This window comes from Triticum urartu, chromosome 5A (assembly GCF_056163025.1).
Source record: "Triticum urartu cultivar PI428250 chromosome 5A, HENAU_Tu73, whole genome shotgun sequence".
Taxonomy (NCBI): Eukaryota; Viridiplantae; Streptophyta; class Magnoliopsida; order Poales; family Poaceae; genus Triticum; species Triticum urartu.
In genome coordinates, this window is record NC_141877.1 from 557,677,926 (window position 1) to 557,750,014 (window position 72,089).

The window sequence follows — 72,089 nt, forward strand, 5'->3', positions numbered from 1 at the left end:
AAGTTGAGCGAGCAAATGGTCTTATCATGAGCGGCATCAAACCCAGATTAGTGCGGTCCTTACAGGAATCAAACATGCACTGGGTAGAGGATCTCGACTCCGTACTATGGGGGCTGCGGACCACGCCGAATCACACTACCGGATACACACCGTTCTTTATGGTGTACGGCGCAAAGGCGGTTCTGCCCTGCGACATAATTCATGGCTCACCTCGAGTGCGCATGTATGAAGAAAAAGAGGCCGAGCTCGATCGGCAGGATAGTTTGGACGCCCTGGAGGAGGAGCGCGATGTGGCAAAAGCCCGTTCCACATTCTATCAGCAACAGGCTTGAAGGTATCAAAGCAGAGAAGTACGGGCCAAAACCTATAACGTTGGTGAACTAGTTGTACGCCTGCTGGAGAAGAAAAAGAACAAGCTCAAGCCCAAGTGGGAAGGTCCCTTCATTATTGACCAGGTTCTGACCGGTGGAGCGTACTGTCCGCGGGATGCATCGGACAATCGACTCGAGCCAAACCCATGGAACACAGCCAAACTCCGAAGATTCTACGCCTAGTGCCAGACTCTATGTTCGTCTCCTTACCCTCGTCAACTTTTTGCGTATCAATTATTCGTCTTTTCTCTCTTTCTCTCTCTCTTTTTTTCTTCTCCTCAAGGCCTTAAAAGGCTAACTTGTGTCTTGGTTACACAATCTTGACGCACTAACCGTGCTCATTATACCTGGGGGCTTCTTATACATAAGCTTAATATAACTATTTTTCTAGGCTTTATGCCCCACACATGTGTTATTCTTCCACATGTACCTTTTTTCGCCATTATATGCATCGATATGACTTAAGTTTTGGCCAAGCTGGGTTGCCTGGCTCTTGTATTTATGCCCTACGTTCCCGTTAATTCGGCTAGGGCATAAGGGGAGCACCTCTGCGATTGTTGCTGCCGGGTCAGCTGGATGTGTACCTCAGACTGGGTGAAGCCGAAAACTAGCGTTCTTAAGGGAATATTCTGTCGGTGAACAAAAGATGACTTTTATTTATTTTGATACATGCCCCCAGATGTTATAGCCTGCGTCTCTTTTCGCAGTTCGGACATGCACGTTAGGGCATGCGTACCCAGGGAAAGGAACCCTTAACAGAACTATTCTCCCTGGAAGATGTTTCTTACTATCCATGTAATATAACATAGCTAGTTGGGTACTTGTCTGTTCAAGCACTTATGACCCCTACGCCTGGTTTCGACGCATACCCCGGTTTTTACATAACTGAGCGGGTATTCGGATACACTCCGGACTATCGGGTCCAAAGGTCGAAGCGAAAAGGTCCGACATGACAAATGATTTACAATCCGGCTAGGGACATTATATATTTCACTTAAAGTACACAATCACTTAGACTGACTAAATTCTTCTTCTATACCATCCAACAGGCTGTCTAGCCTACAATCCTGTTGGGAATACTTTGCGGCTAATTCTACTTGGTCATACACCAAACTGACGGGGATCTCTTTCCCATCGAGCCCCACAGGTCCGACCTCGGCCATGTGGTTTGGGTCAGCTTTGGTATATCATGTCTTCACCATGGCCCAGGCTTCCCTTGCACCTTGTTGGTAGGCTGATATCTTCCATAATCGGAAGCGCCGCCGTGCTCCCTTGAGCTTCTCTATAAGCTCCACCATGCCTCCTGGCGGGGAGGCGGATGGCCACAAGGCTTGGGCAATACCCTGCATCACCTGCCGAACTTGTTCGTGCAGTTGTGAGAGCTCTGGTAGAAGATCACCCGCAGACCTGGGCATCACCTCCGTGGGACAACCCGTCAGAATACCTACAGACATAACTCTGTTAGTCGGCTTCTTCGCCGAACTCCTTCAAAAGTTCGTTCAAGCACTTACTAAAAATGCCACGTCGAAGCCGCTTATTCTCCTTCACGGAGTCCGCAAGCTGGGCTCGGACATCTTTCAGTTCCACGCCCAGCCAGATATTGGCGTCCTGGAGATTATTTTTCTCCTGCCTGACCCGCGTAAGCACGCGCTCGCCAGCATTTAGCTGACGATTAGCACGTGTCGCATCCTCCGGCACGGCCTCCGAATTCACTCCGGAGTCATATGCAACATCTATTGTTAGATTTGCATGTATGCCGCATACTATCTAGTACCTGTTATTCTTTGCTATGGAAACAAGTGTTACCAGAGGGGGCCTTCTCGGACTCCTTCAACGCGGCCACCGCGGCCCGTAGCTGGGCTTTGCACTCTTCCAGCTCTTGAGACAATTGGGTATTCTTCTCTGTAAGAACCTGCACAAATAATGATCCTTAAATCAGTTGTGTCAACTGTTTCAAGTCTCAGGGGCTACTGATATATATAATCATCAGATTTTCTTACCCGTATATCCTTTACATACTGGTCTGTGGCTCTGGCAAGACCATTTTGAGCAGCATGGATGTACGTGTCTCCTGAGTTGAAGGCATCAAACGCCTCTTGGGAGAAACAAGCGTCATGGAGTACGGCCCGGCGACGCCTGTGATTCATGGCGCTCTCCACTTTGGAATTTGTAGCGGATAATCTATCCGCATCCACTGTAGGAGGAGCATCCAGCATTCGCCCCATGTTAGCTTCCGCCTCTATGTTCGGCCCTGCAGCCCGACTGGTGGAGGCGTGATCGGCAACCTCTCCGGATATAGTCCGGCGAGCGTTTTTCCTACCAGGAAACATGGACATCGTTATATTTTAAGAAAGACGACAACCACGGAGCGAGGTTCTGTATCATACCTCTACGCCGGCGTCTCGGTCCTGACCGCCTTCCTTTTTGGCCTACCCGGCTTCAGTGTCCCTCATTGGCGAGTTACTGCGGGTTCGGCATGGCATCCCGAGGGCCTTCCCTGTAACACACCATATGTGTACGGTAGGTGAAGTGCATAAAAGGGGATCTGAGGGAGTCCTGGATTAGGGGGTGTCCGGATGGCCGGACTATACCTTCAACCGGACTCCTGGACTATGAAGATACAAGATTGAAGACTTCGTCCCGTTTCCGGAAGGGACTTTCCTTGGCGTGGAAGGCAAGCTTGGCGATACGGATATGTAGATCTCCTACCATTGTAACCGACTTTGTGTAACCCTAACCCTCTCCGATGTCTATATAAACCGGAGGGTTTTGGTCTGTAGGACCACATACACAACAACAATCATACCATAGGCTAGCTTCTAGGGTTTAGCCTCTCTGATCTCGTGGTAGATCTACTCTTGTACTACCCATATCATCAATATTAATCAAGCAGGACGTAGGGTTTTACCTCCATCGAGAGGGCCCGAACCTGGGTAAAACTTCGTGTCCCTTGCCTCCTGTTACCATCCGGCCTAGACGCATAGTTCGGGACCCCCTAACCGAGATCCGCCGATTTTGACACCGACATTGGTGCTTTCATTGAGAGTTCCTCTGTGTCGTCGCCGTCAGGCTTGATGGCTCCTACGATCATCGATAGTGATGCGGTCCAGGGTGAAACTTGTCTCCCCGGACAGATCTCTGTGTTCGGCGGCTTTGCACTGCCGGCCAATTCACTTGGCCATCTGGAGCAGATCGAAAGCTATGCCCCTGGCCGTCAGGTCAGATTTGGAAGTTTAAACTACACGGCTGACATCCGCGGGGACTTGATCTTCGACGGATTCGAGCCACTTCCGAGCGTGCTGCGCTGCCACGACGGGCATGATCTAGCTCTGCCGCCTAACAATGCCCTGAAGGCCGCACCCGCATCGCCTTTGACCCTTATTCGGAGCCAACTGCGCTGATCGAGGATGGGTGGTTGGACGCCGCCTCTGGGGCTGCGATCCTAACGGCGATCGAGCCAAATACCAGCCCCGCACTCCGCGAGACTCGTGATTCCAAGGAGCCGGACTCCTCTCCGGACTCCGAACCATTCGCGCCTCCGCCGATCGAATCCGATTTGGCGCCGATCATGGAGTTTACTGCCACAGACATCTTTCAGCACTCGCCCTTTGGCGATATTATGAAATCACTAAAGTCTCTCTCTTTATCAGGAGAGCCCTGGCCGGATTACGGTCAGCAATGTTGGGATACGGACGATGAAGAAATTCAAAGCCCACCCACCACCCACTTTGTAGCCACTGTCGACGATTTAACCGACATGCTCGACTTCGACTCCGAAGACATTGACGATATGGACGCCGATGAAGGAGACGATAAAGAACCAGCGCCTATCGGGCCCTGGAACGCCACCTCATCATATGACGTATACATAGTAGACGCACCAAAAGATGACGATGAGGAGCGGAAGGACGCACCGAAGGCTTGTTCCCTCGAAAAGCAGTCAAAGCGGCGACGCAAGCGCCGCCCCAAATCCCGCCTCGATAGAAATAGCGATCACACAGACCCAGCGCTGGAGCAGGCCGAACCGCTGTCGGACAACGGCAATCCGGATAATCAAACCGAACAAACAAATCCTATCAAGGATAATGGTCCGGATGACGTAATGCCGGACAGGCACCCGGAGCAGCAGACTGCCCGTAAAAGGCCTGTTTCCACCGCGAGGAGTCTAAAAAAGCAGAAGCAAAGGCTCAAGGCTGCGCAAGACACACTCCACATCAGATGGAGCAAAATACTCAACACAGCAGCGAGGTACGGCGACAATCGCCCCTCCAAGAGCTACCCAAAGCGGAAGCTGCTACCCGAATTCGATGAGGAGGCCTCAGACCCCCCGCAACCAAATATCAAAGCAGCCACCTGGTCGGATAGACGACCCCTCTACCAACACAGAGCGGCATACAACGCCGCTCACAATACAATACGCGACCCATGCGAGGGCTCGCACCCAAAGGACGGCGCAACAAGATCCATCTATGGACCACGCAAGCGCGCCCCAGCATACAGTGCAACACAACAAACATCCGAACAACGCGGTACATCCAGCTACAGGGGTGCCGCACACCCCCTATGTTTCACCGATGAGGTGCTGGACCATGAATTTCCAGAGGGATTCAAGCCCGTAAACATAGAGGCATACGACGGAACAATAGACCCTGGGGTCTGGATTGAGGACTACATCCTTCACATCCATATGGCTCGAGGAGATGATCTCCACGCCATCAAGTACTTACCCCTCAAGCTCAAAGGGCCAGCTCGTCACTGGCTCAAAGGCCTCCCCGAAAGCTCCATTGGAAGTTGGGAAGAGCTCGAAGACGCCTTTCGGGAAAATTTTCAAGGGACTTATGTCCGACCTCCGGATGCGGTCGATTTGAGTCATATAACTCAACAGCCCGGAGAGTCAGCCCGAAAGCTTTGGAACAGGTTTCTTACTAAAAAGAACCAGATTGTCGACTGTCCGGACGCCAAAGCCTTGGCAGCTTTCAAGCATAGCGTCCGTGACGAATGGCTCGCCAGACACCTCAGCCAAAATAAGCCGAGAACGATGGCCGCATTAACAAACCTCATGACCCGCTTTTGCGCGGGTGAGGACAGCTGGCTAGCAAGATGCAGCACCAGTGACCCCAGTACATGTGAAGTTAGAGATGGAAACGGGAAATCACGGCGCAACAGCAATAACAAACGCCGGATTAAAGAAGACAGCACGAAGGGCACGGTAGTAAATGCCGGATTCAAAAGCTCTCGGCTAGGTCAAAAGCCGCCCCTAAAGGCACCAGGGATGAACTATCCAGCCTCAACAAAATTCTGAACCAAGTATGCTAGATCCATAGTACCCCTGGTAAACCCGCTAATCATACCCACGGAGAATGTAGGGTCTTCAAGCAGTCCGGCAAGCTCAACGCCGTACACAAGGGGGAGGATACACCAAGTGAAGACGAGGACGAGCCCCCCAAGCAAGACACGGGGGAACAAAAGAAATTTCCACCAGAAGTCAAAACAGTAAACGTGTTACACGTGAACAAGGGAAAAAACAACGCGGCACTCCCAGGAAAGTATACCCAAGTGCCTGTCACCGCGAAGTCCTGCCACTGGTTGTCTCAACCGATCACTTTCGACCATCGCGATTACTCAGCAAGTATCCGACACGCAGGATGGGCTGCCCTGGTATTAGACCCAGTAATTGGCGGATATCACTTCACACGAGTCTTGATGGACGGTGGCAGTAGCCTAAACCTAATATATCAGGATACAATCTGCGAGATGGGGTTAGACCCAACACAAATTCGCCATAGCAATACTACCTTTAAAGGAGTAACGCCAGGCCCAGGGGCTCGTTGTACGGGCTCCCTCTTACTACAAGTTATATTCGGCTCCCCCGATAACTTCCGTCGCGAGCATTTAACTTTCCACATCGCTCCGTTTCAAAGTGGCTATCAAGCACTGCTCGGACGCGAAGCTTTCTCTCGCTTTAATGCAATACCACACTACGCCGCCCTCACACTCAAGATGCCCGGTCCACGTGGCATCATTATAGTGCACGGAAATATCAAGCGATCTCTGCGCGCCGAAGAGAGTGAGGCTGCCTTGGCAGCCACACATTAAAGGCGCCTGGACCAGCGAAAGCATCCAATAGGTCGTCAAGACCTCAGACACAACTAATCGAGTCCGGCGCCGCTACTTATACTGAATAAATGGTCACACCCCTATTTGTCAATACAAGGGGCTCAACACGCACAGACAAGTGGCAATTTCTTCTCATCTTGAATTATACATGGTTTCTTTAACAAACTATCTTTTTGCACGACAACTTTTTCACCTAAATTCCTCTCTTTTACAGATGATCATCGTGCTACACCCGTCCAAGATACGGCACAATGGAGACACAGGCGTAGACGTGCAGCAGGGACCCGCTCCAAGGATTCTTTTTAGATTAAGATCCTGCGTAAACCTTTTTTACTGTCTCTTGTTGATACATATCCACTGTTGAGAAGGATGCTGACGTCTTGGCATGTGGCCACGCCAGAACAATGCACGTACCTGGACACAAGGGGCTTCTTACCAAGGCCATTATTTAGGCCCAGTTTATACCACAAAGACCAAATACATTAGGGAGTGTTCAGCGTCGCGAGTTTGGCCCTATATGCATCAGCTCCGAATCATTGTCTTTGGTCAAATGTTGGGTTTGCCCGGCTCCTATGTTTTGGTGCCTTACGTTCCGCTTTACCAGCTAAGGTAGCACCAGGAGAACTACTGCGATTGTGCCCTGGTTCATCCGGACGAGCACCTCAGTAGAGAAAGCCGAAAACTAACTGTCATGATATAGCGTGAGACTGGTCAACCACTCGATGACCTATTGGAATGTTAGAATTCCTCCGCCTTAATGAAGGGCCATTTTCCGGCCAGGCATGTACACACCCCGGGATCGGGAGAGTGTGGAGCCACCAGGGGCTATCTAGTAGGCCCACAGTCAAACTCCTATGGCTAAGTGAAAGTGCTAAAGCATTATAGTCCGGTAGCCTCGCTCGCTCCACTATCACCTCCTTAATAGGACCAATACGTTGGGTTAAGTGTGAACACGTGTTTTTTGTGAGCACCTCCGCATTATGTGCGTGGGGGTTGAAGCCGACGACTGCAATCTTTCAGGTTATACACATGCATACATAAACGGCCGCCCAGGAGGCATCATATTACTTTCAGGCAAAAGTATAAAAATAGCCTGATAAAAATTCTTAAAAGCATTTCGCTTACAATGAGATTACATATCACTCAAACATAATATTTTTTGAGCACTGGGTCTCTATCAAACGAGCACCCTCAAGAACTTCTTCAAAGTAGTGCTCAGCAACCATTCGGCCTATGGTCGAATCCCGCACTGCAACAGTGGTGGCATCCATCTCCGCCCAGCATGCTTTAACACGGACAAAGGCCATCCGTGAGCCCTCTATGCACGCCGACCTCTTCATCGCATTAATGCGCGGCACCACGTCAAGGAGCTGCTGCACCAAGCTGAAATAGTTGTTCGGTTTTGAACTTTCCGGCCATAGCTGATCCACAACAGACCACATGGAGAGTCCGGACAACCTATTTAGTTCGGCCCATTCGGCTAATTGGTCAGTCAATGAAAGCGGACGCTCGGGAGAATGGAATTATGTCCAAAACAGCTGGTCCACTTCACGGTCCGTCTGACCCTGGAAATACTTGGCCGCATCGGCAGCGCTCGCCGCCAAATCCATATATACATCCTCCGAACTCCACAGCCGATCCAGAGGGGCATACCATGGATCTCCGAACTTCCTCCGCAACATAAAGGATTTCCCAGCTACAATATCCCCGACTTCCCGCAGCTCCTCCTTCTTTGCCCTCATAGCAAAGCGGAGGTCCTTTCTCGTCGCAGCAGGCTTCTCAAGGTCCGATGCCTTTGCTTGGTTTTCCTTTTCAAGAACCCGACAACGGTCGGCGGTGGCTTTTAATTCTATGGCCATCTTGGCCATCTTGTCTCAGCTCTCGCCATGCGCGGCCTTCTCGGCTTGCAACTCTTCGGCCGCCTTCAAAGCAGCCACATTACCCAACCTCGCTTGTTCCTTGGCTCGGGCAAGTTCTGCCCGCAAGGCTTCAACAGTGGCAGCCCCATCTGCAGTCACAACATATTAAAGATACTGGCATCATGCTGCTCTTCCTATGTGGCCTTTACCAGATAATGACACTTACCCTGTGCCTCGTCAAGCCTTTTGTTAACAAGCTCGATGTCGGCGTCTGCCGCATCCAACTGTCATTCTAAATGGGCAAATTCGCTAGTCCGGCTAGCCACCGGAGCTTCCATCACCTGCACATAGAGGCAGTATGGTTATTACCTGGGAATATGATCCTCTGTTCATCGTCGTTTCCGACGACAACTAGAGTCTCAGGGGCTACTGTCTACACAGGGCACACCTAGCATGTGCAGGACTATCATACATTCTTTTACATACCTCAAAGCCTGTCAGTAGACTCATAAAAGCTTCATGCAATCCGCTTTCGGCGGACGATATTCTCTCCATCACCGTATTCATCAGCACACGGTGTTCATCTGAGATGGCCGCTCGCCCTACCAACTCCCTCAGAACATCCGATCACACACTAGATGGTGCCGGACTCTTTTGTCTGCTCTCTTCGAGAGCCGGACACTGGGAGCTTCGGGGGTCAATGGGATTATCTTCTGGCCTCACCGGACTCGGAGAGGCCCTCCGCGACGACACTTCAGGGTCGCCCGCTTCCGGAGCGGAGGAGTCCGGAGGAGGCGTTTCGCTCTCCATCATCTCTGGAAGAAGATCCCCCGAAGACGAGCTCATTTGAGAGGGGCTAAGGCCCGAACTGCAAAAATATATGCGGTGGTTATCTTCTCAGAAGAAAAAGATGGCATATCTGTACTATTAAAGTATTTCGGGTCACTTACGACTCGCGGGAGAATTGATCCCCCCGCGGACTTTGTGCGGCAACGGCGCCCCCCAAGGTAGGACCCTCTGTGGGAGACTTCTTCTCCCGTTTGTAAGCTTCGGCTTCCGAATCCCCAGGCGCAGTCCTTTTCCTCTTCTGGTCGTCTTCCTTCATGGAGACGCTCGCTCCCTCGGCTAGAATGGGCAGCGTTGGGGGCCCGCGTCCGCCCGCATTATCCTCCACAGTATCTTCCTTCAAGGGCTCCGGGTAAGGTGCGGTCTGGAGCATCTTTTCCAATACCGGATTTTCCAAACCCTCAGGGAGGGGGGCCGAACACCGAATAAACTTCGCCTTTGTTAGCCAGTCCTGGTCAAAAAGCGAACTCTCAGAAATAACTTCGTAACAAAGGAGAGATAGTATGTTCGGCCAGAAGATGCCTTACCTGTTCGGCGGCGCGGTTGCTACTCAGGCCCACGTCCTCGGTGATTTCCGGACACTCCACCCGAGGTCCGAAGAATGACTTGTACATCTCCTCGTGCGTCAGGCCGAGAAAATTTTGAATGACACGCGGTCCCTCGGGATTGAACTCCCATAGGCGAAGAGGCCGGCGTTTGCAAGGCTGGACTTGACGAACCAGCATAACTTGTATTACCGCAACCAAACTGAAATCTCCATTGAAGAGATCTCGAATGCAGCTTTGCAGTATAGGCATGTCCTTGGCTGGACCCCAGCTCAGACCTCTGCTGATCCATGACATCAGTTGCGGTGGAGGGCCCGAGCGGAAAACAGGGGCAGCCGCCCACTTGGCACTTCTAGGAGCCGTGATGTAGAACCACTCCTGTTGCCACAATTCAGACACCTCTGGGATGGAACCTTTGGGCCATGGAGCTCCCGTCATCTTGCGTATTGAGGCACCTCCACACGCTGCATGTTGCCCCTCGATCATCTTCGGCTTCACTTCAAAGGTCTTGAGCCATAGGCTAAAGTGAGGGGTAACCCGGAGGAAGGCCTCGCACACAACAATAAATGTCGTGATATGAAGAAAGGAGTCCGGAGCTAGATCATGGAAGTCTAGCCTGTAATAAAACATCAAACCCCTAACGAAAGGATCCAGAGCAAGGCCTAGACCTCGGAAGAAGTGGGAGACAAACACGACGTTCTCATTGGGTTCGGGGGTGGGGACGGCCTGCCCTCGGGGAGGCAGCCGATGCAAAATCTCGGCGGTCAGATATCTGGCTTTCCTCAATTTTTTGATGTCTTCTTCCGTGACGGAGGAAGGCACCCATCGGCCTTGAAGGCTAGATCCAGACATGACTGAAGGTTCGGAGCACCTGACCTGAACTTTGAGCGCTTGAGCTTGAGGTGGGGGAAGGATTCGATTGAGCACGGGAGGGAAAAATAAAAGCCTTGTCCCTTTATAAAGAGGGTGAATATCAAGCGTCCTCTCCGTGTCCGTTTGGACTTGCCTATAATCTAGGAGTCCTAGAAGTGGTTGGGTTACCCACGCCCGTATTGATGAGAATCCCAGAATAAGGGGACACGATCTCTGCTTTAACAAGACGTGCCAAGGAAACCGCCTCGCATGACGAGCTGAGGTGGGATAATGAAATGACTCGGATAAAGGCTTGGCCGTGGTGTGTCACACTACGGAATACGTCAGGAGATTAGATTTGTGTAAATATTATTCTCTCTATGGCAATATGTGGAAACTTATTTTGCAGAGCCGGACACTATCTTTGTGTTCAAAATCTTCTATGAAGTACTTGGAGGAGGAACCCGCCTTGCAATGCCGAAGACAATCTGCGCGCTGGACTCGTCGTCATTGAAGCCTGGTTCAGGGGATACTGAGGGAGTCCTGGATTAGGGGGTGTCCGGATGGCCGGACTATACCTTCAGCCGGACTCCTGGACTATGAAGATACAAGATTGAAGACTTCGTCCCGTGTCCGGAAGGGACTTTCCTTGGCGTGGAAGGCAAGCTTGGTGATACGGATATGTAGATCTCCTACCATTGTAACCGACTTTGTGTAACCCTAACCCTCTCCGGTGTCTATATAAACCGGAGGGTTTTGGTTCGTAGGACCACATACACAACAACAATTATACCATAGGCTAGCTTCTAGGGTTTAGCCTCTCTGATCTCGTGGTAGATCTACTCTTGTACTACCCATATCATCAATATTAATCAAGCAGGACGTAGGGTTTTACCTCCATCGAGAGGGCCTGAACCTGGGTAAAACTTCGTGTCCCTTGCCTCCTGTTACCATCCGGCCTAGACGCACAGTTCGGGACCACCTACCCGAGATCCGCCGGTTTTGACACCGACAGGATCCTTCTCGGAAGTTGGGACTCCAGTTTTTCTTACATGCGATGCAAGGAGTAGCCCAGGATAGTCGGCTATGATGGCCACCATGGCATCATCGCAGCTCAATTTATAGAATGTCCTGTCGATCAGCTCCACAAATATGTCCGGATCCTCTTCGAGTCCGGGATCGAGGGCCCGGTCAGGGTCCTCCGGTTGTGGAGGTGGGTTGTTGACCTCCCTTACAGCTTTTCGCAGTTCCTGCCATGAAGCGGCAAGGTGAGTATTTATGACGAAGAATGCAGGAAGGTTGGGAGTAAAAAGTGAAAGCTCACCCAGCTTGGAGGATTGTACATGGAGAATCCATCCCGTGGCTTAATACGGATGAACTCCTCTTCCTCTCCCTTGAAAAACTCAGACATAACTTTTGCTAAAGCAGTAGCGGAGTCCGGTCCCTTACGCCCACAGCAGGTGGCATCATCTTCCCCGTTAAAGCGCCACATGGGGTGCCCTTGATATTGAAGTGGTTGCACCCCCGCATTATACATATTGACATAACCTCGATTATTGTCAATCCTGATTGAGCCAGCACTTTTATCCGGCCCATCAGGTAAAGGACTTCTCCGTTATCTTCCTCCTGAGGGCTCCGTGGGCGCTAGCTTCGGCGTTTCTTCAAAGGGGCATTGTCGAACTCGGGAAGACCCCTCCGAATAGGATCTGGAAGGGGGACGTCCTCCATGTAAAACGACTCCAAAGGCCAGTCTTCGGACGTCTTCTTCGGGGTACCAGAAAGGTATCCGGTCTCGGCAATGCGCCATATTTCGGCTCCGCCCACTTGATATATTGACCCCTCCTGTGTACGGGGCACAATGCAGAATAGCCTCTTCCACAGCTCGAAATGAGCTTCGCAGCCCAGAAACAGCTCACAAAGGACAACATAACCAGTGATGTGTAATATGGAAGCGGGGGTGAAATTATGCAACTGGAGGCCGTAAAACTCCAGGAGCCCGCGGAGGAACGGATGGATTGGAAATCCAAGTCCCTTAGTAAATAAGGGACAAGGCATACCCGCTCCCCTTGGAGGGATTGGGGAAGTTCTCCGCTTGCTCCCCGCCATTATAGGTGGCGAGCCCAGCTTGCACGGGGACCATATATGCTGGAGGGAGAAATCCCTGGGTGTGTAACTCTACTAATTGGTTGTGTGGGACGGAACACTTCTCCCAATCATTGGGCTTAGGGCTACGGGAGCGGGAAGAGGAGCTGCGATGGACGGCCATGTTGGAATGGATTTTTCCGAGCGCGCTCCGATGGATACTCGCCATGGGAGGATGATGTGGTTTGGATCTAAGAATCCCCATCCCTTTAATAGACAGTTTACTTACATGGCTAGGGTGGCGAATGAAAAAATTCCCTGGCTCCTCGCATTCGCTCTACACGTGGAAGATCGCCCTTATTGGGCGCAGAAGCCAAGAAGTGCAACATTTATGGGGAGCCGGGCACTACTCAGCAGATATTCAGAATTTGGAGAAGAACCCGCCTTGCAATGCCGAAGACAATCTGCGCGCCGAACTCATCATCATTGAAGCTTGGTTTGGGGTCTACTGAGGGAGTCCTGGATTAGGGGGTCTCCGGGCAGCCGGACTATATCCTTTGGACGGACTGTTGGATTATGAAGATACAAGATTGAAGACTTCGTCCCGTGTCCGGATGGGACTCTCCTTGGTGTGGAAGGCAAGCTTGGCAATACGGATATTAGATCTCCTCCCTTGTAACTGACTTTGTGTAACCCTATCCCCCTCCGGTGTCTATATAGACCGGAGGGTTTAGTCCGTAGGACAACATACAATCATACCATAGGCTAGCTTCTAGGGTTTAGCCTCTACGATCTCGTGGTAGATCAACTCTTGTAATACTCATATCATCAAGATCAATCAAGCAGGACGTAGGGTATTACCTCCATCAAGAGGGCCCGAACCTGGGTAAACATCGTGTCCCCTGCCTCCTGTTACCATCCGTCTTAGATGCACAGTTCGGGACCCCCTACCTGAGATCTGCCGGTTTTGACACCGACAATATTTAAACCACTTATCCTTAGGGAGATCAACATGAGTAGAAAAAGACTCACAGAAAGAAGCTACTATCTCAGATTCAAGTCCATATTTAGTGCTAAAATCACGAAAAGCATCGGTATCCATAAAAGACGTAATTTCTGGTCTCACATGGGTAAACATAAAAGACGAAAAGCATCGGTATCCATAAAGAACCTGGGTAAACATGGTATTTTTAGGTTCCGTAACATACATAAAATGCGATATTTCTGGTCTTATAACCTATTTTTTTTGTTTTCTTATACCATATTTTACGTAGTGAATCAATATGAATGTAACTATTTGTATTTCAAACGTAATTTATTTATGAAGTGATCGTAAAATTACTTCAGGTGAAGAATAACTTATTCTGCATCCTGGGTGATGAATAGTAACACTATATATATATATGTATGTATGTATGTATGTATGTATGTATGTATGTATGTATGTATGTATTTCCGATCACGATGAACCAGGTGCATAGGCTAAAACTTCTGATGAAATTCCAATTTCAATCAGTTGTAGTTCCATGATCCAATATCATCCAATAGCCTATACCATGTCAATGCATTTCCCTTCAAAGATAAAGGGAAGACCTTGTTATTGACAACATCCTCGGGCATGCCTGCAAGTTTAAATAATCCACAAACTTCATCCACATAGATTAGGTGCATATCCAGGTGTAATGTTCCATCTCCTGCATAACGATTAGCTAGCAGTTTCTCTATCATACCCAAAGGAATTTCATAATAAATATATTTTAGTAGGTGTAGTGGGTTGAGGAGCAACTAATTGTGGTTCCGGTCGAGGTGAAGATACCCCGAACAAGCCCCTCAAAGGATTATTTTCCATAGTAACAAGTGACAGTAGATTTCAGCACACTATATAAATGTTTCCTTACCAAATTCTACTTACCAAAGGCACTTCACTCCCCAGCAACGGCGCCAGAAAAGAGTCTTGATGACCCACAAATATAGGGGATCTATCATAGTCTTTTTGATAAGTAAGAGTGTCGAACCCAACGAGGAGCAAAAGGAAATGACAAGTGGTTTTCAGCAAGGTATTCTCTACAAGCACTGAAATTATCGACAACAAATAGTTTTGTGATAAGATAAATCATAACGGGCAACAAGTAATAAAATTAAACAATGTGCATCAAGGTGCCCCAATCCTTTTTGTAGGAAAGGACAAGCCAGAACGATCTCTTATATAAAGCAAAGCGCTCCCGAGGACACATGGGAATTGTTGCCAAGTGAGTTTTCATCATGCTCATATGATTCGCATCGTTACTTTGATAATTTGATATGTGGGTGGACCAGTGCTTGGGTGCTGCCCTTCCTTGGACAAGCCTCCCACTTATGATTAAACCCTCTCGCAAGCATCCGCAACTACGAAAGAAGAATTAAGGTAAACCTAACCATAGCATGAAACATATGGATCCAAATCAGCCCCTTACGGAGCAATGCATAAACTAGGTTTTAAGCTTCTGTCACTCTAGCAACCCATCATATACTTATTACTTCCCAATGCCTTACCCTAGGCCCAAATAATGGTGAAGTGTCATGTAGTCGACGTTCACATAACACCACTAGAGGAGAGACAACATACATCTCATCAAAATATCGAACGAATACCAAATTCACATGATTACTTATAACAAGACTACTCCCATGTCCTCGGGAACAAATGTAACTACTCACAAAGTATATTCATAATCAAGACCAGAGGAGTATTAATTATCATTAAGGATATGAAATTATAATCTTCCACTGGATAAACCAACTAGCATCAACTACAAGGAGTAATCAACACTACTAGCAACCCACAGGTACCAATATGAGGTTTTGGGACCAAGGTCGAATACAAGAGATGAACTAGGGTTTGAGAGGAGATGGTGCTGGTGAAGATGTTGATGGATATTGACCCCCTCTCGATGAGAGGATCGATGGTGATGATGATGGCTTCGATTTCCCCCTCCTGGAGGGATGTTTCCTCAGCAAAACAGCTCTGCCGGAGCCCTAGATTGGTTCTGCCCAGGTTCCACCTCAAGACGGCGACGCTTCTTCCCGAAAGCATTCTTCTCATTTTTTTCCAGGAACACACCATATAGCCAAAGATGGGCATTGGAGGCCTGCCAGGGGGCCACAAGGACGGGGGGCGCGCCTAGGGGGTAGGGCGCGCCATCCACCCTTGTGGCTAGCTGGTGGCCCCCCTTTGGTATTTTCTTCGCCCAATATTTTTTATATATTCCAAAAACATGATCCGTGAAGTATCATGACTTTTGGAGTTAAGCAGAATAGGTCTCTAATATTTGCTCCTTTTCGAGTCCAGAATTCTAGCTACCGGCATTCTCCCTCTTCATGTAAACCTTATAAAATAGGAGAGAAAAGGCATAAGTATATTGTGATATAACATGTAATAACATCCCATAAAGCAATAAATATCAATATAAAAGCATGATGCAAAATGGACATATCACACAACCACCATATTCTATTCCACCTATAGTGCTATATCCATGGCTCACGCTCATGTATTGTGTGAAAGTTGAAAAAGTTTGAGGACATCAAATGTAAGAAACAATTGATTGGCTTGTCATCGGGGTTGTGCATGATTTAATACTTTGTGTGATGAAGATGGAGCATAGCGAGACTATACGATTTTGTAGGGATAACTTTCTTTGGCCATGTTATTTTGAGAAGACATGATTTCTTTGTTAGTATGCTTGAAGTATTATTGTTTCTATGTCAATATTAAACTTTTGTTTTGAATCTTATGGATCTGAATATTCATGCCACAATAAAGAAAATTACATGGATAAATATGTTAGGTAGCATTCCACATCAAAAAAAATGTTTTTATCATTTACCTACTCGAGGACGAGCAGGAATTAAGCTTGGGGGTGCTTGATATGTCTCCAACGTATCTATAATTTTTGATTGTTCCATGCTATTATATTATCTGTTTTGGATGTTTTATATGCATGATTATGCTATTTGATATTATTTTTGGGACTAACTTATTAACCTAGAGCCCAGTGCCAGTGCCAGTTTCTATTTTTCCTTGTTTTTGAGTTTCGCAGAAAAGGAATATCAAACGGAGTCCAAATAGAATAAAACTTTGCGATGATTTTTCTTGGAACAAAAGACACCTAGGGGACTTGGAGTCTAAGTCAAAAGAGCCGCAAGGGTGGAGGGTGCGCCCTAGGGGGGCTACATTGTGGGCCCCTCGAGACACTCCTGACCTAGCTCTTCGTCCTATATATTCACATATATTCCAAGACCCTCCAGGGGACCCACGGAACCACTTTTCCACTGCCGCAACCTTCTGTACCCCTGAGATACCATCTTGGGGCCTTTCCGGCAATCTGCCGGAGGGGGATTCGATCACAGAGGGCTTCTACATCAACCTTATTGCCCTTCCGATGAAGCGTGAGTAGTTTACCTTAGACCTACGCGTCCATTGCTAGTAGCTGGATGGCTTCTTCTCTCTCTTTGATTCTCAATACCATGTTCTCCTCGATGCTCTTGGAGACCTATCCGATGTAATCTTCTTTTGCGGTGTGTTTGTCGAGATCCGATGAATTGTGGATTTATGATCAGATTATCTATGAATATTATTTGAATCTTCTCTGGATTCTTATATGCATGATTTGATATCTTTGTATTTCTCTTCGAATTATCGATTTGGTTTGGCCAACTAAATTGGTTTTTCTTGCAATGGGAGAGGTGCTCGGTCTTGGGCTCAATCTTGCGGTGTCCTCACCCAGTGACAAAGTAGGGGTAGCGAGGCACGTATTGTATTGTTGCCATCAAGGATAAAAGGATGGGGTTTCATCATATTTCTTGAGTTTGTCCCTCTACATCATGTCATCTTAATGCGTTACTCTGTTCTCTTGACCTTAATACTCTAGATGCAGGCAGGAGTCGGTCGATGTGTGGAGTAATAGTAGTAGATGCAGAATCGTTTCGGTCTACTTGACACGAACGTGATACCTATATGCATAATCATTGCCTTGGATATCGTCATAACTTCGCGCTTTTTTATCAATTGCTCGGCAGTAATTTGTTCACCCATTGTATTGTTTTCCTTCATGAGAGAAACATCTAGTGAAACCTATGGCCCACAGGTCTATTTTCCATCATATTTGTTTCTGATCTACTATTTTCCAATCTTCTATTTTCAGATCTATAAACCAAAAAAACCCAAAATATATATTTCATCTTTTGTTTAGTTTTATCTATCTCTATCAGATCTCACCTTTGCAATTGACCATGAAGGAATTGACAACCCCTTTATCCGTTGGGTGCAAATGTTTGATTGTTTGTGCAGGTGCATAGATTGGGGACTTGCTTGTACCTCCTACTGGATTGATACCTTGGTTCCCTAACTGAGGGAAATACTTATTTCTACTTTGCTGCATCACCCTTTCCCCATCAAGGGAAAAACCAACGCAAGCTCAAGAAGTAGGATACACCATATCGTAACTAACTCTTTAGTCACGTTGCTTGCGAGCTTCTTATGACGTTGTATTATCGACAGGGCCTAGAGATACCTCTCCGTTACACGGAGTGAAAAATCCCAATCTCTATATTCACGCCAACTCAACAGACACCTTCAGAGATAGATGTAGAGCTTATTTATGATCACCCAATTACTTTGTGAAGTTTGATAGCACACAAGGTATTCCTCCGGTATCCAGGAGTTGCATGATCTCATGGTCGAAGGAACATGTATTTGACATTAAGAAAGCGGTAGCAATAAACTGAACGGTCATATGCTAAGCTAACGGATGGGTCTTGTCCATCACATCATTCTCCTAATGATGTGATCCCGTTATCAAATTACAAGTCATGTCTATGATTAGGAAACCTTAACCATCTTTTGATCAACGAGCTAGTTTAGTAGAGGCTCACTAGGGACATGGTATTTTTTATGTATACACACATGTATTTAAATTTCCGGTCAATACAATTCTAGCATGAATAATAAACCTTTATCATGAATAAGGAAATATAATAATAACAACTTTATTATTTCCTCTAGGGCATATTTCCATCATTAGGTCCATGGTAAACTACTCACGCATCATCGAAAGGGCAGCAAGGTTGGTGTATAGGCCCTTCGTGATCGAATCCCCCTCCGGTGGAGTGCCGGAAAAGGCCCTAAGACGAGATCACATGAGAATAGAAGCTTGCGGTGGTGGAAAAGTATTTTTTGTGTGCCCTTTGGCATAGGGGGATATTTGAGGATTATAGTGCAAAGATTAGGGTTGGAAGGTCTTTGAGGGGCCCACAAGCCCTGGGGCGCGCCCCTATGGCTTGTGGCCACCTCGTAGGTCTTCTGGCCTATTCTCCAAGTGTCGTGGGTTTCTTCTGGTCAAAGAAAAATCAACGTAAAGTTTTATTCCGTTTGGACTCCGTTTGATATTCCTTTTCTGTAAAAGTCAAAAAGAAAAAAACAGAAACTGGCACTTGGCACTAGGTTAATAGGTTAGTCCCAAAAATAATATAAAGTAGTATATTAATGCATATAAAACATCCAAAACAGATAATATAATAGCATGGAACAATAAAAAATTATAGATACGTTGGAGACGTATCGGCACCCTTCTTGGAATTTGATGTCAAAGGGGGGAGAGAGAGCACATCAAAGCTTATCAAATCAGCACATCTAAGCTCTTCTAAAGATGCTTGTTAACAAATAGGAGAGAATTCACATGTCTTTAAGAGGGGAAGACGTGTTAGTATGATTGATTCTAGTTTTGCTTTGTCTTAATTGACCTATATTTGCTCCGATTGTCTTTGCTCTGATTTTATCTCACCCTACTTTCTCCCATTACCCAATATCAGATTCAGGTGGAGAAAGAGTCCATGCCTAAGGGGAGAAAAATCTTTGGAACTTATTGCACATCTTTAAATCTTTGGGGACATGTCTATATCTAAATGAAGTACTCATCTTGTAGTACTCACCCATTACATGTCATCCCAGTCTTGGTATTCTTGTGGTTCTTTGAAACTGCTCTATTTTGAGTGTTTTTGTGTTATCTAACCCTGTTTTCTCAAGTCTACTCCCTCAAAAGTCAGATCAAGACCACAAGGTAAGTATATGCATCACACTCATGTGCATGATGATCTCTTGCTTTTGCACATATTGTTTGCAAGAGGGAATGATAAACATGAACGTACATTTCTTAACCACATTGTTTGCTCCGATGCATATAGCCAAGATACATGTAACTCTGCTTACTTTGTCATGTTATGCATTCACATGTTCTTATATTCTGTCTTAACATGATTGCATACATGTAGGGGGAGCTTATGCATGTTACATGTTTCTCCAAATCTTTACTTACTACTCTTCATATCATTTGCTTAAAGTTTTGATGTATGTTTTCATCAATTACCAAAAAGGGGGAGATTGAAAGCACAAGTGCTCCCTGGGTGATTTTGGTAATAAATGTTAACATATCCCTTGTTGGACTAATAATTTTATCTTGTATGTTTCGGATAAGTTCAACAACGGTGTGGCAAGGACAAGAGGATGTGGAACCCCTTCAAAATGCTAAGTACAAATATTGGCAAAAGCTCAAGACTCTTCATATTTATTTTAGTGATCCAAGATCACATTGAGTCCATAGGAAAGTCGATACTATTAAAAGGGGATGAGGTGTTGCTTAATGGCTTGCTTACTCAAATGCTTAGTGCTATTGCTCCAAAACCCTCAGTCACTTTCTCCATCCAAATATGTCAAAACCCTAAACTCCAACTCGGACCCACCGATTCTTTCTATCCGGCGCCACCAAGTTCATATGACATAGCCATAGCTAGAAACCCTAACAGTTCGGTCTCATCGAGATGGACTTGCCAACCCTCTGTGACTTGTTGCATTTATTTCGGTCTCACTGAGTTATACGATCGGTCTCACCGAGTTGGCTTGATAGATTCTCTGTTGCCTTATTGCTTCACTCCGGTCTCACCGAGTTGATGCAATCGGTGCCACCAAGATGATGTTTGCCCTAAGCCCTAGCACATCGGTCTCACCGAGTTGTTCCAGTTGGTTCCACCGAGATTCCTAACATTCACATTCTTGAACTAATCGGTGCCACCGAGTTCAATCATTCGGTCTCACCGAGATGGGTTAAATGTGTGTAACGGTTGGATTTTGTGTGGAGGCTATATATACCCCTCCACCCCTTCTCCATTTGAGAGAGATCCATCAGAACATGCCTACACTTCCACCATGCATTTCCGAGAGAGAACTACCTACTCATGTGTTGAGATCAAGACATTCCAATCCTACCACAAGAATCTTGATTTCTAGCCTTCTCCAAGTTGCTTTCCACTCAAATCATCTTTCCACCATATCCAAATCTGTGCGACAGAGTTGAGTGTTTAGGAGACTATCATTTGAAGCACAAGAACAAGGAGTTCATCATCAACACACCATCTATTACCTTTTGGAGAGTGGTGTCTCCTAGATTGGTTAGGTGTCGCTTGGGAGCCTCCGTCAGATGTGGAGTTGAACCAAGAAGTTTGTAAGGGCAAGGAGATCGCCTACTTTGTGAAGATCTACCCGATTGAGGCAAGTCCTTCGTGGGCGATGGCCATGGTGGGATAGACAAGGTTGCTTCTTCGTGGACCCTTCGTGGGTGGAGCCCTACTTCGTTGAAGTCTCCATCAACGACGTGGACGTACGATAGCACCACCTATCGGAACCATGCCAAAAATCTCCGTGTCTCCATTGCGTTTGCAAAATCCAATCCAATCACTTTACTTTCTTGCAATTTGCATGCTTTTTACTCATTCCGCTACATATACTCTTTTCATGCTTTCCTGAAATGTATTGTGAATGCTTTAACTTGTGCTGAAACTCAACCTTAACTTGAAGAATTTAAAAGCTGCTACTTTTGCTTGTTAAGGGTCTAACCACCCCCGCCCCCTCGAGACCCCTCTTCTTGATCCTCGCACAAATACGTGTCATGTCTGAGCATCGCAAAATCGAAACCATCACAAAGCACCTCTCCCATCGCAAGAAAAATCAATCTAGTTGGCCAAACCAAATCAATAGATCGAAGAGAAATACAAAGCTATAATAATCATGCATAAAAGAGTTCAGAGAAGACTCAAATAATATTCATGGATAATCTAATCATAAACTCACAATTCATCGGATCCCAACAAACACATCGCAAAAAGTGATTACATCGAATAGATCTTCAAGAACATCGAGGAGAACATTGTATTGAAGATCAAAGAGAGAGAAGAAGTCATCTAGCCACTATGGACCCATAGGTCTGTGGTAAACTAGTCACACATCATCGGAAGGGCAACAAGGTTGATGTAGAGCCCCTCCGTGGTTAATTCCCCCTCCGGCAGAGTGTAGGAAAAGGCCTCCAGATGGGATCCCTCGAGAACAGAAGCTTGCGTCGGCAGAAAAAGTATTTTGGGTGGCTCTCTGTTGGTTTCCCGATTTTCGAGAATTTATAGAGGCAGAATTAGGTCAAACAGGTGAACATGAGCCCCACAAGCCACCATGGCGCGCCTACCCCCCTGGGCGAGCCCTGGTGCCTCATGGGCTCCTCCTTCATCTTTTGGCACTCTCCCGTATCTTCCAGGGTCTCTTTTATCCAGAAAAAATCTGCAAAAAGTTTCATGGCATTTGAACTTCGTTTGGTACTGATAGTCTGGAAAACCAAAATCAGGCAAAAAACATCAACTGACATTGGGTACTAAGTTAATAGGCCAGTCACAAAAATGATATATAATTGGTTGTAATTGCATATAAAACATCGAAGATTGATACTATAATAGAATGGAACAGTCAAAAATTATAGATACGTTGGAGACGTATCACACTCCGTGTTATTACAACTAGCACATATGCCCGTGCATTGCAACGGGAGAGATAATTTGAAACCGGAACATTTTTTGAAAACATTAACCTTTTATAAAATCAGGAATATTTTTGACTTTGTGATAAACAGGAACATGTTTTCAACATTCGGAACAACTTTAGAAAAATGTGCTTTCGGAATGCAAACATTATTTTTAATTTGTGAACATTTCAGTACGAAAAGAATATTTTTTAATCTTGAACATTTTTAAAATGTGACTGTTTTTTTGAAAATCTCAAACAAATTTGGAAAATATTATCATCTTATGAATTTTGAACAACTTTTGGAACGATAAAAAAATAAAATACCAAAAATGTAATTTAAAACAGTATTTGTTTCGAATTTCTGAAAAGTTTTCGAAAATTTGACCGAAATTGAAATTATGAAAAATTCGAATTTAAAAAAAAGCAAAAAAGTAAAATAAATTTTCAAAGGAAAAAGAAAAATTAAACTGGAAAGAAAATGAAAATAAAAATTACGGAAAAAAAGAAAATGGGCCGGCCTAGTCTTGGCTGTCATGTGCGAAGCTCTGACTATATGCCGCACTGTGCAGCAAATAGGATTTTCCTCACTATGTGGGCAGTAAATTAAGTTGGTCGGCTTTGCTGGGCCAGAGCGCGTGTGGCCCATATACGCAATTCTGGATAAACCATTATTCTTTTCTAACAGAGGCACCCACAAATTTAGTATCACCTCGAAAAAAGAAAAAAAATTCGGCGATGAACGGATGAAAAAATCGGAGAAACGCACCTTATTTCATTAGTATAGCACATAGCACATATGCCCGTACGTTGCAACGGGAGGAAAAATAGTGTGCACTTAATGTAGTGAGAATTATATGTGCAAGAAAAATCCTGTGTGCATGTCAAGAAGGAACATTTTGATTCTGGGTTTCGCCGCGTGTGAAGTAATCAATCCACAATTTTTTGACTCATTGATCGAGTGGATTTAAGAGTTAGGTCATCGCACGCCAGAGAAGGTCTTTGAATTATTCAATCTATTTTTTCATTCATTCGAGGGGATTTTAAGGCATGAAGTTCAATAATATGGAAATGAGACGGGTCTTCTCTTTTCCATGTACAAGCCACCGATGTGTATAACCGGAGTTAATTGTACTCCACTATTTTGCATTCCTTGGTCGAGGGGATTTAAGGCTGAAGTTCCATAATGTGGGAGGTCGTCGTGTCTTTTCTTTTTCATGCATCTAGCTCACGTAGTCGGGTCTTCTCTTCTCTTTGCCTCGAGTAGGAATCCTTGAGAAATTTAGGGCCCTTTTGTAGATGGTTCATCTAGCAATTCATCCATCTAGCTTACTTACTGAATTTAATTCCCTTTTTTAGAAATCTCACGTACGAGTCCATCCATGCTTCATTCAGTTTAATTCATCTATTCTTCATTCAGTTCACTACATATAGTTTCGCACACGTAAAAAGGACTATTGAACATATTTTATTTTCCTTATTTCCTAGGTAGCTGGGCTAGCTAAATTGCGTGGGGTGTGAAATTCTCAGACATCGAATTGACCTGTGTTTGTAAGGCGTGAGTAAAAATCCAGAAAGAAAGATGAGTTTAAGGATCGTACTCACGATCTCAAACACCTGACACAGTGCTGCCATTGACTCGAATAAACATGTCCTGCTAACCAATGGCCAACGTAAATATTTAAGAACATATCACAACGTCAGATTTGAAACATTCTATGATTACTTTTTTTACTTCTTAAAAAACAATTATTACTATGAATTGCCGAATATTCTTGGAAACGTGAACAAACTTTGAAATCCCAAACAATTTTCAAAACTGCAATTTGTTTTTTGCAAGTTTCATACATTTTTAGAAATACAGAAACAAAATTTGAAATGGGAACATTTTCTAAAATTCATAGACATTTTTCAAAAACACGAACCTTTTATAAGAACACGAGCATTTTTTGAATTTTTGAACAATTTTCAAAAATGGGAACATGTTTACCTTCAGAACAATTTTAGAAAATGTGTAAGTTTTAACATGAACATTATTTGAATTTGTGAGCATTCCTCTAAAGCAAGAATAATTTTCAAATTTGGAGCATTTTTTAAAATGTAAATTTTTAAAGAATCTTGAATAATTTTGGAAAATACAATTTTTTTTAAAAATGGGAACATTACTTTTCATTTAAAAATTCCAGTGTCCTTTTCCAGCTAGCTCACATTCCAATACATCCATTCTTTATCCGGAATAATAGATCCATAATTCATACATCTTATTACTACATGTAGTTTCACACATATTTATAAATTGGTACGACCATATGTTAAGAGCAATACAGGGCTATTTAAAATATTTTTATATTGAATTTGTGAACATTTCAGTAAAATAAGATTTTTTGGAATTTGGAACATTTTTTAAAATACAATGTTTTTTTTGAAAATCTGAAACAATTTTGTAGAACAGAAACATTTTTCTGTTTTCAACAAACTTCAGAATGACAATTTTTTTAATATCTGAATATTTTTAAAATGGGAATAAAATTTTGGAATTCTGAACATTCTTCAAATTTTTGAACGAAATTGAAATTCTAAACATTTCATTAAAAAATTATTTGATCAAAAATGTAAAAGTAAACAAAAATAAGATTAAAAAGGAAAAAGGAAAAAAGAAAGAGTCAAGAGGAAATAAAAAGAGAAAGGAACACAAAATGTTAAATATAAAATGAACACAAAAAAATGAAAACGGGTCGGCGCAGTCTAGGGCTATTTGTGCGAACCTCTGACTATTTGTCGCCACATGCGGCAAATAGGAGTTTCCCAGTTGCGTGGGCAGGAAAATAAGTGGGCTGGCTTTACTGGGCTGTAGAGCGTGGCCCATGTACGGAATTCTGGATAAACCATATTTCTTTTTCTAGCACATGGATGCATAAAAATTAGTACCACCTCGGATAGTAAAAAAATCTATTCACTGGTGAACGGATGAAAAATTTAACGAAACGCACCTTACTTTATTAGTAGGTATAGATATAGATATATATATAGATATAGATATAGATATAGATTGATTACAGACGATATTATTCCAATTCATAACAAACAAGTTTGGGTCGATTCAATATGACCATTCCAACGTCACAGTCTTAATGTTGTTTTCAGACTATCGTTAACTTACGGATATCGGTAGATCCGGAAAACATGATCATTAATAACACTTGAGCTAGTTTTAGAGACGAGTCTATGAACTTTTATTTTATCCATTTATCATTTCAAACATGCATATGAGTTTTCTACTGAATTGCATATTTCAGGATTATAACAGTTATAGCATAAAATATAAACACTTAACTATGAATAAAAAATATAATGATACAATATTATTGTCTCTAGAGCATATTTTCAACGGCCATAAGTACTAATTGTACTATTTGTGATCACTAAGTTAGGCTTACTATTTTTCTCAAATGGCAGAAGGTTACTAACTGTACTAGTTAGTTTGTACTAATTGTACTATTTTGGCGGAAATTCATGCTCACGTTGACAGAAGGTTACCAATTGTACTCCTTGTAGTATTAATAATCACGTGCTTAGCTCACTATTTGGCAGCGATTTCTCTGTTGCGGAATGGAATTGCTATTTTTTAAGCTAGTAGAATCGTACATTTGAAGTACAACGTTGAATGACCAGCTTCGTTCTTGTGTCCACAGACCGCGTTCCATGGATCAATAGTGTGTCTACTTTAGAAGATAGCATTAGAGATGCCCTTACAACCGGCGCTAACCGCATGAAAATATGTTTTTTTTAACATTATTACAGACACAAGCGTTTATATACACGCGCATACACTCATCCTTATAAATGCATACACGCACACCTTATCTCTATGAGCATCTCCGAAAAATTAAGCTGGCATATCATCTTGAAATTTACAAAGTCATCGTAGGCACCTCATCGACGGGAACGTCTCCTCCCACTGAATGCGCATCGTCATAAAATCTGAAACAAATTCAAAAATAAATGCGAGGACCAGGATTTGAATCCTAGTGGACTGGGGATACCACAATCCCTCTAACCATCCAACCAAATATTGGTTCGCCGCATGAAAAGATGTTGAGAAATGTTTGCGTACACACGTAACCTGGGTTTGCGACGTCCTCCCAAACAAGGTTGTCAGAATAGCGATTTTGAATCGGACCGGAGCTTCGATGGTAGGATCGCAAATCGTAGAATCTTCACTATCAGGATCGTAGGAACGTAGATTCTAAGAACTAAAATTGTAGAATCAGAGGGATAATCTTGGATCGTAAAGTCATAGAATCATATAGCAGAATCATGATTCTGACAACCTTGCTCCCAAAAGTGCGATCAAATAAGGCAGAGCCAATTGAAGAAATTAGCAAAAGAAACCATGCAATGCATCGAAATAAACTATACCACACTTCTCTAACTAAATGATCATGACTCAAGATCTTAATAGGTCCACGTCCTTTATTTCAATACATGGTATCCATATGCGTTGCCACTTATATATCCTCCTTATCACCCTCGCTGATGATGGCCTTGGTGCTCACACAACCAGAACGAGTTTGAATGTTCTCAATCATAAGACATATCTCTGCATAAGATGAGAAGTCTGCTTTTTTGTGAGGTTTTGACAAGGTGTGCATGCGTGGTTATAGCTCGTTTCTTTTGTCTCCAATCTTGATTTTGCTGAGGTGTTCATTTCTAATTTGGATCGACGCTTATGTGAAAGGGAGACGGACCATGTGCTATTGGTTAATGTTGCACCCTAAATAGCAATTTTTAAATAGTTAACATGTAACATAGCATCATATTCAGTTTCTACACAATTTTTAATCAAATTTCACATATAACATGTTAAATTTAAAGTTAGGGTTCAAAATATATGAATTTTTTAAAGCATTTGATATATATTGTGGATTGATTAACCCAAATATCAGGGGTTCTCATGCAAAAGCAAAAAATTAACATGGGTTAATTACCAAAAACATCAGTGTGTTTTTTGCTAAAGCAAAAAAAATCTAGCTTTAAACTCAATTGCAGGTTGATTAGCGAAACATCACAAAATATCCTGTAAAATAGCATGACGGATCAAAAATATCGCCTTCTTTTATAAGTGGATATAGATTAATCCATAGGTGTCGGTGTGCACAACGTGAGTTCACCGCTCCCACGAGAAAGGGGATGACTGTGTAGAGTACTGTGTAGTCCCTTTACTATAGACTTTATTGGAGAATTTTAGGTAGTATACTGACCTAATTTGTGCAATTCCAATCGCACCACAGCTGCCATTAGGGCATTCCAATGTCGACCTTCGAATTGTCCGGACCACGCGGTTCGGATATATTTTGCCATCCAATGCGGTTATGTATTTGTCTTCTTAGCTCCGGACATTATTCTTCCGGGGGGAGGGGGGCTTTGTGGCCATCGAGACCGTGGCCACGCAAGCGTTCGACATCCCAAACCATCGATGAGCACCGACGCGTGGATGAGCAACTTGCCGCCACACGGCTATCATGTCAAACGTGGACGTGGACGAGCAGGTAGCACTGCTCGACTCCTACCGCTCCTTCCACGACATCCTCCGCGACCTCCATTAAGCGGAGTTAGAAGTCGCCTTCAAGGAAATTGACGAGGCAGCGGACAAGGACGACGTCGCGAGCTCCCCCTCGACCGCACCCCGCCGCCACAACGATGAAGCTAATACATCCGCGGGCGCCACCGGTGGCGAGAAAGAGTAGAGCATGGGAGGATGCCGGCGCTCGGGTCCCAAGATGTCCACCACTCCTCCCATTCCGTTGAAGCCAAGCTTGGCGGGCTCTTCATCGCCGGCCGATTAACAGAAAGCAAGTTGCGGAGGCGAATAGCTTTGGTCGCCGACACTCATGGCCGATTGTACATGGGGAATGGGCACCAACGATCATTTAGACTAACTTTAGAGTACGGTTAATTTCAAAACTTCAAATATGTCGAAATATAATGAATTTGCTCCGATTTAGATGAAAAGCTTCTGGCTTTATGTAAGATTTACCCAAGTATGAATGAATTTTGTCTGGTTCTTTTAAATATGTAACAAATTTGTTCACTTTCGCTAAATTTCCTCTGAAATGTAACCAGACATTTGCGGTTATGGTTGGATAGTCGTCGGCTCCCGCATCCGTGTCGACGGACTGGCCCCTCTCGATTCATGGACGAATGTAGTGTCCGTTTTGAAAGTCAACATTGGATATGTCCTCATCAAAAGTTGGATCAACCCCCTATGGGGCGACAGGCGGGTGCATTGATTTCCACGAATCCCACGCAAAAGTTAGCACCACGTTGCTCTTTCCATCGGAAGATTAAGCCATGTTTAGTTGTCCAACAATATATATCAAATGTTCTACTCAGATCATCTCCGACGAGGACCTCAAAATGTCCTTATACATCCGGACTAAGCTGTTCGGCCATAGTTTATCATCTAATGTGGACGCCTATTTGTTCATGGACACGCCCGCTTGACCGAATTTTCGTAAACCAGGCCAAATTGGGGAACTTCACAGGACTTCGAACCACCGCCACGTAGGACTTCAGCACCCCCGATCAACTCAAATCCCGCTTCCGGACTATTTATCTTTCACCCCGCCCATGCCCCCCTTTGCCCTGCTTTCGCATCCTTCTCGTCCGACGTCGTCATTATATCTCTCCGTCGGCCTCCCAGACTTTGCCGGACGTTCATAGCCACAGCCGACGCACCCACGCGCCCGCCCTGGACAACACCGCCGTCCAACTAGGCTTCGTCCGTAGCCAGGTACCCTTCACCCCGACGCCGTCCATAGCAGATAGTACACCTGACAGGTATTCAGACAAATGCCATCGAGTTTTTTTGTTGAACTTTTTCTTGTTCCTAAAATAAGCACTATGACGGGGTACTCAATGATGGAGGATGAGTTGTTGCGCGATGCTTGAAAGGTCGTATATGTAGACTTTGTAGTTATGATACAAGGGGGTTCGACCTTTTTGACAAAACATGCATGATTCATTCATGAGCAAAAGCATTTCGCGCCCTACGACTTGCATGTGATCCATGATCGCAATGTGAAGTCACTAGCCCATTGATGGTACACCATCTCCAACTCCCTCACGTGGTGCGATTGCACAAATGGAGAGAAGGTGGCCACCGGTCTCGCAACCATTAAGACCGGAACTTTTTTTCTTCTTGTTGCTTCACATGTTGGTCAATTTGATTAATTCAATGTTGCAACTTGATAATCACTGCCTGTTGTCTTATATAAGACCTGTGATGGATCCTTCAATAAACAATAAGCAAGTTTAGAAAGCCAACGAGATAGCTAACTAGCCGTAGTACTCCGCGTTTAGCGATCGACGTACGTACGTCCATGGCAACTGAGGGAGTCCTGGATTAGGGGGTGTTCGGGTAGCCGGACCATACCTTCAGCCGGACTCTAGGACTATGAAGATACAAGATTGAAGACTTCGTCCCGTGTCCAGATGGGACTTTCCTTGGCGTGGAAGGCAAGCTTGGCGATGCGGATATTCAAGATCTCCTATCATTGTAACCGACTTTGTGTAACCCTAAACCTCTCCGGTGTCTATATAAACCGGAGGGTTTTAGTCCATAGGACAACTTCATCATACAACAATCATACCATAGGCTAGCTTTTAGGGTTTAGCCTCCTTGATCTCGTGGTAGATCTACTCTTGTACTACCCATATCATCAATATTAATCAAGTAGGACGTAGGGTTTTATCTCCATCAAGAGGGCCCGAACCTGGTTAAAACATCGTGTTCCTTGCCTCCTGTTACCATCCGGCCTAGACGCACAGTTCGGGACCCCCTACCCGAGATCCGCCGGTTTTGACACCGACATTGGTGCTTTCATTGAGAGTTCCTCTGTGTCATCGCCTTAGGGCCCGATGGCTCCTTCGATCATTAACAACGATGCAGTCCAGGGTGAGACTTTTCTCCCCGGATAGATCTTCGTCTTTGGCGGCTTCGCACTGCGGGCCAAGTCGCTTGGCCACCTTGAGAAGATCGAAAGCTACGCCCCTGGCCATCAGGTCAGGTTTGGAAGCCTAAACTACACGGCTGAAATCCGCGGGGACTTGATCTTCGACGGATTCGAGCCACAGCCAAGCGCGCCGCACTGTCTCGATGGGCATGATATAGCTCTGCCGCCGAACAACGCCTTGGAGGCCGCACACGCATCGGTTCTGACCATTGATTCAGAGCCTACTGCGCCGATCGAGGATCAGCGGTTGGACGCTGCCTCAGGGGCTGCGATCTCAGAGGCGATCGAGCCAAACTCCAGCCCCGCACTCCGCATGGCCCTTGACTCCGAGGAGCCGGATTCCTTTCCGAACTCCGAGCCCCCCGCGCCCCTGCCGATCGAATCCGATTGGGCGCCGATAATGGAGTTCACCGCCGCAGACATCTTTCAGCACTCGCCCTTCGGCGACATCCTGAATTCGCTAAAGTCTCTCTCTTTATCAGGAGAGCCCTGGCCGGACTATGGTCAGCAAGGATGGGATTCGGATGATGAAGAAATTCAAAACCCACCCACCACCCACTTCGTAGCCACTGTCGATGACTTAACCGACATGCTCGACTTCGACTCCGAAGACATCGATGGTATGGATGACGATGCAGGAGACAACCAAGAACCAACGCCTATAGGGCATTGGACAGCCACCTCATCTCACGATGTGTACATGGTGGATACCCCTAAAGGAAGCAACAACGAGGAAAACGGGGATGGAAAGAGTGATCGATCTCTCGAAAAACAATCAAAGCGTCGGCGTAAACGCCGACCCAAGCCCCGCCTCGATAAAGAACCAGCCATAGAGCAGGATGAGCCGGTAGACGACGAGCATGCCTTAGAGCAACCGTCCCAACAGGACAACCCGGATAGAGAAACCGAACATCCCTCCCCTGGTGAAAATGGCATTCCGGACGACCCTACGCCGGACAAGCCCACGAAGCAGAAGAACCTCCACAAAAGGCTCGTTGCAACCGCAAGCAGCCTGAAAAAGCATAAGCGGAAGCTAAAAACGGCGGAAGATGCACTCAGGATCAGATGGAGTAAAGTAATCAATACCGCAGACAAATACGGCGACAGTCACCGCACTAAAAGCTATCCGAAGAGAAAGCTACTGCCTGAATTCGACGAGGAGGCCTTAGAGCCCTCGCATTCCAAAAGTGAGAAAGCCACATGGTCGGATAGACGACCCCATGGCCAGCATAAAGCGGCAGGCAGCGCCGCACTTAAGCCGGCATGCGACCCACTTAAGGATTCAAATCATGGCCCAGCCAGGTCCATTTACGGGCCAAGAAAGCAAGCTCTTGTAAGCAATGCAGTAAAGCCATTATCAGAATCCGGCACACCCAAATACAGGGGTGCCGCACACCCCCTATGTTTCACCGATGAGGTCCTGGATTATGAATTTTCAGCGGGATTCAAACCCGTAAACATAGAGGCATATGATGGAACAACAGACCCTGGAGTCTGGATCGAGGATTATATCCTCCACATACATATGGCTAGAGGAGATGACCTCCACGCCATAAAATACTTACCCCTCAAGCTTAAAGCGCCAGCCGGGCATTGGCTCAAAAGTCTTCCTGAAAACACAATCGAAAGTTGGGAAGAGCTCGAGGACGCTTTCCGAGCAAATTTTCAAGGGACCTATGTCCGCCCTCCGGATGCAGACGATCTTAGTCACATAACTCAACAGCCAGGAGAGTCAGCTCGGCAATTCTGGAATAGATTTCTTACTAAAAAAATCAGATAGTCGACTGTCCGGACGCTGAAGCCTTAGCGGCTTTTAGGCATAATGTCCGAGACGAATGGCTCGCCAGACACCTCGGCCAAGAAAAGCCAAGAACAATGGACGCACTAACAAGCCTCATGACCCGCTTTTGCGCAGGAGGGGACAGCTAGTTGGCAAGATGCAGCACTAGTGACCCAAGTACATCCGAAACTAGGGATGAAAATGGAAAACCACGACGCAATAAGGACCATCGCCGGACTAAGGAAAAAAGTCCGAAGAGCACGGCAGTCAATGCTGGATTCAAAAGCTCACGGCAGAATCAGAGAAAGCCGCCCCTCCAAGATAACAGGGACGACCTATCCAACCTAAACAAAATCTTGGATAGGATATGTCAAATACACAGCACTCCCGGAAAAGCCTGCTAACCATACCCACAGAGATTTTTGGGTTTTCAAACAATCCGGCAGACTCAACGCCGAACACAAGGGGCTCGACACACGAAGCGAGGATGAGGATGAACCCCAAAAGCAGAGTACCAGGAATTCTTGCGCGTACCTGGACACTAGGGGCTCATACCTCAGAGCGTTACCTCGCCCGCTCTCATAAAGACCGAATACCTTAGGGAGTGTTCGGCGTCGCGAGTTTGGCCTTATATGCATCAGCTCCGAGTCATGATTTTGGTCAAATGTTGGGTTGCCTGGCTCCTATGTTAGGCCGCCTTACGTTCCGCTCTATCGGCTAAGGCGGCACCAGGAGAACTACTGCGATTGTGCCCTGGTTCGGCCAGGCGAGCACCTCAGTAGAGAAAGCCGAAAACCGACTGTCATGATATGGCGTGAGACTGGTCAGCCACTCGATGACTCTCCGGAATCTGTAGGATTCCTACGCATTGACGAAGGGCCGTTTCCCGGCCAGGCACATACGCGCCCCGAATTCGGGCGAGCGCAGTCGCCACCAGGGGCTACCTAAATAGTCCCATTGTCAAGCTCCAATGGCTAAGTGAAAGTGTTAAAGCATTATAGTACGGTTGCCTAGCTCGCTGCGCTATCACCTCCTTTGTAGGACCAAGACGTTGGATTAAGTGTGAAAATGCGCCTTCTGCGAGCACCCCCGCACTATGTGCGTGGGGGCTGAAGCCAACGACTGCAATCTTTCAGATTTTGTATATATATATCTTAAAACGGCCGCATAGGAGGTGTTCCAAATACTTGAAGGCACAAGTATAAAAGGCTACTACAATTCATCAAAATATTGCTTTATAATTACATATGCTATCAGAACATAGCATCCTTCGAGCACTGTGTCTCTATTACACGAGCGCCTTCAAGGACTTCCTGAAAATAGTGCTCGGAGGGTACTCGACTTTTGTCTGAATCTCGGGATGCAACAACGGTGGTCTCCATCTCTGCCCAGTATGTCTTGACACGGGCAAGAGCCATCCGTGCGCCCTCTATGCGTGCTGACCTCTTCATCGCATTGATACGTGGCACCGCGTCAAGGAATTGCTGCACCAAGCTGAAATAACTCTTCGGCTCTGATCTCTCCGGCCACAGATGACCCATGACGTACTTCATGGCGAGTCCGGACAATCTATTCAGTTCGGCCCATTGAGCCAGACGATCGTCCACTGCCAGTGGACGCTCTGAATTCTGGAACTACGACCAGAAAAGCCTTTCCACTTCGCGATCTTCTTGATCTCGAAAGTATTCGATCGCATCAGCAGCACTCGCTGCCAAATCCAGATAGGTGTCCTCCGCACTCCACATCCGGTCCAACGAAGCAAACTTCGGATCGCAAAACTTCCTCCGCAGCATAAAGGGCTTTCCAGCCGCAATCTGTCCGGCCTGACGCAACTCCTCCTTCACAGCTCTCATCGTAGAGCGAGCGTCCTTGGCATCAGCAAAGGCCTTCTCTAAGTCCGTTTGTCTCGCCCGGTCTTCTTTCTCAAGAAACTTGCAACGGTCAGCAGCACTTTTTAACTTCACAGCCATCACGGCCATCTCCTTCTTGCTTCGGCAGTGAGCAGCCTGTTCGGCTCTCAGCTCTTCAAGGGCCTTCTCGGCAGCCGCATCACTTTTCCTGGCTTGTTCCTTAGCTCGGGCAAGTTCCGCCCAAAGACTCTCCACGGCGGCCGCACCATCTGCGTTAAGCACACACATTGTAAGATACTGGCCTAAAGCTCCTCTTACCAGATGCTGCCCGAGGAATTGCATACCTTGAGCCTCATCAAGCCGCTCGTTGACGAGCGCGATGTCGGCATCTGCCACGTCAAGTTGCCGCTTTAGTTCGGCAAAATCATCAGTTCGGCTCGATTCCGGACATTTCGCCACCTGTATACAAAGGCGACATTTTAGACCTGGGATTATGATCCTCTGCACGCCGTCAATTTTGACAACGCATAGAGTCTCAGGGGCTACTATCTACACAGGGCGCATCTTGTTTATGCGCAACTGACAAAGAAGTACATTATCAAACGTACCTCAAAACCCGTCAGCAAACTTCTGATGGCCTCATGCAATCCGCTTTCCGCAGACGAAATCCTTCCAATCACCGTACCCATCAATGCACGGTGCTCCTTTGAGATAGAAGCTCGCCCCAGCAGAATCATCAACTCCTCCGACCGCGCATCGGACGGTGCCGGACTCGTCCTATGACCTCCATCGAACGCCGGACACGGAGAACCTTGGGGGGACATATGGCTACCTTCCAACCCTGCCGGATTCGGAGAAACCCTCCGCGACGACACCTCAGGGTCGCCCGCCTCGCCAGGCGGTACGGTAGGGGGAGGCGTTTCACTCTCCATCATCTCCGAAAGAAGATCCCCTGAAGACGAGCTCTGCTGAGAAGGGCCGAGGTCCGAGCTACAAAGTAAAATGTCGGTGAATCTTCTCAGATAAAAAGCAAGGATTCCTCTCATCCCTCTAAAGGAAAATCTTTCTCTACTTATGGCTCGCTGGAGGGCTGATCCGTTTGAGGGCGTAGTTCGGCCGAGGATCTCCCCGGCGTCGGACCCTCTGACAAGGACTTTTTCCCCCGCTTTGAGACCATGGTCTCCGGGTCGTCAGAGGCGGCCCTCTTCTTCCCCTTAGGAGAGGAATTGTCGGTTCTTCCCTTTGGAGCAGCCTCCTTCGAGGAGGGCATAGTTTCCTTGTCCTCCCCCTCACTTCCCTCCAAAGGCACGATCTTCAACATCCTGACTAGCACGGGATCCGCCCTGGTCTCAGGAAGGGGAGTCGGACACCTGATCAGCTTTGCCTTCGCTATCCACTCCTGTTTAAAAGGACAGCTCTTTTAGGGGCAAATTTATGACAATTTTACGGATAGCGAGTCCAGGCACAAGGTTACTTACTTGAGTATCCGGGTGATTGCAGCTTAAACCTGCGTCCTCGGTCAAATCCGGACACATTGCTTGTGATCCGAAGAACATTTTATACATCTCCACGGGCGTTGCACCCATAAAATGCTGGAGAGCTCGTGGTCCCTCCGGATTAAACTCCCAGAGACGAAGGGAGCAACGTTTGCCGGGTAGTGTTCGGCGAATCAGCATGACCTGCGTCACCTTGACCAGGTTGAGGTCTCTTTCTAAGAGATCCCTAATGCGGCCCTGCAACAAGGGCATGTCTTTGGATAACCCCCAATCTAATCCTTTGTTTCCCATGACGCTAGCCGTGGTGGGGGACCCGAGCGAAAGGCAGGAGGCGCCACCCACTTGGTGCTCCTGGGAGCGGTGATATAGAACCACTCTCGTTGCCACAAGCCGAGCTCCTCTTGAAAGGAGCCCTTGGGCCATGGAGCATCAGCATTCTTACTTATGATAGCGCCTCCGCACTCTGCGTGCCGTCCCTCGATCATCTTCGGCTCCACTCCAAAAGTCTTGAGCCATAACCTGAAGTGAGGAGTAATACGGAGGAACGCTTCGCACACAACGATGAATGAGGAAATGTGGAGGATGGACTCCAGAGCTAAGTCATGAAATTCCAGCCCATAATAGAACATCATCCCCGTCACGAAGGGATCCATCGGGAAGCCTAACCCCCGAAGGAAGTGAGACTTGAACACTATGCTCTCACTGGGCTGGGGACTGGGAATAGCCTGCCTTTGAGCAGGCAACCTATGCAAAATTTCGGCGGTCAAGAACTTAGCCTCTCTCAACTTTAGCACGTCCTCCTCCGTGACAGAGGAGGGCATCCATCGGCCCTGAAGGTCAGAACCGGACATTGTCGAAGGTCCGAAGCGCCTGGAATCTGGAGCCTAGGGTGTTGGAACTCGAGGCGACAGGCGAACTTGTTTTGAGATTGGAGAAAAGGAGTAAGGCCTTGGTCTCTTTATAAGAGGTTGAATACCAGGAGCCCTCCCTGTAACCGTTTGGGACTCGCCTTTAATTGAGAAGACATGCTAACGGGCACGATTGGGTTACCCACGTCCGTATTGATGAGAATCCCGTAAATAAAGGGGACACGATCTCTGCTTTGACAAGACGTGCCAAGGAAACCGCCTCGCAAAACACACTGAGGTGGAAAAGTGAAAACGATTCGAATAAAGGCTTGGCCGTAGTGTGATGTCACGCTGCGGAATACATCAGCAGATTAGATTGGTATTAATATTATTCTCTCTGTGGCAATATGTGGAAACTTATTTTGCAGAGCCGGACACTACTCTTGGTGTTTACAAACTTTTATGAAGAATTTGGAGGAGGAACCCGCCTTGCAATGCCGAAGACAATCTACGCGCCGGACTCGTCGTCATTGAAGCCTGGTTCAGGGGCTACTGAGGGAGTCCTGGATTAGGGGGTGTTCGGGTAGCCGGAACATACCTTCAGACGGACTGCAGGACTATGAAGATACAAGATTGAAGACTTCGTCCCGTGTCCAGATGGGACTTTCCTTGGCGTGGAAGGCAAGCTTGGCGATGCGGATATTCAAGATCTCCTACCATTGTAACTGACTTTGTGTAACCCTAACCCTCTCCGGTGTCTATAGAAACCGGAGGGTTTTAGTCCGTAGGACAACTTCATCATACAACAATCATACCATAGGCTAGCTTTTAGGGTTTAGCCTCCTTGATCTCGTGGTAGATCTACTCTTGTACTACCCATATCATCAATATTAATCAAGCAGGACGTAGGGTTTTACCTCCATCAAGAGGGCCCGAACCTGGGTAAAACATCGTGTTCCTTGCCTCCTGTTACCATCCGGCCTAGACGCACAGTTCGGGACCCCCTACCCGAGATCCGCCGGTTTTGACACCGACAGCAACCGTCCAGCAGATCCGTCACGCGCAGCGCTCGGACAGCCCGGCGGCCGTGCTTGCAATCGGCACAGCGAACCCGGCGAGCTGCATGCTCCAGAACGACTACGCTGACTACTACTTCCGCGTCACCAACAGCGAGCACCACGCCGACCTCAAGGACAAGCTCAAGAGAATCTGTAAGACCATGCATGCCCCGCACCTGCAGCGTAAACCTAACCTAGTAACCTATAAACGTATCAGCCTACGTTTCCAATTTCCAAATGCATGCATATTTGCGGTGAGCTACTATGTAAAATGTTCTCCTGTCCAGGTAAGAATTCGGGCATCGAGAGGCGCTACGTGCACCTCTACGAGGAGCTCCTCGGTGCGCACCCAGACTTCAGCGACCGCGCGCTGCTGACCCTCGACGCGCGGATAGACATGGCCTCGGCCGCGGTGCCCGAGCTCGCCGTGTCCGCCGCGGCCAGGGCCATCGCCGAGTGGGGGCGCCCGGCCGCCGACGTCACACACCTCGTCTTCAGCACATACTCCGGTGGGAAGGCCCCAGCGCCGACCTCCGCCCGGCGTCGCTGCTCGGCCTCCGTCCCACCGTGTCCCGCACCATCCTCAACCTCAACGGCTGCTCCGGTGGCGGCAGGGCACTGCAGCTCGCCAAGGAGCTCACCGAGAACAACCGCGGCGCGCGCGTCCTTGTGGCCTACTCCGAGCTCACCCTCATCGGGTTCTACGGGCCCAGGAGGGTCGCCTCGACACCATCCTCGGCAACGGCATATTCGGCGACTGCGCAGGCGCCATCATCGTCGGCGCCGACCCCGTCGACTGCATTGAGCGCCCGCTGTTCGAGATGGCCTTCGCCACGCAGACAACGATACCGGAGACTGAGAACGAGATCACCACACGGCTCACGAAAGGCGGCCTCGACTTCCACGTCTCCATCCGGGTGCCGAAGCTGCTGAAGAGCAACATCGAGCGATGTCTGATCGACACGTTCGAATCTATTGGGATCAGTGCTGAGTGGAACGATCTCTTCTGGGCGATCCACCCTGGTGGCCGTGCGATTTTGGACCACGTTGAGCAACTGCTCGGGCTGGGCGTCGAGAAGCTGGTGGCGAGTCGACGGGTGCTGAGAGAGTACGGGAACATGAGTGCCACCACGGTGATCTTCGTGCTCGATGAGCTGCGCCGGCATAGGGCAAGGGGAGAAGAGGTGGCCGAGTGGGGTGTGATGATGGCGTTCGGTCCGGGGATCACAATCGAGACCATGGTGCTGCACGCTGCAGGCAGCCTCAAGGAAAACTAGCTATTCTTAAAGAGCAACTGAATCATATGTTTCTGGAGGTTGTGTAGTAACTTGGTGATCTTGGACTGGGCTAGGTTGCTGCAGCAGACACCAAACATGAAGGGTAGACTTATAAGAAACAGCCAACTCTACCTCAAAATAAAATAAAATAAAATAAGAAAGAGCCAACTTAACATGGCTATGTGCATCGACATTGGAGTTTCTCCCTTCATTTATCTTTATTCTATAGCGGTGGCTTTGCCTTGTCTATTAATCAAGGAGAGAATAGAGTTTTACAAGTGTCCCTCAAAACATAACATGGCGATTACTCGCGCAATACAATTTGTCTTAGTTTTTTAGGACCAGTGGTGACCCATAGTTTCACCTCGTCAAAGATGATGTTCAACAAGATTGGTGGCAGGGCACACTTATGCCGAAAGACGCATAAGTTCTCTCGTCCATATTTTCCAAGAGACAAGTATGGTGAGGAAGATCATGGCTCGACTGTTTGGTTTTGCATGCATGCTCTCTTGTCCCACCAATCCTTCAAAAAGCCCTCCAAATGCCAAGTGAATGTATCCATGTGTACAAGGCCTAGCTTCTCTCTTGTCCCACCAATCCTTGAAGGAGCCCTCCAAATGCCAAGTGGATGTATTCATGTGTACAAGGCCTAGCTTCTCGATGACCAATCTCCAAAATTCAAGGGTGTAGCACACTTGAAGGATAGATGAGCTCCGGTTTCTTATTCCCTTTTACAAAGAGGATAAAGTCCACAATTTGCTCACCGACATCTTTCAAACTAATAGGCGTTCCAAGTCTGATCTTGCAATGCCAACCAACCAAAAAAATTGTCTTTTGGAGGGGCCCAAACTATGAGATCCATGGAGGAGTGGGTCATGCCAAGGAATTGAGTCTTATAGGCGGTAGACGCTGAATAGACCCCATCATTCGAGTGCTTCCAAACCGTGTCGTCCTCGGTTTGCTCTTAATGGTGAACCAGCACTTGTGAACATAGTATTTTTCCAGTGATTTAGCTATGAACAAAGCACTGCTTTGTGCACATGCATCCAAACATCCAATGTAATGTAAAAATTCAACTTTGGACACCTCATAGCATCAAGACTGAAATAGGAACACAATCTGGACAAAGCACCTCGCTCTATGTCACTTGGCCCATCAGTATTTATCATGGTATGTTACAAAATTGCTAGTAGAAGCAAATCTGTATATTTTAAGCCAATATAGGCCAGATTGGTAGAACCGTATGTCAATTTTTTTTTCAAAATACGACGCGTTCTGCATCAAATTGGCAGAATTTCGCTCAGGGCACACCCTGACAAGGCCGGTCCATGTAGCGGGTACGGTTTCTGTAACGAGCTGGTACAATAGCGGCTTGGGCCCTATAATGTTCTTTTTCATCCGGCATTTTTTAAACGTGGGATGATAACCCACAAGTATAGGGGATCGCAACCGTTTTCGAGGGTAAAGTATTCAACCCAAATTTATTGATTTGACACAAGGGGAGCCAAAGAATATTCTCAAGTATTAGCAGCTGAGTTGTCAATTCAACCACACCTGGAAACTTAATATCTGCAGCAAAGTGTTTAATAGCAAAGTAATATGATAGTAGTGGTAATGGTGGTAAAAGGTAACGGTAGCCAAAGTAATATTTTTGGTGTTTTGTAGTGATGATAACTATAGCAATGGAAAAGTAAATAAGCATAGAACAATATATGGAAAGCTCGTAGGCAATGGATCGGTGATGGAGAATTATGCCGGATGCGGTTCATCATGTAACAGTCATAACCTAGGGGGACACAGAACTAGCTCCAGTTCATCAATGTAATGTAGGCATGTATTCCGAATATAGTCATACGTGCTTATGAAAAAGAACTTGCATGACATCTTTTGTCCTACCCTCCCGTGGCAGCGGGGTCCTATTGGAAACTAAGGGATATTAAGGCCTCCTTTTAATAGAGTATCGGAACAAAGCATTAACACATAGTGAATACATGAACTCCTCAACCTACGGTCGTCACCGGTAAGTATCCCGATTATTGTCACTTCGGGGTTAACGGATCATAACACATAATAGGTGACAATAGACTTGCAAGATAGGATCAAGAACTCTCATATATTGATGAAAACATAATAGGTTCAGCTCTGAAATCATGGCACTCGGGCCCTAGTGACAAGCATTAAGCATAGTAAAGTCATAGCAACATCAATCTTAGAACATAGTGGATACTAGGGATCAAACCCTAACAAAACTAACTCGATTACATGATAAATCTCATCCAACCCATCACTGTCCAGCAAGCCTGCGATGGAATTACTCACGCACGGCGGTGAGCATTATGAAATTGGTGATGGAGGATAGTTGATGATGACGATGGCGATGGATTCCCTTCTCTGGAGCCCCGAACGGACTCCAGATCAGCCCTCCCGAGAGAGTTTAGGGCTTGGCGGCGGCTCCATATCGTAAAAAATGATGAATCCTTCTCCCTGGTTTTTTCTCCCCGAAAGTGAATATATGGAGTCCAGGTTGAGGTCGGTGGAGTGTCAGGAGGCCCACGAGGCAAGGGGGCGCGCCTAGGGGGTAGGGCGCGCCCCCACCCTCATGGACAGGTGGAGGCCCCCCTGACATGGATCTTCCTTCCAGTATTTATTATATATTCCAAAATAATTATCCGTTGATTTTCAGGTCATTCCAAGAACTTTTATTTCTGCACACAAATAACACCATGGCAATTCTGCTGAATACTGCGTCAGTCCGGGTTAGTTCTATTCAAATCATGCAAGCTAGAGTCCAAAACAAGGGCAAAACTGTTTGGAAAAGTAGATACGACGGAGACGTATCAACTCCCCCAAGCTTAAACCTTTGCTTGTCCTCAAGCAATTCAGTTGATAAACTAAAAGTGATAAAGAAAAACTTTTAAAAACTCTGTTTGCTCTTGTTGTTGTAAATATGTAAAGCCAGCATTCAAGTTTTCAGTAAAGATTATGAACTAATGATACGTCTCCAACGTATCTACTTTTCCAAACACTTTTTCCCTTGTTTTGGACTCTAACTTGCATGATTTGAATGGAACTAACCCGGACTGACGCTGTTTTCAGCAAAATTACCATGGTGTTGTTTATGTGCAGGAGCAAACGTTCTCGGAATGACCTGAAACTTCACGGAGACACTTTTCAGAAAATAAGAAAAATACCTGCCAAAGATGAAGGCCAGGGGGCCACCACCTTGCCACGAGGGTGGGGGGGCGCGCCCCCTACCTCATGGGCCCCCTGTTGCGTCTCTGACTCCAACTCCACCTCCATATATTGAGTTTCGGGGAGAAAAAAATCAAGGAGAAGAAATCATCGCGTTTTACGATATGGAGCCACCGCCAAGCCCTAAAACCTCTCGGGAGGGCTGATCTGGAGTCTGTTCGGGGCTCCAGAGAGGGGAATCCATCGCCATCATCATCATCAACCATCCTCCATCACCAATTTCATGATGCTCACCGCCGTGCGTGAGTAATTCCATCGTAGGCTTGCTGGACGGTGATGGGTTGGATGGGATCTATCATGTAATCGAGTTAGTTTTGTTAGGGTTTGATCCCTAGTGTCCACTATGTTCTGAGATTGATGTTGCTATGACTTTGCTATGCTTAATTCTTGTCACTAGGGCCCGAGTGCCATGATTTCAGATCTGAACCTATTATGTTTTCATCAATATATGAGTGTTCTTGATCCTATCTTGCAAGTCTATAGTCACCTATTATGTGTTATGAGCCGTTAACCCCGAAGTGACAATAATCGGGATATTTACCGGTGATGACCGTAGTTTGAGGAGTTCATGTATTCACTATGTGTTAATGCTTTGTTCCGGTTCTCTATTAAAAGGAGGCCTTAATATCCCTTAGTTTTCGTAAGGACCCCGCTGCCACGGGAGGGTAGGACAAAAATGTCGTGCAAGTTCTTTTCCATAAGCACGTATGACTATGTTTGGAATACATGCCTACATTTGGAGCTAGTTCTGTGTCACCCTAGGTTATGACTGTTACATGATGAACCGCATCCGGCATAATTCTCCATCACCGATCCATTGCCTACGAGCTTTCCATATATTGTTCTTCGCTTATTTACTTTTCCGTTGCTATTGCTATCATCACTACAAAATACCAAAAACATTACTTTTACTACCATTACCTTTTGTTACCGTTATCACCACTATCATATTACTTTGCTACTAAACACTTTGCTGCAGATATTAAGTTTCCAAGTGTGGTTGAATTGACAACTCAGCTGCTAATACTTGGGAATATTCTTTGGCTCCCCTTGTGTTGAATCAATAAATTTGGGTTGAATACTCTACCCTCGAAAACTGTTGCGATCCCTATACTTGTGGGTTATCAAGACTATTTTCTGGCGCCGTTGCCGGGGATCCAAAAACCAAGATCTATCCCTCAACTACGAGGGGAGGTAAGGAACTGCCATCTAGCTCTGCTCTTGATTCACCTTCTGTTATGAGTAAGTTTGCGACACCTACACCTGCTTCTGCTATTCGTTCTGATATGTCGCATGTTATTGATGATGCCGTTTCTGCTATGCATGATACTTATGATGAAACTACCTCTATGCCTGATACTACTATGCCACTTAGTGATTTTCTTGATGAACAACTTGCTAGGGCTAGAGAAATTGAAAATATTGAATCTGATGATACTGATGAAAGTGATGACAGTGATGATGAAGAACCACTTGCCATTCCTAAGGGTTATGTTTTTGATCAAGATGCTTCTTTAGCTATTTTAGCTTGCACAAATAGAACTGAACTTAAAAAATTACTAGCTAAATGGAGTAAGCAATCTCTAAATGATAGAATGATACCTGACCCTGCTTTTGCTACTTCACCTATCTTTGTTACTGATAAGGATTATGAATTCTCTGTTGATCCTGATATAATTACTTTGGTTGAATCTGATCCTTTTCATGGTTATGAATCTGAAACTATTGTGGCACATCTTACTAAACTGAATGATATAGCTACCCCGTTCACTAAAGATGAGAGAACTCGTTACTTTTATGTTCTTAAAATATTTCCGTTCTCATTAAAGGGTGATGCTAAGATATGGTTTAATTCTCTCGATCCTTGTTGTGTGCGTAGTCCCCAGGATATGATTTATTCTTTGAGTCACTTGGGATTTATATCTGCTTATCATTATGAAGAACATGAAAGACGCTAAAACAAAAATTTATCCCTCAACTACGAGGGGAGGTAAGGAACTGTCATCTAGCTCTGCACTTGATTCACCTTCTGTTTTGAGCAAGGTTGCGACACATATATCTGCTATTCATTCTGATATGTCGCATGTTATTGATGATGCCAATTATGCTATGCATGATACTTATGATGAAACTACTTCTATGCTTGATACTACTGTGCCACTTGGTGAATTTCTTGATGAACAACTTGCTAGGGCTAGAGAGAATGAAATTATTGAAACTGGTAATATTGATGAAAGTGATGATGAAGACTCTCCCCCTAGATATGAATTACCTGTTGTGCCCGAGGGCTATGTTATGGATGAAGAAACTGCTAGAGATTTTCTTGCTTGCAATGATAGGAGTGATCTTAAGAAATTATTAGCTAAGCTGAAACAAAAAACTTTGAATGCTAGAATGAAATATGATCCTGCTTATGCTACTTCACCTATCTTTGTTACTGATAAGGATTATGATTTCTCTGTTGATCCTGAGATAATTACTTTAGTTGAATCCGATACTTTCTATGGTTATGAATCTGAAACTGTTGTGGCACATCTTACTAAATTAAATGATATAGCCACCCTTTTCACTAATGATGAGAAAACTCGCTATTATTATAACCTTAAATTATTTCCGTTCTCATTAAAGGGTGATGCTAAGATATGGTTTAATTCTCTTGACCGTGGTTGTGTGCGTAATCCCCAGGATATGATTTATTACTTCTCTGCAAAATATTTCCCTGCTCATAAGAAACAAGCTGCTTTAAGGGATATATATAATTTTGTGCAAATTGAAGAAGAGAGTCTCCGCAAGCTTGGGGAGGCTTCTCCAATTACTTAATGCTTTGCCTGATCATCCTCTTAAGAAAAATGAAATACTTGATATCTTTTATAATGGACTAAGTGATGCCTCCAGAGATTACATGGATAGTTGTGCTGGTTTGGTTTTCAGGGAAAGAACACTGGATGAAGCTGAAATTCTATTGAATAATATGTTGACAAATGAAAATAATTGGACACCTCCAGAGCCTATTCCTGAGCCTATTCCTAAACCAACTGCGATGAAGAGGGGTATTCTATTTCTCAGTCCTGAAGATATGCAAGAGGCAAAGAAATCTATGAAATAAAAGGGTATTAAATCAGAAGATGTTAAGAATTTACCTCCTATTGAAGAAATACATGGTCTTAATTTACCGCCTGTTGAAGAAACATATAATCTTAACCCTTTACCTATTGAAGAAACTCATGGTCTTGATAACCCGACACATGTAGTAAAGGTAAATTCTCTCTATAGATATGATAAAGTTGTAATCCCATTTACTAAAATTGCTAGCCCATGCTTAGATGAGTTTGATAAATTTATGGCTAAGCAAGAAGATTTTAATGCTTATTTTGGTAGACAACTGAAATGTAATTCAAATATGCTTGGACACTTGGGTGATTATATGGATAATGTCAAAGGTGAACTTAAACTTATTAGTAAACATGCTTCTATGGTTACCACTCAAGTAGAACAAGTACTTAAAGCTCAAAATGATTTGCTCAATGAATTGAGTAGTAAAGATAATGATTATGTTGTTAGAGTGGATAGTAGAACTGGTAGAATGACTCAGGAACCTTTGTATCCTGAAGGCCACCCTCAGAGAAATAACATAGATGCACCTAGTTCTTCTAAAAAGAAGAAAAAGAAAAACGATAGGACTTTACATGCTTCTAGTGAACCTATTGTTGAAACACCTGAGAATCCAAATGATATTTCTATTTCTGATGCTGAAACACAGCCTGGTAATGAAACTGAAACTACTGGTAATGTTAATGATAATATTCATGATGATGCTCAACCTAGTAATGACAATGACATAGAAATTGAACCTGCTGTTGATCTTGATAACCCACAATCAAAGAATCAACATTATGATAAGAAAGATTTTGTTGCTAGGAAACATGGTAAAGAAAGAGAACCATGGGTTCAAAAACCCATGCCCTTTCCTCCCAAACCATCCAAGAAAAAGGATGATGAGGATTTTGAGCGCTTCGCTGAAATGATTAGACCTATCTTTTTGCGTATGCGATTAACTGATATGCTTAAAACAAATCCTTATGCTAAGTATATGAAAGATATTATTACAAATAAAAGAAAGATACCGGAAGCTGAAATTTCCACCATGCTTGCTAACTATACTTTTAAGGGTGGAATACTAAAGAAACTTGGAGATCCCGGTGTACCCACTATACCATGCTCTATTAAAAGAAATTATGTTAAAATTGCTTTATGTGATCTTGGAGCCGGTGTTAGTGTTATGCCTCTCCCTTTATATCGTAGACTTGATTTCAATAAGTTGACACCTACTGAAATATCTTTGCAAATGGCTGATAAATCAACTGCTATACTTGTCGGTATTTGTGAGGATGTGCCTATTGTAGTTGCAGACGTTACTTTTTAACGGACTTTGTTATTCTTGATATTCCCGAGGACAATAGTATGTCTATTATTCTTGGAAGACCCTTTTTGAATACTACAGGGGATGTTATTGATTGCACTAAAGGCAATGTCACTTTTCATGTTAATGGTAATGAGCATACGGTACACTTTCTGAGGAAACAACCTCAAGTTCATAGTATCAACTCTATTGGAAAAATTCCATCGATTATATTTGGAGGTTTTGAATTTCCTCTTCCTACTGTCAAGAAGAAATATGATATTCTTATTATTGGGGATGTGCATATCCCCGTTGAGGTAACATAGTGTTATTCGAAATTTCTCCGGTTCCATGTTATTCGGAATGAGTTCGTTAACAATACTTGATCAACCTTGTTAGTGGATTCCTTTTGATGATCATGAGATGGATGAAACTAGAAGGCACAACCTTCTGTACCCCACTTTTACTTTCTATTATTTATATTAAATAAAATAAAAACAATTATTTTTCTGTTTGTTATCTGATTATCCGTGCAATATAAAAATACCCTGAAAATAAAAGTTCTCCAAATGCCCTGAAATTAAAATATGTTTTTTCTAGAATATTTGAGAATATTTGGCACTAAGAACACAGCAGGGGGGTCACCCACCTGCCCACGAGGGTGGAGGGCGCGCCCTACCCCCTGGGTGCGCCCCCCTGCCTCGTGGGCCCACGATGGCCCTCCTCCACTTATCCTTTCACCCACACACTCCTTCTTCCTCCCACAAACACGAACAACCAGCTCAAACCCGAGTCCAAGCTCGTTTTGCTGCCATTTTCGATCTCCTTGCTCAAAGCACCTCTCACAAAACTGCTTGGGGAGATTGTTCCTTGGTATGTGACTCCTCCATTGGTCCAATTAGTTTTTTTTCTAGTGCTTTATTCATTGCAAATTTTTGCTTCTTAGGTGACCCTGTTCTTGAGCTTGCATGTCAAATTTATATGGTCAAAAGTAGTTTTGATGCATGATATAGGCCCTAGGCACTTGTAGGAGTAGTTGCTATCAATATTATTGAGTTCGGTTTACTTTTATTTTGAAGTTGCTAAAAATTTCAGAATTTTTCAGAAAATGATGAGGAGACTCTTGAGGGGCTCATCGAGCCAAAGCTCGAAGGAAAAGGCACCAAAGCCTAAGTATAATCTGCCTCGCACCGTGGAGGTTCGGGCGTGTGAATGGCCTTCCGAGGATTTCTTGAGAGCAGCCGGGATTTATGAAGATTTTCATGAATTGGCTCAGACTGCAGGGCTTACCGCTTTCCTCCACGACCAATGCAATCAATATCTCTTGCTCAAAAATACCTTTGTGCAAAACTTTCATTTCCATTCTAGGAACTCACCACCTACGGTGGAGTTTCATTTATATGATGACCATATATAAGGAGATGTCACTTTATGATTTTTGTCGGATCTGTTTAGTCCCTTTTGGGGGCAAGAAAGAAGAACCACATCGTGATGATGTGGAGGGATTTATTGACACTATCACTGTAGCGGAAACAAGGAAGGTTTCCGATGCACGAATCACTAGCATACATTTTCCTGTTTTACGCTACTTTACATTATTTGCTAGTCGTTGCTTAATTGGTCGCGGAAACTGTGGAAACCTGAGTATCCCTGATATTATTATTTTCCACCACGGTTTATACGGTGATAACTCTTTTAGTATGGGCAGCATTATTGCCTAACGGTTAAGTCTGAACCGTACCAAGGGCCCCATCTTTGGAGGCATATATGCTACACGCCTAGCTACACATTTTAACATACCTATTAGGCATTATGAGAAGGAAGAAAAGGTGCTGCCCCATGTTTATTTAGACTATAAAAGTATGGCGGCACATGATTTCTTTGTTAAGAATAGGGAAGGAGAGCTTAAATATCAATTGTTCTTTAATAAACATCATCCTGAGACTATTACCATGCTTGCTCCTTCTTTGTTTGATTTGACTGTAGGCACGTACCTTGTTCCGTTGACGGCTATCCACGCCTACCGGAACCCTGCACCAGCCGAGGAGCCAGAGCCGGAACCACAATTTGATCCTTCACGACAGTCTAATTATCAGTGGGATCCGGAGATGATTGTCAGCCAATGGCAATTGGAGCCTTCCTCGTCTACATCACAGTACGACCCCAACTATTATTATGGATATCAACCAGGCCAGCCGTGGCCTTAGACCAACTTAGGCCAAAAGCCTAAGCTTGGGGGAGTACGTATTTCTCACCGACATTACATTTATGTTCACACACTCATTGCTAGATGTCGGTGCTCATACTTTTTCATTGTATCATCCAGCTAGTTTACTTTTCTTTTTATGCTTTCTTCTTGTGTGTTTAATAAACCTTAAGAAAACCAAAAAAAATTAGTTGTAACTTTTAATTAGTTTACTTTGCATGCTTGTAGTAGTAATTAAAAAGAAAACCCAAAAATATTTCCTGTTCTTCTTTTGCCTGTTGGGAGCTTTCCCGTGTAAATAGTTTTATTTCTTTTCTTTTATTTGGGGGTCGATAGGAGAAGACCATTATTAACTTGTTGAAGTGGCTCTTATATGCATTATTGTTGATCTGACAAAACAGCCCATATTACCTTGTCTTCTCTCTTGAATTGAATGCTTGCAGATTCCATCTTAGTCCATTGCATGTGCACTATTATTATTATCCACACTATTCGGTCCTGCAAGTGAAAGACAATAATGATGATTATATGATGAACTTAGTGAGATGAGAAAAGCTGGTATGAACTCGACCTCTCTTGTTTTTGTAAATATGATTAGTTCATTGTTCCTGATTCAGCCTATTATGAATAAACATGTTTGCAAGGACAATTAGAGATTATAGTTGCTTATGCCATGCTTAATTAGCTAGGAGCTTATAATGCTTTACCTTGCGTGCCAACATGCTATTAAAATGGTTGTGATGTGGTATGATAGGGTGGTATTCTCTTTTGAATGATTCGAGTGGCTTGACTTGGCACATGTTCACGCATGTAGTTGAAACAAAATCAACATAGCCTCTATGATATTTATGTTCATGGTGCATTATATCCTACTCATGCTTGCATTCGGTGTTGATTAATTTTAATGCATGTTCATGACTGCTGTCGCTCTCTAGCTGGTCGCTTCCCAGTCTTTTGCTAGCCTTCACTTGTACTAAACGGGAATACTGCTTGTGCATCGAATTCCATAAACCCCAAAGTTGTTCCATATCAGTCCACCATACCTACCTATATACGGTATCTACCTGCCATTCCAAGTAAATTTGTATGTGCCAAACTCTAAACCTTCAAATAAACATTCTATTTTGTATGCTCGAATAGCTCATGTATGAACTAGGGTTGTCTGTATCTTCCATGTTAGGCGGGTTATTCTCAAGAGGAGTGGACTCCGCTCCTCACTCACGAGAAAATGGTTGGTCACCGGGATGCCCAGTCCCATGCTTTATGCAAATCAAATCAAAATAATTGCAAACAAAACTCCCCCTAGGACTCTTGTTAGTTGGGGGCACTCGTTGTTTCGAGCAAGCCATGGATTGATGCTTGTTGGTGGAGGGGGAGTATAAACTTTACCATTCTGTTTGGGAACCGCCTATAATGTGTGTAGCATGGAAGATATCGCCATCTCTTGGTTGTTATGTTGACAATGAAAGTATACCGCTCAAAATATTATTCACCTCTGTTTCAAAACCGAGCTCTGGCACCTCTACAAATCCCTGCTTCCCTCTGCGAAGGGCCTATCTAGTTACTTTTATGCTGAGTCATCATCCTCTTATTAGAAAGCACCAGTTGGAGAGCACCACTGTCATTTGCATTCATTATTGTTAGTTTACATTGAGTATGACTTGACTGGATCTCTTTTACCATGAATTACAATGTCTAGTCAGTCCTTGGTCTTTAAAAGTGCTCTGCATTTATGTTTTGCGGTCTCAGAAAGGGCTAGGGAGATACCATCCTATTATATCATATTATGATTGTTTTGAGAAAGTGTTGTCATCCGAGTTTTATTATTATGGCTCGCTAGTTGATTATGCTATTGATATGAGTAAACTTGAGAATAACCCGCCAACTAGTATGAGCACCGACAATGAAAAAGTATGAGCACCGACAACTAGCAATGTGTGTGTGAACATGAATGTAATGTCAGTGAGAAATACGTACTCCCCCAAGCTTAGGCTTTTGGCCTAAGTTGGTCTATGGCCACGGCTGGCCTGGCGGATATCCAAAGTTGTAGCTGGGGTCATACTAAGATGCAACAGCTATTGCCTCATGAGCTGCCGCTTGGAGACGAGCCGTCTCCGCCCTCCTCTTATACTCGTCCGCCTCCTCCCTAGTTATAACATATCTCTCTTTTGCCTGAAAGTCAAAGAAAGCAGGAGCAGGGAGAGCGATGTGATAGGTGCGTCGTCTGTCAAAGATTAGTCGGTATTGGAGGGACTGATAGTTCCTCTCAACAAACTGATGACGGACCATGGCCTCATAATCTAAATAAACAGGAGGCAACTCAGTATCATACCCACGTATGGGTATATCAAGAAAATTAGCTAGACGGGTTGCATAAATTCCACCGAAGAAATCTCCACTAAATCTATTATTATGCAACCTACGTGCAATAATGGCTCCCAAATAATAATGTCTATCTCCTAATACAGCACTCCTGAGAACACTGAGGTCAGGGACACACATGTGACGTGCTTCATCCTTACCATTTATGCACCTACCTATGAAGAGAGCAAAATAATGTATAGCGGGAAAATGAATGCTCCCTATGGTAGCTTGTGTTATATCTCTAGATTCTCCCACAGTTATACTAGCAAGAAAATCTCTAAATTCAGATTTGCGAGGTTCATTAGGACTACCCCATTGTGGAAGTTTGCAAGCAGTGTTAAAATCCTCTAAGTCCATAGTATAAGAATTTTCATAGAGATAAAACATGACAGTTTGAGAATTGCGTGATGATGAAAATTCAAACCTCCTCACAAAGGAATTAGTGAGATAGTGGTACTGGCGGCTTTTATCTGCCTCGAAGCTCTCAATATCAGCATTACACACCTATGTGTTAAATTCTTCCTTGATTCCTGCTCGATCCATAAAGTCCTCTGAAGGCCATTCACAAGCCCGCACTTGAGCTTCCCTCGGTGGTTCTTCGTCGGCATCGCGCATTGCGAGCCTGGGTCCTTGCTTCCTTGAAGGACCACCTTGGTACATTTTCCTAAACATATTTCATCCTCTGAAAAATTTCTGAAATTTTAGTAACTTCAAAATAAAAGTGAACCAAACTCAACAATATTGATAGCAACTACTCCTACAAGTGCCTAGAGTCAATATCATGCATCAAAACTACTTTTGACCACATAAATTTGACATGCAAGCTCAAGAATAGGGTCACCTAAGCAGCAAAAATATGCAATCAATAAAGCACTAGAACAAAAACTAATTGGACCATTGGAGGAGTCACATACCAAGGAACAATCCCCCAAAGTAGTTTTTTGAGAGGTGCTTTGAGCAAGGAGATCGAAAATGGCAGCAAAATGAGCTTGGACTCGGGTTTGAGCTGGTTAGTGATGTTTGTGGGAGGAATAAGGAGTGTGTGGTAGCTATAATAAGTGGAGGGGAGCCACCTTGGGCCCACGAGGTAGGGGGGCGCGTCCTCCACCCTCCTGGCCAGGTGCTTGCTCCCCCTGCTATGTTCTCAATGTTAGATATTCTCAAATATTCTAGAAAAAAAATCATATTTAATTTTCAGAGCATTTGGAGAACTTTTATTCTCGGGGTATTTTTTATTGCATGGATAATTCAGAAACAGACAGAAATTACTATTTTTGCTTTATTTAATATAAATAACAGAAAGTAAAAAGAGGGTACAGAGAGTTGTGTTTTCTAAATTCATCCATCTCATGCTCATCAAAAGGAATCCACTAACAAGGTTGATCATGTCTTGTTAACAAACTTATTCCGAATAACATGGAACCGGACAATTTTCGAATAACACTAGGTTACCTCAACGGGGATATGCACATCCCCAACAATAAGAATATCATATGTCTTCTTGACAGTAGGAAGAGGAAATTCAAAACCTCCAAAAATAATGGATGGAATTTTTCCAATAGAGTTTATACTATGAACTTGAGGTTGTTTCCTCGGAAAGTGTACCGTATGCTCATTGCCATTAACATGAAAAGTGACATTGCCTTTGGTGCAATCAATAACAGCCCATGCAGTATTCAAAAAGGGTCTTCCAAGAATAATATACATACTATCATCCTCGGGAATATCAAGAATAACAAAGTCCGTTAAAATAGTAACGTTTGCAACCATAACAGGCACATCCTCACAAATACCGATAGGTATAGCGGTTGATTTATCAGCCATTTGCAAAGATATTTCAGTAGGTGTCAACTTATTCAAATCAAGTCAACGATATAAAGAGAGAGGCTTAACACTAACACTGGCTCCAAGATCACGTAAAGCAGTTTTAACATAGTTTCTTTTAATGGAGCATGGTATAGTTGGTACTCCGGGATCTCCTAGTTTCTTAGGTATTCCACCTTTAAAAGTATAATTAGCAAGCATGTTGGAAATTTCAGCTTTCGGTGTCTTTCTTTTATTAGTAACAATTTCTTTCATATACTTAGCATAAGGATTCATTTTGAGCATATCAGTCAAACGCATACGCAAGAAGATATGTCTAATCATTTCAGCAAAGCGCTCAAAATCCTCATCATCCTTTTTCTTGGATGGTTTAGGAGGAAAAGGCATGGGTTTCTAAACCCATGGTTCTCTTTCCTTACCGTGCTTCCTAGCAACAAAGTCTCTCTTATCATAACGTTGATTCTTTGATTGTGGGTTATCAAGATCAACAACAGGTTCAATCTCTACATCATTATCATTGCTAGGTTGAGCCTCAACATGAACATCATCATTAACATTATTACTAGGTTCATGTTCATTACCAGATTGTGTTTCAGCATCAGAAATAGAAATATCATTAGGATTCTCAGGCATGTCAATAACAGGTTCACTAGAAGCATGCAAAGTCCTATCATTTTTCTTTTTCTTCCTCTTAGAAGGACTAGGTGCATCAATATTATTTCTCTGAGAATCTTACTCAATTCTCTTAGGATGGCCCTCAGGATACAAAGGTTCCTGGGTCATTTTACCACCTCTAGTCACAACTCTAACAAAATTATCATTTTTCTAACTATTTAATTCATTGAGCAAATCATTCTGAGCTTTAAGTACTTGTTCTACTTGAGTGGTAACCATAGAAGCATGTTTACTAATAAGTTTAAGTTCACCTTTAATATTAGCCATATAATCACCCAAGTGTTCAAGCATATCAGCATTGCATTTTAATTCTCTACCAAAATAAGCATTGAAGTTTTCTTGTTTAACCATAAAGTCATCAAACTCATCCAAGCATGGGCTAGCAAACTTAGCAAATGGGATTTCAGCTTTATCATATCTATAGAGAGAATTTACCTTTACTACCCGTGTCGGGTTATCAAGACCATGTGTTTCTTCAACAGGCGGTAAATTAAGACCATGTATTTCTTCAACAGGAGGTAAATTCTTAACATCTTCAGCTTTAATACCTTTTTCCTTCATAGATTTCTTTGTCTCTTACATATCTTCAGGACTGAGAAATAGAATACCCCTCTTCTTCGGAGTTGTCTTAGGAGTTGGTTCAGGAATTGGATTAGGAAGTGTCCAATTATTTTCATTAGTCAACATATTATTCAATAAAATTTTAGCTTCATCTAGTGTTCTTTCCCTGAAAACACAACCAGCACAACTACCCATGTGGTCTCTGGAAGCATCGGTTAGTCCATTATAAAAGATATCAAGTATTTCATTTTTCTTAAGAGGATGATCAGGCAAAGCATTAAGTAATTGGACAAGCCTCCCCCAAGCTTGTGGGAGACTCTCTTCTTCAATTTGCACAAAATTATATATTTCCCTTAAAGCAGCTTGTTTCTTATGAGCGGGGAAATATTTAGCAGAGAAGTAATAAATCATATCCTGGGGATTACGCACACAACCACGGTCAAGAGAATTAAACCATATCTTAGCATCACCCTTTAATGAGAACGGAAATAATTTAAGGTTATAATAATAGCGAGTTTTCTCATCATTAGTGAAAAGGGTGGCTATATCATTTAATTTAGTAAGATGTGCCACAACAGTTTCAGATTCATAACCATAGAAAGTATCGGATTCAACTAAAGTAATTATCTCAGGATCAACAGAGAAATCATAATCCTTATCAGTAACAAAGATAGGTGAAGTAGCATAAGCAGGATCATATTTCATTCTAGCATTCAAAGTTTTTTTGTTTCAGCTTAGCTAATAATTTCTTAAGATCACTCCTATCATTGCAAGCAAGAAAATCTCTAGCAGTTTCTTCATCCATAACATAGCCCTCGGGCACAACAGGTAATTCATATCTAGGGGGAGAGTCTTCATCATCACTTTCATCAATATTACCAGTTTCAATAATTTCATTCTCTCTAGCCCTAGCAAGTTGTTCATCAAGAAATTCACCAAGTGGCACAGTAGTATCAAGCATAGAAGTAGTTTCATCATAAGTATCATGCATAGCATAATTGGCATCATCAATAACATGCGACATATCAGAATGAATAGCAGATATATGTGTCGCAACCTTGCTCAAAACAGAAGGTGAATCAAGTGCAGAGCTAGATGACAGTTCCTTACCTCCCCTCGTAGTTGAGGGATAAATTTTTGTTTTAGCGTCTTTCATGTTCTTCATAATGATAAGCAGATATAAATCCCAAGTGACTCAAAGAATAGAGCTATGCTCCCCGGCAACGGCGCCAGAAAATAGTCTTGATAACCCACAAGTATAGGGGATCGCAACAGTTTTCGAGGGTAAAGTATTCAACCCAAATTTATTGATTCGACACAAGGGGAGCCAAAGAATATTCTCAAGTATTAGCAGCTGAGTTGTCAATTCAACCACACCTGGAAACTTAATATCTGCAGCAAAGTGTTTAGTAGCAAAGCAATATGATAGTAGTGGTAACGGTGGTAAAAGGTAACAGTAGCAAAAGTGATATTTTTGGTGTTTTGTAGTGATGATAACAATAGCAATGGAAAAGTAAATAAGCGAAGAACAATATATGGAAATCTCGTAGGCAATGGATTGGTGATGGAGAATTATGCCGGATGCGGTTCATCATGTAACAGTCATAACCTAGGGGGACACAGAACTAGCTCCAGTTCATCAATGTAATGTAGGCATGTATTCCGAATATAGTCATACGTGCTTATGGAAAAGAACTTGCATGACATCTTTTGTCCTACCGTCCTGTGGCGGCGGGGTCCTATTGGAAACTAAGGGATATTAAGGCCTCCTTTTAATAGAGTACCATAACAAAGCATTAACACATAGTGAATACATGAATTCCTCAAACTATGGTCGTCACCGGTAAGCAATGTTGGGGATATCGCTTATCGGGAACTTATCGGTCGACCCATGATAAGGGGTAAATCGGCAAGTTTATCGGCATATCGGCCGATTTATCGGCATATCGGCCGATTTATCGGCATATCGGCTGATTTATCAGCCGATTTATCTTATCGGCTAGACAACGATAAGCGATAAATCGGCCGATTTATCGGAATATCGGAAGATATCTTGAACAGTGCCGGTAAGTATCCCGATTATTGTCACTACAGGGTTAACGAATCATAACACATAATAGGTGACTATAGACTTGCAAGATAGGATCAAGAACTCTCATATATTAATGGAAACATAATAGGTTCAGATCTGAAATCATGGCACTCGGGCCCTAGTGACAAGCATTAAGCATAGCAAAGTCATAGCAATATCAATCTCAGAACATAGTGGATACTAGGGATCAAACCCTAACAAAACTAACTCGATTACATGATAAATCTCATCCAACCCATCACCGTCCAGCAAGCCTACAATGGAATTACTCACGCACGGCGGTGAGCTTCATGAAATTGGTGATGGAGGATGGTTGATGATGACGATGGCGACGGATTCCCCTCTCCGGAGCCCCGAACGGACTCTAGATCAGCCCTCCCGAGAGGTTTTAGGGCTTGGCGGCGGCTCCGTATCATAAAACGCGATGAATCCTTCTCCTTGGTTTTTTCTCCCCGAAAGTGAATATATGGAGTCCATGTTGAGGTCGGTGGAGTGTCAGGGGGCCCATGAGGCAGGGGGCGCGCCTAGGGCGGTAGGGCGTGCCCCCACCCTCGTGGACTGGTGGATCCCCCTAATGTGGATCTTCCTTCCATTATTTATTATATATTCCAAAATAATTCTCCGTTGATTTTCAGGTCATTCCAAGAACTTTTATTTCTGCACAAAAATAACACCATGGCAATTCTGCTGAAAACAGCATCAGTCCGGGTTAGTTCTATTCAAATCATGCAAGTTAGAGTTCAAAACAAGGGCAAAAGTGTTTGGAAAAGTAGATACGATGGAGACGTATCATTGGAACAATTTTTTTGAAAAGGTGATTATTAATTGAGGATACTTATTAAAAAGCATATTTTTTTGAAAATGTGAATATTTTCAAAAAAACTGAAAATTTACTGAAAACGCAAACATTTTTTGGAAAATTAGGAAAACGATAACTTTTTTGGAACATGCAAATTTTTTTTTTGAAAAAAGAACATTTTTTAAAAACAAACCTTTTTTAGAATTTTTTGAAATTTTTGAACTTTTCTAAAATGTAAATATATTTTGTATGTGAAGATTTGTTAAAAAATGAACATTTTTTTAAACAAGAATAATTCTTAAAAGTTTGAATTTTTTTCCAAACATAATTTTTCAAAATTACCAAAAAAGAACTATAATTTGGAAAAAGAAAAAAACATAATAAAATTCTGCAAAATAAAATAAAACAAAAAAATAAAATAACCAAAAACCTATCAAGAACCTTCCTGACCCTTCCCAAAACCAGGTCCAGTACATGGGGAGGCCTAGTTATCAGGTCCACTCGCCCTCCTATGTGCGTTTCTGCGGCAATTTAAAGCAACAACCGTTAATTACAGAATACCGTAAGAAGCAAAACCACTAGTTAAGGAGTATCCCTTTACTTGGTAACTCCCCCATCTTCATTGGTTTGACAAATGGCGTAATTCACATAAGACACTTGTCATAATGTAGGAGTTTCTATTTTACTATAGTTTCATTTTTATAAAATATTTTACCTCTTGAACCGTGCATCCGACCGAACATGGTAATATTTCAAGTCTCTGCGCTCACTGTGCTAGTCACTGAATTAATAGCTAGCACACAGTACATGATGTAATATCAAAATATAACACATGTCATAAATATTACATCATAGATTAAGAGTTTAAATATTACACTTGTGTAACACAAAGCAAGCATACAGACAAAATACAATGGAAAAGAAAATAAATTTTTTATGGAGTCCATCAACGTCACAAGCAAAAATTGAGTATAGATATCGTAACACTACATCGCATCACTTACTCATCATACAAAATTCTGCAACATGATAAGGTGCGTCTCTGTAGGTTAGTTCATCGAATGTAGTAGCAAGTCATACATAAATGATATAACAGACCTACTTGTATATGCTTGTATACCAAAAGGATAGGCTAGTGGTTGTTTTGCAGAAATGCTATTTTCCCCTCATCATGTCAAGATTTTCAAAACTAGGTCCCATTTTAATAGGTTTCGACGAACTTTATCACAAAAAGGACGGAAATAAAAACCAAAACCAGAAAAAATAAAATAGAATAAACTGGTTCACGAAAAAAGAATACTGAAAAAACTGAGTCATAAGCGTGGTTGCGGTTTTCACTTTTTCGGAAGCACCATTTGTTATTTCCCTTATTTTTGGTGGTGTGCTTCACATGGAAGAAAATGTGTGTTTCCACGAGAAGCAAACCTATTTTTTCCAAGAAGGAATCATAAATTATTGTTCTTTTTTTCTTAAAAGCACAACTGTTGCTCTCGCCAAAAAAATCTATGTTTTCACAAGAAAGCAATTATGTACCTGTTGTGGAAACATTTTTTCTGAGAAGCACGGCTCACGGAAGCACTTATATATGTGCGTACAGAGAAACAAATATGTGCTTCTCATGGAAGGATGATTTTTTTAGATGAACAGTTTTGCTTCTCATCAAAGTAAATAAGTGCTTCTAGACGAAGCAAGTTTATAAAAGGAATATAAAAGGAACCGGGATATAGAAGGAATTAAGGAGACGCAAAAGCTCAAGCTTGGAGATGCCCAAGGCATCCCAAGATAATATTTAAAGAAGTCTTAAGAATATAAGCATGGCGACACCCCCGTTAGGCGTCCCTCCTTTCTTCATCAACAATTATCGGTTAGCCTCGGTGGAGCCTAAGTTTTTGCTTCTTCACATGATGTGTGCTTTAGAATGTCATTTTATTTTGTTTTGATTTCTATTCTAATAAACAATTAAGATCTGGATTTTTTTAAATGAGAGTGAGTCCTCAAATAGCTACCCATTTGCTTAACTACTCGCTTGATCTTCACTTATATCTTTTTGGAGTAGCTTGTCATTTACTCTCATGCTCACCTATATTATTTTGAGAGTTAATACTAGTGATGAAAATTTACACAAGCTATGAAATTGGTCCTAATATGATGAATATGCAAGAAGGATATAATAAAAACTTTCATATAGATCACTGGATATGATAAGTTTGATTCCTTGCTATAGTTTTGAGATATTGAGATAATAATATGCGAGTCATGTTGGTGAGTAATTGTGCTTTAGTAAGAATATTGGTGTTAAGGTTTTTGATTCCCTATGCAAGTACGAAAGTCAATAGTTATGCAATGAAATTATATCCTACTTATGGTGCATTATTCGGTTTTAGTTATGCTTAATGCTTGCTTATGAGATTATTCGTTTCTTGGTTGGTCACATCTCAATCTTTTGCTAGCCTTCATTTTGCACCAAGTATGATCTCTAATTGTGCATCCAAAATCCTTTAAACCAGTTTTGCCACATGAGTCCACTATATCTACCTATATGTGGTATTCTTTTGCCATTCTAAGCAAATTTTCATGTGCCATCTCTAATTTTCAAAATAAACTTATGTTTTGTGTGTTTGTTTCGCTCGCGGAGCGGTGAGGGGTGGCTAATATTTTCCATGCTAGATGTGTTATTCTCAAGATGAGTGTTTATTCACTTGACATTGCATGAGAGTACGACGGTAATATGGATGCCCAGTCCCGAAATGAAAAAGAAATTTACTTTATGTTGTCAATAATAAATTCCTTAGGAAGTGTTGGTATGGACGGCACCCGTGGATACGGCTAGTCATGGAGTGTGAAAGTATGGTGGAAAAGGAATAAACTTCATTTTATGTTTGGGAACCGCCTATAATATATTTAGCATGAAAAGTGTTGGGAATTACTCGGTCATTTTCGTTGACGGGAATAGTATGTCACCCCAAAAAAATTTATCTCTCAATTTAAGCTTTGAGCTCTAGCACCTCTATAAATCTCTGCTTCCCTCTGTGAAGGGCCTATCTATTTACTTTATGAAATTTTTATTTGAGTCTCCATCTTCTCTTATAAAGCACCAACAAGGGAGCACTATGATCATACTTGTGCATTGGATGTAGCTAATATCCGAGTGTGTTTCATGAATGGATCAATGATTGAGCATAATGGGCTAGGGATAGTTTTCTTTAGCATTGATATTTCGATAGGCATGGTTGCTTGTTAGTATGCTTGAGTATTGATGTCTTCATGTCAAATTATAGACTATTGCTTTGAATCACTCAAGTCCAAATGTCCATGCTACAAAAGAAAGTGTATATGTTGAATATGATAGGTAACATTCCACAACAAAAATTCCTCTTTTAATTGCTACTTTATCATGATGAGTTTTATGAGAAAGAGTTGTTGTTATGATGCTAGGAAAAGTGACTGAAATTATCAGTGATCAAACTTATGCACTTTGCTAGCATTCACACTTCAAAATTTATTTATTTTATCATTTACCTACTCGAGGACGAGCAGGAATTAAGCTTGGGGATGCTGATACGTCTCCACTGTATCTATAATTTATAAAGTATTCATGCCATGTTACAACAATTTTATATGGTTTTGGTATGATTTGCATGGAACTAACCCGAACTGTCACTATTTTCAGCAGAACTACCGTGGTGTTGTTTTTGTGTAGAAATAAAAGTTCTCCAAATGCAACGAACTTTTTGACGATTTTTTTGGAACAACAGAGGCACTAGAAGCTTCGTGGGAGGGCCAGAAGAGCCATGAGGTGGGCATAACCCACCAGGGCGCGCCGGCCCCCAGGCCCTCCCTGGTGTCTTGTGGGCCCCTCGTGGGCCATCTTCGCGTGAAACGACGCTGAAAACCCTATATATACAGAAACCCCTAGAAATAACCCTAGATCAGAAGTTTCACTGCTGCAAGCCTCTGTAGCCACGAAAAACCAATCTAGACCCTGTTCCGGCACTCTGTCGGTGGGGGAAATCATCAACGGTGGCCATCTTCATCATACCGGCGGCCACCACGATGAGGAGAGAGTAGTCCACCCTCGGGGCATAGGGTTTGTACCAGTAGCTATGTGTTTAATCTCCCCCTCGTGTTCTTGAGTTGGCACAATCTTGATGTATCGCGAGCTTTGTTAATATAGTTGGACCATATGGTGTTTTCCCCTCTCTATCTTGTTATGATGAATTGAGGTTTCCCTTTGAGATTTCGTTTTATCGGATTGAATACTTTTATGGATTTGGGAGAACTTGATGTATGTCTTGTTATGAATACCCGTGGTGATGCTACTTCTTGAGCTTGCATTGGTTTTTCCCTTGAAGAGGAAAGGGACATGCAGAAAAGTAGAGATAAGTATTTCCCTCAGTTAGAGAACCAAGGTATCAATCCAGTAGGAGGTACAAGCAAGTCCCCAATCTATGCACCTGCACAAACAATCAAACACTTGCACCCAATGCGATAAAGAGGTTGTCAATCCCTTCATAGTCAATTACAAAGGTGAGTTCTGATTGAGATAGATAAAACTAAACAAAAGATAAATATTCCTGGGTCTTTTGGTTCATAGATCTGAATATAAAAGATTGCAAATAGTAGATCGGAAACAAATATGATGGAAAATAGACCCGGGGGCCATAGGTTTCACTAGAGTCTTCTCTCATAAAGGCAAATAATACGGCGGGTGAACAAATTACCGTTGAGCAATTGATAGAAAAGTGCAAAGTTATGATGATATCCAAGGCAATGATTATGCATATAGGCATCACGTCTGTGTCAAGTAGACCGAAATGATTCTACATCTACTACTATTACTCCACACATCGACCTACTCCTACCTGCATCATATTAAGTTCAAGGCAACAGACTAACGCATTAAGAAAGATGGCATGACGTAGAGGGATAAACTCAAGCAATATGATGAAAACCCCATCTTGTAATCCTTGATGGCAACAATAGAGTACATGCCTCGCTACCCCTACTTTGTCACTGGGTGAGGACATCGCAAGATTCAACCCAAAACTAAGCACCTCTGTGATTGCAAGAAATATCAATCTAGTTGGCCAAACCAAACCAATAATTCGAAGAAGAATACAAAGATATGAAATCATGCATATAAGAATTTAGAGAAGACTCAAATAATATGCATAGATAATCTGATCATCAATCCACAATTCATCGGATCTCGACAAACACACCGCAAAAGAAGATTACATCGGATAGATTTCCAAGAACATCGAGGAGAACATGGTATTGAGAATCAAAGAGAGAGAAGAAGCCATCTAGATACTAGCTATGGACCCGTAGGTCTGAGGTAAACTACTCACACTTCATCGGAAGGGCAATAGGGTTGATGTAGGTGCCCTCCGTGATCGAATCCCCCTCCGGCAGATTGCCGGAAAAGGCCCCAAGATGGGATCTCACGGGTACAGAAGGTTGCAGCGGCGGAAAAGTGTTTTTGTGGATCCCCTTGAGGTTTTTGGAATATATGTGAATATATAGGACGAAGAGCTAGGTCAGAAGAATGCCGAGGGTCCCATAAGGTGTCACAACCCTAGAATACCTGAGTGAAATAGTTGCATCTGCACTCATGCATCATGTCTAAAATTTCTGAAAGTTGAATTGAGGTTTGTTGAAACCCTCAGAAATCAGTTCAAAAATAACCAATTTTAAAATCTTCTCAAATGAGTCCAAGATAATGTCCCTCGTATTCTATAAAAATATTAGCAAGATGTAAAATTCAAACCAGTATTCTTAGGAGCTCAGAAACATTTATTTTGGTCATTTGAAATTAATTCAATAACTATTTGAATTGGATATATATTTATTATATAAGAGATATATGTTCAATAATTCTGAAATTTGTTGTGTGGCTTTGGATGAGACCATTTAGCTCACACAATTATTTCATGAAGTTTCAAAATTGATTTGGTACTTAGACCAAATCAAAATAAACAGCAGAAAATAGAAAACAAAAATAAAAAAGAGAGAGCATTACCTAAGCTTACCTCCTGTGCAGCCCACTTGGACGGCCAGCTGGCTGGCCCAGCCCACAGGGGCACGCCCGTCTTCTTCCTTCAGCCAGTAGGCAGAGGAGAGGCGTGGCGCACGCATGCGGCTTCGGCCACCTCCTGCTTCCACCTGGGAGCCCTGATCCTTCCCTCGTCGCCGCCCTGGATCCCTCTCTGCCTCTCCCCATTACTCTCCCACTCTCCCATGCCTCTTCCCTCTCCTCTTCTCTCTCCTTCGCGGCCGCCCGAATGAGCCAGAGTGCGCCGACGAACACCACCGTGGCCACCAGCAACCCCGCGCCCATCCCGCTAGCCCACGAGCTCCGCCTCGCTGCCGCGCACCTCTCCGCCGAGCCACGCAAGGCCGGAGGACCCCAAGACGACGCCGCGACCTTTCTTCCCCGTCCACGACCGCCAGATGCCGCTGCCCAATTCACCGTCTCCGGCGTCTCCTTGAGGCCACTGAGCTGCTCAACGACCTCCCAGTGAGCTCTGCCGCATTTCCCCTCTCTTTCCCGCATCTTTCTCGTCCTCTAGCCGTCGCGTTCATCGAGACCGAAACGCGCCGCCGCCTGAGCTCAACGTCGGCGTGGCTCCGGTGACCTTTTGGTCCCGGGCATGCATCTGATGTGTTCGCCACACGCTATAGAGCAACTCACGCCCTTTGGACTGGCCGTTTGCATGCCACAACACCATCCCCGCAATCGCCCGAGCTTTGGCCGTCGCTGCTGATGTCGCCGTTGATGCTACCGTCCACCTCAGGCCTCCCTGAGGCCACCTTCGGATGCGCCATGATGCCAGCTTCTCGTAGAGCCCAGCCACGCATCCATCCATCGCCGGAGTTGGCCGGAAGGGCGACTCCGCCGCGTCTATGTACTCGTCGGTGATTAACCGCCGGTGACAACCACGGTTAGGGGCTAATCACCCCACTAACTAACCACATGGGCCACTGACAGATGGACCCCACGCCCTTAATTAGTCATAGGTTTATCTCCCTGCTTAGTTTAAGCTAATGGCCGTGGCCCCATAGGTCAGTTTGACCTGGCCACGTCAGCATTGACCCGGTCCCACGTGTCAGCCTCTGTAGGTTGCTCTGTGTCACTGACCGGTGGGCCCTACTGGTGAGATTTGACCTGGACTAGCCACGTTGACCCGCTGACATCACGGTGATGTCAGGCTGATGCAGTAATCCTTTTCTGGAATTTAAATAAATCTTAAATGATTTATTTATTTCAGAAAATATCCAAAACTTTGAAAAATCATACAAAATAATCTATAACTCCAACGGAAATAAGTTATATATGAAAAATGATCAGAAAAATCCAAAGAATCTGATTATGGCATTATCATGCATGTTTGAACAACTTATTCCTGCTTATCAGGTCAAATCAAACAAGTGACATTTAAATAATCACATATGGAGTTTTGAATTTGAATCTTTGGTTCAAACCGACTTCATTTAATCTGGTTTTAGTTGCTTAGCTCAAATCACAACATCTTGCCACGTCATGATCATGCATCATATTGTGCATTGCATTGATTGTGCTTTCTCTCTCTTGCCGGTACCTGTCCCCCCCGGGAGTAGACGTTGTTATCGACGACTTGATCAATGACACTGATGAAGAGCTATATTATCTTCGGAAGTGCCAGGCAAGAAAAACCCCCTTGCTCGTTCCGATACAATCCCACTCTCTCACTCCTGCTCTCTTTTACTGCATTAGGACAACAACGATTCATCTGTTACTTGCTGCGGTAGTTGAACCCCTTATCCTCAGCATGACCTGTCATTGCCACAGTAAATAGATGAAATCCACTAGCATGAGTAGGAGTTGTTTGAGCCCTGATGTGCCTACTCATTCATGCTTGTTTGTCATACCTGCTATTGCATAGAGTCGTGTCAGGTCTGGTTCATCGGGGATGAATCGGAGGTGTGTGAACATGTCCTACTGTGTGTGAGCTAAGTGTGTGAACATGATTTGGTAAAGGTAGCGGTGAGAGGCCATGTAGGAGTACATGGTGGGTTGTCTCACTGAAACCGTCCTCAGGAACCGAGTTATGTGTTTGTGATCCATGAAACAACTACTACCACACATTGGGCCCTGAAATATGACCCCACTCGACTTATTGACCCCTCTCGTCCTTTGTCCAGGAGTTGCAACTAGTTTCTGGTGTTTGTAGGTTATGTGTTGGCGGCCGTGCGTAGCGCTGACCCTAGGGGTGGGCTATGATGCCGTAGATACACTGTGGTCGGGTATGCCGGGCGCCCGTTTGGCGTCTCAGGACCCTGTACACATCGTTTGGGGCCGTTGAGGACACCCCGGCCGGATTTCCTTGCAGATGGAACCCGAATAGGTGATAAACCTGGACTAGAGACTTGTGCGGTTAGTCAGGTCGTGGTCTACACCCATGTCGGCTTTCGCTTGAAGTCTGCCGAGCACATGTCGTGTGCAGACGCTAAGTGGTGGAAACATGTGTGACGAAGTACACCCCTGCAGGGTTATAAATGATCTATTCGAATAGCCGTGTCCGCAGTAAAGGACTTCTGGGTTGCCTACAATAGTTCATAGATAAGTGAAAGTGGATACTCTAAAATGCGCATGATAAGCGTGAGTGCTATGGATGGCGTTCTCGTAGGGAGACGGGAGCGGATCCATAGTGGTGTATTAATATGGTGAATATGTGGACTCGTGTGCGCCACCTCAAAGGAGTTACTTGCAGTCGTAGTTTAAGATAGCCACCGAGTCAAAGCTGGCTTGCTGCGGTTAAACTCCACCACCCCCTGTTGATACCGATGCATATGTAGCTAGTTCTGATGTAAGTCTTGCTGAGTACTTTTGTACTCAAGTTTGCTTAATTTATGTTTTGCAGAGAGACTTCAGTCTCACTAGTAGTTTCGCATGGACTTCGACGTTTATTTTGATACCTCAGCTACGATCTTGTGCCCTCGGCAGGATCTGGTAGATAGTCAGGCTTCTCAGCCTTTTTCATTTGTAGATGTTTGTACTCAGACATGTTAAGCTTCCGCATGTGCTTTGATTTTTATGCTATGATTGTTGGGTCATGAGACCCATGTTTGTAATACCTTGGCTCTCTGGAGCTTTTAAATAAGTACTTGAGTTGTAGAGTTTTGTTGTGATGCCATGTTGTATTTGCACATATCGAGCATATTGTGTGTATGATTGAAATGCTTGGTATGTGTGGGATCCGACAATCTAGTTGTTTATCCATGGCAGCCTCTCTTATGGGGAAATGTAGTCTAGTGCCCCTTGAGCCATAGTAGTCCACTACAGCCCGGTTCACCAGAGTCCTGCTAGCCCAGCACTACTGCTCAGGACACTTGACTGGCCGGCATGTGTTTCACTTCGTTCCTATGTCTGTCCCCTCGGGGAAATGTCACGCGGTGACTTCCGGAGTCCTGCCTAGCCTGCTACAGTCCGGGTTCCCCGGAGTCCTGTTAGCCCAGTGCTACAGCCCGGTTTCACTCGCTGATGACCGACATGCTCGATGTGATTCATGTATGCCTGTCTCCATAGGTCTGTGCCGCTTGGGTTCACGACTAGCCATGTCGGCACAGGTTCTCTGTCATATGGATGCTAGCGACACTATCATATACGTGAGCCAAAAGGCGCAAACCTTCCCGGGCCATGGTAAGGCGACACTCGTGGGGATACCGTGCGTGAGGCCGCAATGTGATATGAGGTGTTACTGGCTAGATCGATGTGACTTGGAATCGGGGTCGTGACAGTGTTGGTATCAGAGCCTGACTGCCTGTAGGATTACCAAGCCAAACTGGTCGAAGTTGAGTCTAGAAATGCTTTAGTTATGTAAGGGAATTGATTGTGGAAGGGAATGTAAGGCTCTTTTACTCCTTTACCTTATGCTCTCTGATCTGAGTCATTCTCTTCTCATTCAATGTGGGTTAAGGACTAGGCTCTCTTCTTCTATCAGGTTCACGTGTTACTAATCCGTAGTAGCTTATAGGATTGTTGTTACAAGCCTCAGTACAGTTTCTACTACTTTTAGTATGTTGCCAGTTGAATCAGAACCCTGATATGATGTTGTTGAGTGGTATTGCAAACTGTTGTGGATGTCTCAAATCTTTTGAGAATTTACAGCCGTTATGCTGTCCGAGTCATCCCAGGTCTCTAACTAGTCTGATGCATTTGCAAATCCCTTCTTCCCGTTTCCGATGTCCTTTTGGGCCAGATTAAGCACACTAGCGGTCTGTTGAGGTACTCTACTCCTCGACATATATGTTGGAGCTATTATTATGACCCTAGGTGTTTAGGGATTCACCTAGTAATCTAGCCATGTTTTGTGTTCCCGGTGTGATGATTCTGGCCATCATTCTCGAAAGCATCCCATGATGTTATTAGTTAGTAGGTATTCTATTCCTGGGTTCTTGAACCCGAGATTCATCTTACTCAATTCATGTTGATAGTGCTTGCTAGTTCCTTTAGGATAATTAGGAACCCTTGTGATAGTCCTCGAGGTCCATGGTATATCATTCTTCCAGATACCATGAACCATCTTTGGCGGAAGTTCTTTGAACCAAAAGATCACAACTAGAGTGCTCTTGATGAGTTCTCCATTATACTTGTGACTCTGCCAATCCTACCTTTCTGCATGGGTTATCCGGAAGGAATGTTGAGCTTGCTCGACATACTAATCCATGCATCCACAACTCAGAAAATCATATGTTCTTTGAGTTGTCCCTCATTAGTTGTTTTTTTACCTCCGTCTATCAGTTTGTAGTCAGGAGTAGTCATGCACTCATGTTATCGATGCCTATTACTCTTGTAGTTCGTCAAGCCATTTTATTCCAGAATGACTAGGAGAAAACATACTTCAGTACCTCATCCATATCCAGGATTGGGTCAAAGCAGCTGTAATCCGCAAATCAAATGCCAATCCAGCTTTTGATTCTGTTCTATCTTGGGGTATTACCATCTTTATGTCAAGAATGTCATGGAAATTTCACACCATCCTATGAACTCTTGATACAGTGATACTTCTTGCCATCATTGTTCATTCCTTGGTCCCCATGTTATCCGACAAGTGAATTGTGATGCGTGAAATCTATACTCCTAGCAACTCCGTTGCTTGGTAGTTAAAGGACAATAATTTCATTCTTAGCGTGTTGGTTATTGAATCATCGTTCTAAGATAGACTGTGCTACCTAGTCCTTGTTTCTGGTGCACCCTTCGATTGATGAGTTTGGATTTTTTCAAATCCTCGCTCATTTGATCATATCGTCTTGCCCTAAAAATCAAGTTTTTTCTCGAGCTTAGTAACATATCGGTGGTTCGTGATGTTCCGAATATCCTCTCGGAAGTATTACCAGGTTGTCATCTGACCGCTATGTTGAGTTCGTGATCATGTTGGTTTTTCTCCAAACCACCCATTCTCCAAAAATCTGTGTTGGATATCCCTGAGCTAGTTGGTTGAGCTAAACAACAACTTAGAGAGTTGGAAGATAAAAGCTTGTCTGACTTAGTTCATGTTAAGGGATATCTTTGTGTTTGTGTGTGTGTTGAAGAAAGATGATATCTTCACCAATTGGTCCTCGTGATCAGTTGTTGGATCTATTGTCTTGTCAAAACTTTGACTTGAGTATGGGATATCGTCAAGTCAAATCAGAACCAATGATGTTCGTAATGTTGTCTTACTCGTGGTTGGTCCCTCGAGCATACACCATTACATCCTTTGGTCTGACCAATGCTATCACCGTGTTCACATGATGGTGGAAGTCCAGTGATATGGAAATTCCTATGAGTTGCTGTTGAGCTCATCAGCAGCATTTTGTCTCCCCCATGATTCATGTTGAACATCAACCTAGTGTTGAAAACTTGTAAGCAATGCCTTCCTGTCCCATTCATGAAGCATATGTTGGATGAAAGAAGTGACCTTCTCTGGATCACGTGCATTTGGTGTAAGTTGCTGCCATGAATTTGAGAAAGGTTTGTTTTGTTTCCCTTGGAATCATCCCAAATCAGTCATGCATACGTGCGAAGTATTCCATGGTTTGGTAGACTAATTACCTCCACTCCATATGTGTTCCTAGCACACCAAGCCACTGATTGGTTTGTTCAAGGAGAGGAAGTTCCTTCTTAAGAGCAAGACTTATACAAGGACATCGATATCCTCGATGACGGTTCCTCATCTGAACTCGGTAGTGTTTATTATAAGACTACCATGTGGTCATGCTTGTCTAGGACAATGTGTTCACAGGTGTGTAGCAGAACCAGCTCATATTTTGGAGCTTGCTATCGTAGTTCACTCCCCGAGAATCTCGCAACGTCATCTCGTCAATTTGTGTTGCAGACCTTCATTTCTCTTTCTAGTCTTGATGAGTCTTATCCCGTTATCAACCAGATCTTAATCTCCAGTAGATATGATGGTTGAAACTTTTCCAAGACCTATGATGGATGTCCTGACAGGGTTGATGTTCTGACCGACACAGCTAGCCGGAAGATCTATCATTGTAGTATCTTGATTGAGCTATTTGACTATTTTCCTCCATAAGGATTTCGTGCGACTCATTCCAGAAGTTGCTCCTTATGGATCCTTGTGCTCTCGGTTTCCTCGGTTTTGTTATAACCTTTCCAAACAGTGGGCTCACTCTCTACTGTTGGGTTTCTTCCCAGTTACTAGAATCATTCCCAGCATTTGCCTTATATTCCCATCTTGCACCGCCGTTGTGCCATCCTACCATGGGTCCCATCCATTTCCGATGATAAGCAAAAGTCATCCATTGCGTTGTCTTCAATAAGGTAGTCCACATCATTCATTCTAGTCCAAGTATGTCATTCCTTCAAACTCCTTCAAATGATCGATTGTGATTTGCCTTAAGCTGGTATAAAGAGTTTCAATGACCTTTGAATCAAAAGTAATTATTTTTGCCACTTAAGGGAATAGTTCTACGAGTCACCTTCCCTAAGGTGCTCCGTTATGGTATCATGGCAACTCAACTCCTCGCTACGTTGACAACCGTTCACCACCCTCTTAGGTGTGGAATTGTTGCCTACCTAGTGAAACCTCGTCAATTGTTTCTTCCGTCCTTTTAAGGTGTGTTTTGCCTCTCAGCTCAAGAGATGTTCAACATCTCATTCCGTGAGTTGATCATGTTTTGCTTGATCTTTGTGAAGAACGAATCCTGTAGAGCTTCTCTCTCTTTCCCTTGTCATGTTCGATGAAGATCTCGAAAGCAAAGACGTCAAGATCAACTGGAGCAATGAATCAACATCTCCGAGAAGGGCAATTGGATCACGAAGATCATGTCGGCTTTGTGTCCCCTCTGTCTTCTTACCTAACGTCTAGAATCTCGGGACGAGATTCTCATTTAGTGGGGGTGAGTTGTCACAACCCTAGAATACCTGAGTGAAATAGTGGCATCTGCACTCATGCATCATGTCTAAAATTTCTGAAAGTTGAATTGAGGTTTGTTGAAACCCTCAGAAATCAGTTCAAAAATAACCAATTTTAAAATCTTCTCAAATGAGTCCAAGAAAATGTCCCTGGTATTCTATAAAAATATTGGCAAGAGGTAAAATTCAAACCAATATTCTTAGGAGCTCAGAAACATTTATTTTGGTCATTTGAAATTAATTCAATAACTATTTGAATTGGATATATATTTATTATATAAGAGATATATGTTCAATAATTCTGAAATTTGTTGTGTGGCTTTGGATGAGACCATTTAGCTCACACAATTATTTCATGAAGTTTCAAAATTGATTTGGTATTTAGACCAAATCAAAACAAACAGCAGAAAATAGAAAACAAAAATAAAAAAGAGAGAGCAGTACTTGAGCTTACCTCCTGTGCAGCCCACTTGGACGGCCAGCTGGCTGGCCCAGCCCACAGGGGCACGCCCGTCTTCTTCCTTCAGCCAGTAGGCAGAGGAGAGGCATGGCGCGCGCGCGTGCGGCTTCGGCCACCTCCTGCTTCCACCTGGGAGCCCCGATCCTTCCCTCGTCGCCGCCCTGGATCCCTCTCCGCCTCTCCCTGTTACTCTCCCACTCTCCCATGCCTCTTCCCTCTCCTCTGCTCTCTCCGTCGCGGCGGCCCGAATGAGCCAGAGTGCGCCGACGAACACCACCGCGGCCACCAGCAACCCCGCGCCCATCCCGCTAGCCCACGAGCACCGCCTCGCTACCGCGCACCTCTCCGCCGACCCACGCAAGGCCGGAGGAACCCAAGACGACGCCGCGACCTTTCTTCCCCGTCCACGGTCGCCGGATGCCACCGCCCGATTCACCGTCTCCGCCGTCTCCTCGAGGCCACTGAGCTGCTCAACGACCTCCCAGTGAGCTTTGCCACATTTCCCCTCTCTTTCCCGCATCTTTCTCGTGCTCTAGCCGTCGCGTTCATCGAGACCGAAACGTGTCGCCGCCTGAGCTCAACGTCGGCGTGGCTCCGGTGACCTTTTGGTCCTGGGCATGCGTCTGATGTGTTCGCCACACACTGTAGAGCAACTCACCCGCTTTGGACTAGCCGTTTGCATGCCACAACACCAACCCCGCAATCACCCGAGCTCCGGTCGCCGCTGCTGATGTCGCCATCGACGCTACCGTCCACCTCAGGCCTCCCTGAGGCCACCTTCGGATGCGCCATGATGCAGCTTCTCGTAGAGCCTAGCCACGCATCCATCCATCGCCGGAGTTGGCCGGAAGGGCGACTCCGCCGCGTCTGTGTACTTGTCGGCGATTAACCGCCTGTGACAACCACGGTTAGGGGCTAATCACCCCACTAACTAACCACATGGGCCACTGACAGATGGACTCCATGCCCTTAATTAGTCATAGGTTTATCTCCCTGCTTAGTTTAAGCTAATGGCCATGGCCCCACAGGTCAGTTTGACCTGGCCACGTCAGCATTGACCCGGTCCCACGTGTCAGCCTCTGTAGGTTGCTCTGTGTCACTGACCAATGGGCCCTACTGGTCAGATTTGACCTGGACTAGCCACGTTGACCTGCTGACATCACGGTGATGTCAGGCTGATGCAGT

The 72,089-nt window shown here is 44.3% G+C and overlaps 1 pseudogene; it reads left to right on the forward strand.

The window, feature by feature from the left end:
- Nucleotides 1–28,304: 28,304 nt before the first annotated feature.
- LOC125505947 (bisdemethoxycurcumin synthase-like) lies at nt 28,305–38,870 on the forward strand (annotated as a pseudogene).
- Nucleotides 38,871–72,089: the final 33,219 nt, after the last annotated feature.